Source organism: Thermobia domestica, chromosome 18 (genome assembly GCF_964235325.1).
Source record: "Thermobia domestica chromosome 18, izTheDome1.hap1.1, whole genome shotgun sequence".
In the NCBI taxonomy this organism is placed as follows: domain Eukaryota; kingdom Metazoa; phylum Arthropoda; class Insecta; order Zygentoma; family Lepismatidae; genus Thermobia; species Thermobia domestica.
Window position 1 is genome coordinate 38,859,654 of NC_137471.1, and position 72,089 is coordinate 38,931,742.

The 72,089-nt window shown below is 35.8% G+C and overlaps 1 protein-coding gene across 1 annotated transcript; it reads left to right on the forward strand.

Moving 5' to 3' along the window:
• Nucleotides 1-20,734: 20,734 nt before the first annotated feature.
• LOC145675539 (uncharacterized) lies at nucleotides 20,735-49,866 on the forward strand. Its single transcript, XM_081746028.1, has 3 exons — nucleotides 20,735-21,040; nucleotides 41,567-42,045; nucleotides 48,054-49,866. The coding sequence occupies exons 2-3, from the start codon at nucleotides 41,672-41,674 to the stop codon at nucleotides 49,039-49,041; spliced, it is 1,362 nt and encodes a 453-aa protein (XP_081602154.1). The 5' UTR covers nucleotides 20,735-21,040; nucleotides 41,567-41,671; the 3' UTR covers nucleotides 49,042-49,866.
• Nucleotides 49,867-72,089: the final 22,223 nt, after the last annotated feature.

The window sequence follows — 72,089 nt, forward strand, 5'->3', positions numbered from 1 at the left end:
GATAACAATCCGAACCGCATGAGCTCCTGCCGGGAATCGAACTCTGGTCTCCCACGTTAAAGACGCATTCGCTAACCGGTTAGCCACAAAGGAACTCCAAAGTTTTCGAGTTTCATATTAATACTAATACTAATTTATACTATTACTGAGGTCTACTAATTCATAATGTAATAGGTCATCAAGAAAGAAATCAAACCTTGTTTTGGAAATTTTATACTCATAAAAGGAAACGAAACAAGCCATCATAAGTTCCAAGCTAAAAATCCCTGTTCAGTGACGTCAAACGAACATATTAGATCGAACCAACTACCTTTAATTCATTCATACCAGTAGAGGTGCGGTGGCTCAGTGGTAGAGCGTTCACCTCTGCTGTATGTGGTCCCTGATTTAAACACCTCGAAAATAGTTTTGTGGTGGGCAACATTATGCTCCAATTTTCTCCCACACTTTCATTCCTTTCTTATCGTCACCATCTCCTTTAGCCTAAATGGCATAAGCGTGGGACGTAAAACTAAAAGATTTCATTTGCATCCGTGTTAGTCCATGCATAACAATCTCCAAATTTTATGCCATAAAAGGGAACGAAAACATTCGTAAACCTGTACTATTTCATAACGTAATGAATCATCAAGACCATATTTTTAGTAATTTTAAAGAATCATCATGACCTCTGATCCAATATTCCCAATTCAATGACGTCATAGCAGGACCAAGGTACCTCTGATTCATTCGTACCAGCGTTCATGGCCCCTGAATAAGCATAAGCAAAATTTCAATAGGTGACGTAATCCCGGCCAAAGCATCCCTAATTCATTCATTATGGTCCATGGAGACCCAAAATTGGATTATTAAGAGTGAGGCCAAGTCAGGCCCTTACTACTGTGGAGCGTTTGATAAAATGGACATCTCAGAATCAGCTGCTGGTAAATGCAAAGAAAACAAAAGCACTAAATTTTCATTACTCATGTACACCTCGAACAGTACCACCCATTGTGATAAATTCAACTGATGTAGGCTATTCAAAATCCACTAAATTTTTAGGTGTAACAATAAGCAATAGGCTTACATGGGATGCACATATTACTGAGCTAAACAGCAAATTAAGCCGTATCTGTTTTGTCATTTATAGACTACGTGGTTCAGTGTCAAAAGAAACTTTGCTGTTATTGTACTATGGTAAGTTTCAATCATTGTTAAATTACGGAATAATTTTCTGGGGAGCCTCCTATTCCAATGTTACTACTTTTCGTCTACAGAAAAAGGCAATAAGATCTATTTTTAATCTATCACCACGGTCCTGATGCAAAAGGGTCTTTCAGTCAAATAAAATTTTAACTGTGCCTTGTCTGTACATATACAAAAGTATCATATATGTAAAGAGAAATGAAAGTAGTTTTCTTCATGTTAACGATGTATATTCATACAACACACGACAAAAGAATAACATATTAACAGCATACCAAAACTATGCGTGCACCAAAAGAAGTGTTCTTCATATGTCCGCTAAGTTGTTTAATAAGCTCCCAAGTTATTTGAAGGATATCAAAAACATACGAAATTTCAAAAATGAACTATTTAATTTTTTGTGTAACAAAATGTATTATCATATTAATGAATACTTGGGTGATAGTTTGTAAAATAATGTAAATCAATTATATTGAAATGTCTTATTATGATTTGACAAGTCCTATGTACTGGTCTCTGACCAATAATGTACGACATGGATGAATAAACAATAAACAATAAACAAAAAAAGTCCTAATAACTTTTAGTAATTTTTTTTTCGATTTCAGTTCTGTGTGCTTTAACCCTTTTAAGATATGGGTTTTTAGGTGATATGTTGACTTTATCAAGAAGGTACAGCATCATCCCTAATTATCGTAGGATTATAGTTCATACGTCGTTTTCTTCAGAATAGAGTAAGCTTTGAGACAGTACCAATCACATGTCCCTATCGTGTACCTGAGGGGATTGTTTGAAGATAATTCGGGATTTTTTGGACAAAAAAACTTCTTCAAAGTTTAGGGCCCCCCACACAAATCTGAAAAAATCTTGAAAAATACTACGTAGTGTACTAATTACTTGCAAAAGATTTGAATTTCCTGTCTTCATTAGTAAGAGCGGGTAAATTTTTTATCCATGTTGGGAGAGCATTAAAAAACGCCCAAAATTTCACTAAAATGCACTCTCCAAAGTTTAAAAATTTCCTGACACGTCCCTAATTATCGTAGGATCACAATTCATACGTCATTCTCTTCAGAATAGAGTAAGCTTTCAGACATTACCACTCACATGTCCCTCGGACGTCCCTAAGAAGGGAAAAATTGGAAATAGGTATTTTTGTGAAAAATCCCGTTTCCCCATTTTGAGACCCTCTGGCGCGGAAATGGATAAACATACAGATCTGGAAATCGCTTGAAAAAATATTACTTCTGGTACTAATTACTTGTGACAAATATCTATCTCCTTTCTTCAATACTAAGGGCGGGAAAAATATTTTCCCATGTGGGAAAAGCTCGCAAAGCGCTCCAAATGACAGTAGTAACAAAAAAGATATTATGTAAAAAAAATCCCTAACATGTCCCGAATTATCCTAGAATAATGATTCATACGTCTTTTTGTTCAGGATCGAGTAGTTTTCAGAAAGTACCAATCAGATGTCCCTATGATATACCAGAGCGGAGCAATAATCGCGCAAATGGGATTTTTGGTCAAGAAGTATCCTTCTTTTACCCTTTAGCCCCTCTGAACCCCCCTTCTCTGTTGACGAAGAGATCCGAAAAAAATTCAGATAGAAAATAAAGGGTCCAGTGGTTGTTTCTGTAAAACTTCAGAAATCTAGGATTAAAGAGAAGCTCACCAAAAAATGTTGAAGTTAGACCTCACTAAAAAAGGGAATTGTAAAGTGATGACGTTATGACCCCCTATCTTCCGACGCTATGAAGCGTACAGACTCTTCCAAGGCTTTCTTCAATGCCTCCTATCTTGTAAAATAAAAAAAAATCGGAACTAAATAGCTTTCTTAGTTATCTTTTAATCGAATTTTGAAAGCACTATCATTTCGTAGTAAAAACTACGAATTATCTTAAAAGGGTTAAGCGGTTTGGGTACACATTACAATGCACGCTCTAGCTGCGCATCAATAAGTAGGCAGGCTTTAAAAGGATATACTAGAGCGGTAGGGTAGAGTAAGTTAGGAATAAGTACAGGGGGAGTAGAAATGTGTTGACTAAGATTAGGCACCTTTTGACCATTTTTTTAAATTAATAGAGTGTAATTTGACGTTTTCAAGTGAGTGTACCAGTTGGAGCGGCATTATAAAGTTAACCCGATGTTTGTGTAAGGCAGAGTAGAACAAAGATTAATGTAAATGTAAGCTTAAAGGTTTGGCAATATAAAACAGGTCCTTTCATCTTCAAAATCCAAGTTAGAATAGGTGCACCAATAGAGAATCTTAATTTGGTTGGCTTGAGGCTCAGCATCTTTTTCAGTACCGAAGCTATATGAAACGTGGACCTACAATTTAAAATGGGGCATTAGTGCCGTATCGCCGGACCAATTTAAAGACTGAAAAGAAGCACCAAAATGTATTGCATTCGGTTATATTTTGTTGGATTACGTTAAGTTACATCACATTACGTCAGGGACATAAAAACTAGTGCAAAAACAAACCAACCTGTTCTAGGTGACCACTAAAACGCACGAAAGTTATCTAATCGAGTCAGGGCAGAGCGAAGTTTGTGGATCCGTGCGCAAGTGCGTCCAAAGGGAGAAGGTGCGTCTTCAACGGTGGGTATACGCGTAAGCGAGGGTAGCGACAAAATGTGGGTTTTGGCAATCATAAAACTTTCAATAACACTTGTCATGTTTTCATACTTGCAACGCTTCACTTGTTGACATACAATACAGTTTGTACACTGTACAGAAATTCATTCCTGTTGAGTTAGAAGTCACTTACCATCAAAATTGAGGCTTGTAAGATTTTCTAATTTCAAGAAGAAATTCGTGTACAAGAGTTTCCTTACCTTATGTTGCTTTCCTCTTTTGTATTTTCAATTCATTTCCACATTTACCATACAATGTTCGGCTGTTCAGCATACCGTGTCTTTCACAAAATTTCAATAACTGTTGTTCGTTATTTTTATACAGTTCCATATAACTATCGGGCTTTAAGCTTCTATATTCCGGGAGCTCTTTTTCTTTTTTTTTTTTTTTGTTGACTAGTCTCTGATACTTTCGAGAACTTTGTTATAATTTTAGATTTATTAACTTTTCCGATGAAAAGTGATGATATACGCCTACTGTCGGGATGAGCGGAGACCTATGTATCAGTTATTGCTAGTAGTGGAAAAAATATTTTATCGAGTATTATTCTCTTGAATAGTACAAAAAATGTGAAACTTACTTGAAACTAAGGTAGGTCTAAATTTTGGCTGGTGTAATTGGGTGAGCTTGTCAACCGTCCGATATCTTGATAACATGACGAGAGAATAACTGAAATTTGAAGCTTCCACCAACAAGTGTACGCTCCCTTTGGCATACTTACGTGTTTGTAACTCACGTGTTTGGATTATCTGGATATTTACGAGATGCATCTCGTATATATCAATTTGAATGAAGATTGATGTCTTTAATTATTTGCTTTTGGTACTCAGATCAACAAAGGGAGTCAGAAGTAGATTAATAATCTTATAATTTGGAACAGTTACACAGGGTACATTTTGTGTGATAAGTTAAAATGATAATAGCAAGTTTTGGCTTATTTCATATTTCGAGATTGTAATGATATTACAAGTAACAAAAGTATTTGTAATAAGCTATTTACCGTGACGTTTTAACCACTTACCATATTTTGTTGTCTCTTTATTTTGACAGGTGTCAAAAATGTTTAGAGGCAGCGAAGAATCCTCGCTGGATAGGAAAGGCTGTCAAAAACGCATACATGTGTGCAAATCACTTCGATGACACTCAGTTTAAGTCTCCAAGTAGGCACTGTCTCATTAGTGGGGCTCTACCAATGGTAGATACTGTATGCCGAAGTGATTATGTTGCAGAACCAACCAGCTCTGCATGCTCCAGTGAGTACAGCCTTCCATCAAGTGAGGAAGTAGAAAAGCAGTCAAGTTGTTCTTCTGAAGCAGACTTTTCTTTTGTTTTCCTTGATCACAACTACTGTGTTCCTTCCTTACTCCAGTCTAGTCCTCGTGTTACCTCAGAGTCCAAGAGTTCTCTGTCCCAACAACGACCCAAATGATCCATTGAAGTTTTTCCTTCTATCCTACCACTTCTTCAGATGTCAATTTTCAACCTTTGCCTTCGACTTCAAATCAGCATTATGAAGAACGTCAAGTGTTAACTCCTTCGCATGAAGGAGATAATGCTTCGTCCATGCTTGCTAGTAAAAGAAAATCAATTTTGGCTACTATTGGTTGGACAAGGAAGTCTCAGTTAACTCCGAAACAAAAAAAAAAAAGCTCTACGAAATTATTAGAAAAAGTAAGAGGTCTTTATCTCATATGAAAAAGAAGTACAGGAAAACGACATCAATTTTGGAAGAGTTGCAGGATGCAGATAATGCATCAATGGAGGTGGTGCAAACTCTTGCAAAGTCGATGTCCTTGGCTTCTGCAACTTTTCTAGCAGGACACATTCGTTGTCCTAAGTTGCGGGCAAAGAGTCGAAGATGGACTTTTGATGAAAAATTGTTAGCCCTTTCCTTGTATAAAAGATCACCCAAATGCTATACTCCTAAGTTCCACGTTCGCCCTTCCAAGTAGAAGAACTCTAACTAAACTACTGAACTCCTTCAGCTTCCATCCCGGTATTATCAAGTCTGTTTTCAATGCACTTTCTCATCCTCTTAAAGAGAAGAGCGAATTAGATCGAATGTGTATTCTAATGTTTGACGAAATGTCCATTAGACAACATATTCAATATGATTCATCTTCAGATACAATCATTGGATATGAGGACTTGAGTGGCTTAGGTCGTACAAACCGTATAGCCAATCATGCTCTTATATTCATGATTAAGGGGCTGAGAACTGGATGGAGACAGCCGATTGCTTTCTACTTCACACATGGTGTAGTAGAGTCTGAAGTTCTGACTCAGATCGTGAAGGATGTACTGGCTGCGTGCATGAGTGCTGGTATTCACGTTGCTGTTACTTGGGGCCAATAATGTGAAGGCGGTGAAGCTTCTAGGCTCAACAACACAAGTCCCATGGTTCTTGTTTTCTTCCGGTGATGATGAACAGCAGAAGATATTCACCTTGTATGACCCACCCCATCTCCTGAAATGTACAAGGAACATGATGTATCGTCATGACTTTCGTGTGCCCGTAAAAATTGGGGAAAAATCTGGTGGTGAAAACTGGGAGCTGGGAACACATACGAAAGAGCCATGAGGTTGATTCGACGCAATTGATGTTTAGATCGCTGCATAAGCTGAGTGCGAAGCACTTAGATCCCGTTGGGTTTAAAGCTATGAAAGTCATCACAGCAGCCCAAGTCTTAAGCCATACGGTTGCATCAACCCTAAATCATCAGGTAGCTTACGGTGAGTTTCATTTTTCTTAAAATTCTTATTATGCTCATGTATTTGCTTGTGTAATTTATCAAATATTTGGTAAGGTTTGTTAACAATAGTGTAAATGTTGAATTGCGAGAGTAACCTTATATCTTTCCACAACGCAAGTTAAAATTAAGAATTCACTAGCCGAAGTGTCCGTCCCAGCACGGGAGAAGGGGAGTAGGTTTATAGGATATATATGGACCTCAATCTTCAAATTAAACATATTACCTTGTCTAAATAAACTAAATTCTTGAAATGTTTTCATCGGTTATCTTCATTCCGCTTGTAGGTGCGAAGAGGCTGAGTGATAGAACGTTCACCTCCGGTGCTCGGGGTCCCTGGTTCGATCCCAGCTCACGCCGTGTGGACTTTGTGGTGGTCAAACACCGTGCTCGAGGGTTTTCTCGGGGTTCTCCCCTTTTCCTTCCAATTTCTTCGTTCCACCATTTCATTCATTTCTCATAATCATCGTCTCCTTTAGCCTTACGGGCATAAGCGTTAGACGTAATAGTCAAAGATTTCATTTTTCCATTCCGCTGGAATTCGCCTGCACAAATTTTCCGTTAGTATTGTCTTAATAATCTTGTGTATTTAAAGGTCAACAAAACCTCCTCCATTACAATCCTAGAAATAAAGTTTAGTTTTATTTCATTGCGACTTATTGCGAAGCACTATGTTTAAACAGAAAACTGGTTGCTGTGCATATCAGTTGAACAAAGTTAACCCTTTTTCATCAAGTTTTACCCCGTTTGTAAGTATTGGATTGTCATTGCTACTTAGGTTTTTTCTCTCCAGGTAAAATTAATGTGATCATTACCTAAGCAGGGTTATCACAAACCTGAAAGATCTGAAAAAGGCAAGGAATTCAGCTTACTCGCAGAAAGTCTGGATAACTACATGCACGCTATTTTCGTGTACATGTATAATAAATGAGGGGCTTCTTGGTCGGGAAGAACGTGGTTACTTTTTTTTTTACATTATATACAGACTTGGAAATTTGTAAATAGTGACCCGGGAAATTCGGAAAAGTCAAGAAATTCGTGCTCGCCAAATAAGTGGGAACTCTGAATCGTTGGAGTGGTCTAAGGTTTGAGCCGCCAAACGCCTTTACATTTATTTTTACGAGCTCTGTTCAAGAAGTATCCAACCCTAATTCATAAAAATATAATGTGTTCAGATATCGCAGTCGTACATTAATCGCCTTCAAAGTAACCACCGTGGGCTACAACACACTTATCCCACTCGTTTTCGAAATATTGAAAACACTGAAACGCCTCTGTGGGGATTGCGCGCAGTTGGTCTGTCGCAATATGCATGATGTCTTCTCCGGACTGGAATATGCTATGATAAAAACCGGGAGAAAAGACTGATTAGTGAAAACTCACGTATGCAAGAACAGAAATCTTATGTCTTCATGACATTAATAAATTCAGATAACAATTAAATTAAGAGATTAAGCTCCCTCATGGTTATATGGTTACAGTATGCTTCTTCGGCACGGGAGACTCGAATTCGAGTTGCGATGGAAATTCATGTGGTTCGGATCCCACGTTAAGCTATACAATCAGGCGTCACAGCCTCACTGCATGAAGAGGCGCAAAACTTCAATGCAAACAACCAAAATAAATTACAAGCCTATGTCAATATTTGATCTGCATGAGTAATCTGACTACATGTACCATAACACCAGAGATCCCCGTTTCTCCTCGGGAGTTTATTGGACCGCTTCATTAGCCGAGTTCTACTGTAATAAAAGCTAATTAACATCATAGGTGTCAGGAAAGTAATATATTTTTAAGAGAACAGTATCGTGTATTATTAATATTGAAATAGAACTTTGCGTTAAAGAGTTTTTATTTTATTTATTTATTTTTACGAATCAATAGCAGAAGTGCGACAAACCAGAAAAGTCAGGGAGGATTTTGACACCCAATAATGCGAACCATAAGATTGTTATGGGATCGAAGAAAGAGATTTATAATACTCAAACCATTCGTACCTGTATTATAAATGAAACGAATAAATAAAAAGATGAAATTCTTAAGATACAATATAAACGTTTCTTTTATAACAGCATTGTTGCTTGTAGTCTATATCAAAAAATATAAAACTAATATGATGCACGATAAAGTAAATGCAAGCGTTGTAATTGTTTTCTCAATACATTAGCTTCTTTATTAAACATTGGTTGTGTTATTATACTTTTTAAAGGTAATTGAAAGTCCAGGCCAGATCTTATATATATATATATATATATATATATATATATATAGTCAACGTGTCTGTACTTATGTAATCAGCAAATCCTGTTACATTATTAAATACTAGTACACTGCGCTATATTCGTTCATGTTTTGTTTTATGTTACTTGTGTTATAAACTTGATCTTAACATTTATTGAAGCATAATAGCTTCTTTTCGTTTCTGTAGGTGTATTGCCTGCCGATGCCCTTGCTACTTGCCAAGTAGTGGGTACTATGAATAAGCTGTTCGACAGTTTCAGAGGAGTGACAGCAGCGCCCGGAGGCACAGAAGGTCTGCAATCGCAGCTTCGAGTGCCACACGAGAATCTCCATCTGAATTTCTGGAATGATGCCATCGGAGAAGTCACCAGATGGAAATTCTTGAAGAAGCGGCAAGAGCGTCCTCCTGTTGTACATCCGGGAAACCGATTGAAGGAGACTTTTCGACCTCCATTCCAAGAAGGGTGGATTGCTACGATTAGGGGAACATTGCAGCGGTGGGATTTTCTTAAAGAGAAGGGTTTCCAGTCCTTATGTACCAGGTATCTAAATCAAAATCCCATTGAGCACATGTTTGGTTGCGTTCGCTCGCATTGTGGAGCAAATGTTAACCCTATGGTGCAACAGTTCACAGCAGTATTGAAGACTGCCGTTGTAAATAATTTAGCGTATACTGATTTAAGAGGGGCAAATTGTGAAGAAGAAGCTACGCCCGCCCCACTTCTGACTAATTTGAGGGAATTTGTTCAGACAAAGCGGGATTTGCAGAACACACCAGAAGGGTATGAAAGTAGTTTTCCTGAGTTACCTGGAGTTGAAACTGACGCTGACGAAATGGAAACTATGTCAGTAGCCTATGTTAGCGGTTTTATTGCTAGACGGCTGCTGTCTAACAACGCGTGTGATAGTTGTAGGTCCTGCCTTACTTCCGACAATCATGATGAGTTGTTTGAGGTTGGAATAGCTTTCAAAGAGTACTCCAATAAGTCTTACGGCCTTACTTACCCTTCTACGGAGCTAGTTAAGACTGTGGGACTTGGAGCCGCTACAGTAGAAACTGTCCTTCCAGAAATAGCTCATCTTGACGGTGTGAAGAAACGGATCACATGTGCTATTTAGCCAGAATGTAAGTTTCGAGTGGCTAGAGGAAGGGTGTACAGAGCATCACGTACTTCTAGCCAAGGGTATAACAGAAGGCATCTGCAAGATCTCTATACCTTGGTGGTGTAAGAGAGTGAACAGAATGCATACAGATAACAGTTCACACCAGTCTTCAAATAGGAAGCTGAAAATTGTACGAAATAAATGAATTTATAATTTAAGGATAAATCCCGATAACCAATGATATTTTGTATATAGGTGTACTATATAGTATTATGTGAATATACGATTTCCTGTTCCGAAAGCTGTTCAACGGCTTATTTCCATGTTAATGTTACTCCCATTTATCCATTCCATGTATTTATTTACCTTTATGCGTTGCCGTTGATAACTGTAAGATAAAGGATACTATTTATTGTATGAAGTGAAATTATTTTTGTTATATTTTCATTATGGTCAAATCAGCTGCAGTGTCTCCCAACTTGAATTGTTTATAGTGGTATTTGTGTATAAATTGTATTTGTAAAGTTCATCAAACGTATTTTTTTTCGGGCTAACCGTCGTAGATGGAGATGTATGCTAGATATGTTACTAAGGTATTTAATATTACATAACGAATATACTGCTATACACTGATTCATTATGAAAAGATAAATTTTAACTATTATACTACAGATCATTAAATGTTTTGCTTTGTTTCTAACCTATGATTTAGTTGATTGTATGTGGTTAATGTCTGGTGTTATTTCATTTATTTTGTTTGTATTTTTGGAGACAGATGTGGATGTACTGGATTGTAATATGATCTAAAAGAAAGTTCTTGACCACTTACGGAAACTCTGTTTCCCGAAGTACAATTTCTAACACATTGCAATATTCTTTTAAACACAAATATTTCCGGAAAAGTGTAGTCAAATTCTAATTTAGTTGCGTTGAATTGGGATTTAGGGTTCCGTTCAGCAGTGAGACTATATGAGCCATTTGAACATACAGCTTATAGTGGGGAAAAATGATTTTTTTTTTCAGTTTGACTCCCACGATTATACAATTTAAGCTAAGACAGTTGAGTTAAGCAAGTGAATGATGGTGGAAAAGTTGGGGAATGAGATGTGGAAGGAAACAGGAGTGCCCTGAGAAAACCAACGAACACGATGTTTTCCAACACAAACTTACTTAAGCTTAACGTAGGATTCGAAACACTTGAGATCCCGCTAGGAGTCGAACCAGGATCTTCCGCTGGACCTTCATTTAAAGAAGACGTTGAAGGTTTTAATTTATATTTTTATTAAAGGTACAGTGCAAATGGTGTAGTTTTCAGTAATGATTTTTTTTGTAAATTTAGAAAATATGTTAATTATGATGTGTAGAGTTATTTAAAGTAGTTTTTTTTTCTGTAATCTTCTGCACAGAAATTTTAGAATTATGACAAAGATTTTAGAACAACTTTAGGTTTTAGAAAGAAGTTTCAAAGTTATTTGTTTTACTTCTGTTTGTGAGTAAGAACAAGGTTTTTAAACAGGTTGGTGAGCAGAACGTCCTTTTAAACGGTACTGCATGGTTTTCAGGTTTATTCTGTGGCATAAATTATTTTTGTAACAGGTACATGAGTATACAATCATAAATACCTTTCTGTATTTATTTTGACTGATTAATTTATAGAAGCCGAATAAGAGAAAGCATTAAATTTATCAGGTTGTCTAAAAAGTATTGAGCCTTTGGGGGTCACAATTGAGAAGATATTTATTGTGATTTATGAAATCACATATGCAAATATTTTTTTCCATGTCCAGTCTTTCCTCATCATAATTTTATCTTTGTGGAACATCTGTATTTTCTGGTCGTAAAATTGTGACACGTGGTTTACCTAAGCCTCTTTCACAGCTAACTTAGCATCATTCAGAGTGTTCCGCAGAAATCAAAATAAATAATAATCTGACTATTCCAAGTCCTGCCTTTATGGTGGAGGCATTAAAACCTCACAGCCAAGTTGTCTCGATTTTGTTAATAAGTATGCGCATAGGCGCCGACTTTTGGGGGGGGGGGCAGGGCACTTTTGCCCCCAATATTTAAAGGTGGGGTCCTCGCCCCCCAATATATTCCGGTTGAGGAAGAATTACCAAAGAGGAGCAAGAATTTCTGTCGTAAATTACACCGCGCCTTTAATTTAATATTAGGAACAGCCTTATTATTCGATAAAAAGCACCGTTTTCAAATCGGCGTTTGACCCTTTTAGGATATCTACTTTTTGAGGTAAATTTTAGACTTTCACTCAAACAGCTACTGCTTCCTTACTATTTATCATAGGATCGTTGTTCATACCTCGTTTTTCTCAGGATAGCTCATACTTTCCAACGGTACTACTCTCTTGTCCGTATTATACACCAGAAATAAGAAAATTGAAAAAAAAAACATGAGATTCTTCGAAAAAATATCGAAATTTTTGTGCCCCTCTTGCCCGAGCCTGGGTTAATGTAGAGATCTCAATATTTTTTTAAAATCTTTTTATATACATAATACGTGCCCAAAATTTCGTTCTTGTATCTTGAAAACTGAGGTCGGGAGAAATTTTTGGAAGTCTGAAGGTGACCCATCTTTTCATATATGTATATAAATAGAGCAAGTTCGGGTATTATGGAATAGTCGGATAATATGGAATACCTCATTATCTCGCCTGTGAGGTGTTGCTTCCAAGCGGAGAGGAAAGAAACTACTTCACGTCCTCATGATGCTCTCCAGTCAGTATCCATGTGATTGTGACATTCGTTGTGTTGGTAGACGTGAAAATATGATTTCTTATTCAGGAATACTTTTACAGATGAGTGGTTTACAACCTGTATTTTCCTATTGAAATGTAATAGAACAACAATTCTTTATTTACTATGACGTTGGATATACAGAGGTAGTTTGATAAGCGCCATTATCCTATACGCCTTCGAATGCGTTTAACAGCTCTTTCGTTTCCTTGGAGGTGTGGAGGGCAATGTGGAATACCCGCAAGAAAAGCATGGTATTCCGTATGGTATTCCGATTACAAAAATATCTATCGGTATTGGGCAATTAAACATACATTTATGATGATAACAATGCTAAGTGTATTTTTTATTACAGCAAATTTTCTGATGATACAAGGGGTGAGCTTGGTTCCAGCGTTCATCATGTTTAATGTGAGCACACAATGACTGTGCCGATCCTGAAGCAGAGTATTATATTTATGACGTTTGCAAGTAATCGCAATCAGTTATGGCTTGGCATTCAGAATTTTCATATATTGTCACTGCATTCATTGTATGTTCAACAGAAAACTCATTTCTTTTCTGTATAGTTTGTATTTCATGCTCGACTATTTCATATTACCTTCCAAAGTGGTTTCTTTACAAGTTATAAATTTTACCCACCCCTGTAACGAAACTTCTCTATCAAGATATGCATAAATAAAGCCAAATATGCAAGGCGTATACTTGTTTTCCTTTTTGTTTCAATATACAATTATTAACTGAGTTACAAGCGAAACAATAATGGTATTCCATAATACCCGAACTTCCTCTATATATGCCTAGGTATAAAATATTTTAAAAATGTACTGCGTCATTCCTATTTAGCCTAGAGTCATGGTTCAAACGCCATTTTCTTCAGTATAATAAGCCCTTTCCAACGGTATCACTCACATATCCGTATCATACACCTAAACCAGATAATTAGGGAAGTATTTTTGCAAATCCAACCAAAACATTTTGCCCCTCTGGCCTGAGCGTGGGTTGACGTAGGGATCTGAATTATTTTCTAAAAATACACTGGTATGTACATAATACGTGTGCAATATTCCAATCTTGTATCTTAAATACAAAGGGCAGAAAAATTGTTGAAAGTCTGAATTTAGGCTCTCTCTCTATACACACACATACGTATATACTTATTATAAAAAAAATACTCCGTCATTGCTATTTAGGCTAGCGTCATGGCTTAAACGTTATATTCTTTAGTATAATAATTATAATAATAACGTTATATTATATAATTATATAATTATAATATATATATTATATAATTATAATAATAACGTTTTATTCTTTCAAACGGCGCCACACACATGTACGTATCATATTCCTGAACCGGAAAAATCGGGAAAACTGAATTTTTTTCTGAAAAAAATCAGCCCCTCGGAGCATTCGCGCCCCTCGCGCCCGGACTCGGCTTCACGTAGAGATCTCAGAAAAATTTGAGAAATGTCCAAAGGTACATACAATTCAAATCTGATATCGTGAAAACTACAGGCGTGAAACATTTTTGAAATTTGCCTTCAGAAAAAGTAAAAAGTTACGCCCTTCCGCTCCCACTTGGCGCAGCCAAGTTGACTATCCGGTTCCAAAACGCATCTGGAGTGTTCTTTGGTCTATCCTTGACTTGACTAATAAAAAAACGATTCAAGTACCTCTTATAGAACCTAAATAAGAGGTCAAAAACCATAGGACGCCATGGTAACAAAAGTTACCAAAAGTTCTAAAAGAGTTAATAGAGCACTGAAGCTTCAACCAACACTATAGTAACACTGATATGACAAGTGAAGATCAACGTGGTGCAGTGAAGTTCCCAGAATTTGAACTTGAATTTTTTTAATGCGTTTACACAAATTTGACTTAGGTCACGAATTTAGCAGTGGAGCGGATGCAGCAGACCGAGATCTGGAGGGAAGGGAGCCTTTATCCAGCAGTTGGTAGAAAACGGCTGAATACGATTATATATTTATTCATTGTTTTGCCCCCCTCCCCAATATTTTCTTCAAGTCGGCGCCTATGAGTATGCGCTGTCGTTATCAGCGTTGTATACGGTACACTATCTGTTGACCAGTTGCAGCAGTTTCTTGTACATTGATAGGTATACTTGCGTTAATTGCTCACGGTACAGGTCCGAGCTTATCGTTCTAACCACCAGCAGCAGCTCATGATGCTCAATATTCTAATCTCACCAAACGCGCAGTTTAACATTCATGTGCGGTCATTTGAAATTTGCCATGGTTGTTGGAATTTTTCCCAATAACTAGCCGGTTTTTCTTTTCTTGGGGGGATGGGGTAAAGCCCACATACAAACAACCACAATAAATCCACCCCCAAATAGGTGCTTCAAAACTTGTATTCAAATGAGAACCTTAGTGCGATTATAATTACTTTCTCCCATCGTGTTTCTCAGCACTTGTCTAGTTTCAGAATCGCCTTCAAATGTGTATTTAATAAGGAGATCTTCAGAAAATAGTACTATTGATGAAAAAAATGTGAAAACCATTCATAACTTTTTTTTTTTTTTTTTGCCTTGGATCAAAATTGTTGTAACTACTCAATTGTACTCTCTACGATAAAGAAAGGTTACATTTTCTTTCTTTTTGTAGTATACTCACATTTTAATAGAAATAAATAAAATGTCTTTCTCCACTTGTCAGTTAACTACAAATTGAAAACGTTCTTTAAAAAGAAAAGAGACTATTAAAGCTCTACCTCTTATTTTTCTAATATTAGTAAAACAACAAATAAAAGCACTAATATATATTAATAACACTTGCGTTACATTGCCAAAACTGTAACACAAATATTACTATATATTTAGTGCTTTGATCAGTTTAATTTTATTAATGCTCTCTGATATTTTCAAATGTATAATCTCATATAAACAACATAAAGAGTTTGCTTATTGGTCTATCTGTGTGTCTCTGTGCGGTCTGTTAACCAGACGAAGCGGTCTTTATTTTTTCTTCTAAATTCGAACAGCGGGGGTGGTCTCACGGGGAGCGTTTACCGGGACATGTAAAAGTAGTAGAAAATGAGCGATATTAGTGTTCATTTCATATTTTTCGCGGTCGCTGAGATCAATAGTGAAAGTCCGATCTATTAACTTCCAAATTCAACCCATTCAGCTGCAGGCCGGGGGTCCCCGGGAAGGATACCGAGAGATGTAAAAATAATCCAAAATGACCGATATTAGTGTCAAATCCATAATTTTCGCGGTCGCTGACAGCAATGATGATACTTCCATTAGCGATGACTTTCAACTTCAGCTACCGTTGTATGCGGTCCGGGGTCACCTGCGTTTGGGGGGTGGGGTTCCGAGAAATGTAAAAATAATCCAAAATGACCGATATTAGTGTCAAATCCATAGTTTTCGCGGTCGCTGAGATGGTGATATTCCCACAGGGGTTGACTTCCAAATACAGCCCCCTTCGGCTGGGGACCAAAGGATTTTTTTCTTTCTTTCTTTCAAAATTCTAACCAGGGACGTTCGGGATATATTTCGTTCATTTTGTTTACATAGATATTTTGTGTGACCCATTCGAAGAATGGGTATTTCAGCTAGTGACTAATGTTTTCGCAACAGTGCATTTGGATAATTACACATAAATAGGATAAAAAGTTGCATAAAAAAGATCAGGAAGGTTGCGACTACAAAACGATTATCATATGTAACAAGGGTTCTGTAATCGTGAAACCTATTGTAAGGGAGCAGATGGGCAACTGAAAATGATGTTTTTTTAATATCCAGTATTTTGATTCTTCCCAATAAACTACTTTATATTTCAGACAACGTCCATCCAATAAAGCCGTGTTTTATCATCTATGACTCCTGATCTTGAGGTGTTTTGAAGAAAACAAAAGAATTCTTCAGTCAGAACAGCAGGCTTATGGCTTTGAATCCTTGATATAATTAAAGATTTTGTTATTATTCTATGTTATGTACCTAAGTAAAATTACGTATTCTTTCGTTATTCTAAAACATTATCTGCTTCCTTCTTTCGAGAAATCTGTATATAAAAGCATGTGCAAATGTTGCAGTGTGTTCCACAAAACTCGATTGGAGTTTTACGGATTCCCTGTTTGTGAGAAGTGAATTCAATAGTTTCATATATACACTCACGTCCAAAATTATTGTCGCATATCTATAAATGTGTTTTTGTAGGAATATAATTTGATAACGAATTCGCCCGGTATTTCTTATAACGTAGTATGTGTATAATCGGCAAAGACATGTGTGTGGCAATTTTCATGTCAAAATAGCAGTAAATAAGAATAATAAAACGAAAAGGAAATACTGTTTTGTCCATTTATCAACATTTTATTTTACTCATTCTAATTTTTGTATTTATAAATCTCTTCCTATGAAATTTGCCTCAAATATACATTTCCCGATTATACACGTGGTATCAGTATTAAAAGTACCCTGCAAAATCATTATCAAATTATATTCTTACAAGAAGACAGTTATAGATATGCACCAATCTTTTTGGACATGAGTGTACAATAGAATATAAATGCTTAAATGTTAAGCTGGAAGTAGCACAGTTTGAAACATGCCTTTAAAATTTAGTAAAATAAAATTGTGCTAAATAGAACCCACCGACTTTTTTAAAACTTTTTTCACAACCACACTGTGGAGCTTTCCTCCCTTTTATCACTATCTTTTTCGCACGGTGTTGTTGTGGGTTATCCACCTTTCATTACTCGAGATCATCCACTTCAGAAATGGCTAGTCTTTCAGTAAAATTTCGATCGAGTAAGTGCTTGAATCAGATAATGTAATAACTTTTCTTTACGAGGTTTTTCCGAATGGTTGAATGTTCAACACTATGTAACACACTACTCAACACTATTTATGATGGATGTTAAGATCCGTGGCGATGTCATGACTGCTTACATGCCGATCTTGCTTGACTTTTGCCAAAAAATACAATTCACTTTTGTCCTGATCGGTCGCCGAATGCAAGGAGCATCTTGGCTCGTCTAATTTCCAGAACGAAGGCAATTGAACCATCTTCTGATTTGCTTTGGTAAGAGATCTTGACCACAAACAATTAAATTTCTTCACGGACTTGCTCAGCATTTAAACCACTGTCGAAGTGAAACGTTAAAATACACTACAGTTCTGAGGAAAATTCACTCATTTTCACGGTGTTATACCTTACGCCTGATTATAAGAATTCCAACAGTTTTTACCATCTATAGTTTCAAATGTGAGCTGTAAAATTGTTAGGCCTGATCCAATGCAACTCGTATACTTTGAGATTTTAGGGCATTAAAGCCACCTTTTGCGTCAAAAGCTTAATGCTTTCTAGACTACCTAATATATTACTTTAAGAAATAAAATTTCATTAATAACTTATAGGCTTTTGATTCATAATTGGTTGTTTAATGGGGACGTCAGCAGTGAGGATATTTGTCCCGGTCACAGTATACATTTTTCTCTTCATTGCTCCTCATATTATAGGTAGTGATTTTTTTTAACGATTTTCTACTGATTAGTATAGATTTTTAGTGTGTTATACAGTATTTTGTACACAATGTATCTCAAAAATATTAAAGTATATATCGGGGTTGGCTGGTTTAAACCAGTTTTTTTTCAAAAAACCAACTGGTGTACACACACACACAAAAAAAAAAAACGAAAAATGCCTTAAATCGTATAAGCTTAATTGTGACGTTTCCACATATCAAATCATATGCATTAGTTTTATCTCCTTTTCACCTTTTAATCAAGGCGTCCCATGTTCAATTCTCGGTCGAACCACAACCCTTCTTTCAAGTGTAAACCCAGTAGAGATTCGGATGTCACTTTAAGCGAAGTCTTCTTACCTCGGTATTACATAAGGATGTTAAGCCCTAAACACACGTATCGAAACCAAATTGTATGCCTGAATGCCTGTTGTTTTATAAAGAAGCCAAAGTTGCTTAAATGTATTGGTAGAAATTGGCAAAAATTTATCGACTGCCTATGTAGCTTTCAATATTAGCTGGGATTGGACTTTCAGTTTCAATTTAATTGAATGAAATCAATTTAATTGAATTTTTGTCCTTTGTAACGAGATTTATATATGTATTACAATCTTAATTCCAGGTGGAAATAATCATTACTTAAATTTCTTAAAACAATAGATAATGTAAAGATTTTCTATCTGTAAAATTGAATAAAGGAAAGTAAAGCCAACAGTAATATGTAAAAAGTAAGTCTATAACACGATATTTTCTAAAAGTGGTTTTGTTATGTAATAAGTGTGTAGTGCTAATGTGAAATAAAAGAACTGTGGTAATTTGGATTCTTTTTTACAATCCGTCTAGTCTCCTGATCACGACTGACTTCGGTACTGGAATAAAAGATCTTTATTATAATCTAGGTGCCTCATTACATAACAATATTCGCAGAGCTTGCGAATTGCAAAAGGCAGTTATAACTGCTCTACAGAATATCGCAAGATAAAACTCAAATTTTACGTGGACAGTTTTAGGTGTTTTTTTTTCCACATGATTATGCACCAAGTATAACGGAGGCACTGATGATAATGGTTTAATGAAGAAAATGTATGAAACGAGACAATTCCGAAAAAACACTATGTACACGGTGTTTGTCCACCACGAAGTTCACTTAGTGCAAGTTGAGATCGAACCATTGAGCCCAGGCACTAGAGGTGAAAGTCTACCACAGAGGTACCGCATCACTCTGAGGAAGTTTTCAACACAATACGATGATGCTTTACAAGTGATAATATTTATGAATTTATCAGCCAAGGTAAGATATTTTAAGTATTCTTATCTATAGGACAATTTGTTCCTTGTAGACTATAGATAATTCAAGTGTTTTAGGGAATTATTGTCTAGCGATTATTTTAGTGTTGGGCTAGAAATCTATTGATTCCTGGCTTCGGGGTGCTATAACGATTATTTTTGTAAAAAAAAAAAAAATCAATTATCCTGCGCGTTTGAATGGAATAGAGTGCACCTGTACAAGATATACCGAAAATATTACTGTAAATAAAATGTATATTGAAAACTGCAATATTAACTAATGTTAAATAGCTACAACTACCTCCAAGTAGTCCTAATTTTGAATTTTTTCTTCACTCTTAATTCTAAACTCGTGTTAATATTATATCATAGTGTAATTGTTTAGTGTATATATATATACATGTATTAAGAAATTGGTGCGAAAACAGTTACGAAATCGATAAAATTGAAACCATGAAACTGTGTGGCTGGTTAGAAGGTCTTTGGCTGTACGTTTTGATAGGCTAATCAATTCCTGTCCAGACCATCCATAATTCAGTGTTCAGAGCCGTGCAAAGCCTATGGGAAAGGGACTGAAAGCGTATTATTTACTCACCGGCGTTATAAGATGAAGGTCCGATTTCATTGCCAGACTGTTCTTTTTTTTTTTTTTAATAATTGAGTTAGCAATTAAACAGCGCGATAAGAAATTTATCTAAATTCTCAGTAGATAAAATTATACCTATAGTGTATACACTAAACACCTTTCTGCTCTTAATATAACTTAGGATTGAAATAATCGATTGAAGATAAAATTCTTGAAAATCACACAGTTTCGAATTTCGAATTTCATGGGGAAGTATTTATCTGGTTCGTGGTAGCTTCTTTTTCTAATGGAAGATATAAATAACAGTTTCTAAGCAGATCACGATGTCTCTATTTAGATATCGATGTATAACAGTTTCGCCAACTAAATACACCTCTGGCTTCATCAAATACGTCATAGATAAGGTGTTTGATGAAGTCAGTGATTTAGTTGGCGAAACTGTTACACATCGATAATGTAATAAAAACATTGTGATCTGCTTGGACACTGTTTTATTTCTATTTTGAAATATTTATAAATTGTGCCTAAATTCTATATGGATACACTGCCACTATTGGTGACTAATTTACGACTATGGATCCACTGCAAATTTTGGTGAATACTTTAGATGGATAGTTGCACTGCTGGCAAGTAGTTACATACATCTTCCAGTGAGAGTAGATGTCACTGCAAGCGCTGTAAAACATGATACGCTTGTTTTTACATTTTGTTACCAACCTTACAATTAGGGTATGTTGATCTGTGCGACAAGAGAAGATCAAAAACGTGAAGAAGAATAAAATTTTGGTTGAATAATTGAACAGAATCGAAAGAAATTAATCGAGTGAGTTGATACATTCAGTAAAAATCAGAGAGTCGATTTGTTTTTCGACCAAGTGAAAGCAGGGCTATACTGTCGCACAAGTCCCCACGTATCTTAGAAGATTCTCACCAAAATAGAGGATGTTGTAAACAAGAATAATTTCATGTGATATAACACTATACACTTATAGACTTTTCAGGTAACTCCTCAAATTTTTCGTTTATCTATTTCGTCCTGTAGATTGCGACTTGTATTTAACAAAGTAGAAGATAAGAACCCAAATTTACTGTTCCATTTGCGAGAAACACACACTTCAGAATAAAGCACCTAAGTTCAGTTCCATTATTTCTTTATAAATTGTTTGCAAAGTTGCTTTCGTTAATTTTGAATTTACTAGGAATATAAATATACTATTTTTTTTTTAAAGAACAATTAAAGGAGGATTATTAAAGGAAAAACAAAAACTGATATTAGCTACCGTATGTCTTGGATATTCTGTTTTAATAGTTCTTGTACCCTGGAACATTTTTAGATAAGAATTCCTTTTGTGCTTATCAGTAACATTTTGCGTGGGTTATATTAGTTCAGACGAATGGGTTCCAGTCACTGGTCGGCAGAAAGTAAACTCTTGCCGATTTTTGAAAAGAAAATTTTAGTGTGTTGTTTGTACTGTGTGTTTGTTTATTTTCGTTTCTGCATAGTTATTTATCTGAAATACACGTTTTATTAATATCTTTATATTGTTTTTAATGCTGTATTACCAATACTAAATACGGATTTTTTTTTTTTCAAATTGTGTTTAGTTTTCCTTTCTGTTCTACATCGATCTGTGCACATCAAGTGTGGCTTAAATTAAAAGATTTCCTTTGCTAAGGAAACGTCTGAATAGGTAAAAAGAATGTATTTTGTTTAATGACTTGGATATTTGAAAGCGATTGCACACGTGGAAAGACTTTACTTCCGTAGCTGGCATATCTCGATAGAAGAACGATATAAAAGTAGATTTGTGTGATTAACGTGTCAAGTACAGCACAGTTCACTACAATCGATATAAAAAAAATATTGTTAACGCAGTCAAATAATTATAGTTGCTAATTACAGTTTATACTGATGAACATCAGCGGTGTTAGCCATGAGTTTTATGCGAAGGTGGGGATCGCAGTGGCACAGTGGTAGAGCGTTCACCTCTGGTGCTTGGGGTTTCTTGTTTGATCACAGCTCGTGCCTTGTGGACTTTGTGGTGGACAACACCGTGCTCGTGGGTTTTTTCGGGGTTCCTCCGTTTCTTCCGATTTCATTCCACCATTTCATTTATTTCTCATAATCAGCATTTGCTTTAGCCTAACCGGGATAAGCGTGGGGCATAAAACTGAAAGATTCCATTTCAATTTTTATGCGAAGGTATCCGAACATGTTAAGAGCACGCAAGTAGAGTGAGATTGTTTTTTGAAAAATATCTTTATAGCATACTATTTCAATTGAAACAAGTAATAAGTTTATATGTGATGCAAAAAGGTTAAGTGTTAGTTGTGCAAGAGTAAAATTCTATTTACGAATATGATTTTGACTAAAGAAATGTAATAAAACCTGGATTTCCGGAAACTTTCTCAGATATAGTATACGAGAAAAACTCCCCGTGTTACGAAGAAAGACAAATATGAATATATTGATATGAATGAATATAAATTTAAGATACGAATAAAACTTTCTGTGCAATGTTTTCTTTTCAGTATTTATACATTTTACTTTCTACACGAAACTGCATACAGTTTACAAATATTTATATTAGAATGAGGTTACTGGAAACGATACTTAGTATGAATTACCAATATTTCTGATGAAAATTAAGTATTTACTGTTACACGCACAGGAACCACATTCTAATAGTTTAGCATATGTCCCACACAAATGCCAACTCAGGAAGAGAAAAAAAAAGTCCTTGTAAACTAATTGGCCTTATTTATTCCTTATGTCCAAGAATATCCCCCCAACTGTAATTAATGGAAGATTTACGGGATATGGGACTTTCAGCCTGAAGTCCACCCAAATTGCATGATTTCTTTTTCAAAAAAAAAAAAAAAAAGAAAAAAAGAAAAAACGTAATGCTAGTCATTCTTATGCGTGTTGCAAGCCATCCCAAAAATCTAGTTGTTTCTAAAAAAAAAAAAAAAAAAAAAAAGACCAAAGCCTTTGTGAGTGAAGCCCCTCTCATACTACTATTCTAGATCCACTACTGTTCATAATTTATCTTCCAACAAGAAATTCATTTCCACATCTACCTAATTTTAGAATGCAGGAAGTTCCAGAAATAATAATTTCCTATTTAAGAGGTATTTTGAACCTGTGCAAAGTAACTCCGATTAGAGGCTGAAACCACCTTCTTCCAGTTTTACTTTTTTTAAGACTTTAAAACGTTTCACATTTCAACTATTGCGTCAAAGTTTTATTATATACAGTAGTATTCTACGAAACTGACTTAAATTTTACGGAAATCCTTGTACGTGATATTTTTCAAATTTTGGCAGCCTTTACAGTGTCTGCTTTCCATACCTCTACAACAACGAACCCTCACGGTAATTAGAACTGATGTTAGCTACAAATATTATAGGCAAAATACAGTTAGTTGTTCTGTCTTACGGTGGCAGTTCAAACTTTCTGTTTGCTGTACATGGTTGTTCCGACAGAGGACTAGGAAACTCTTCATGTTTTGTGCAAAGTAAGCCCCTCTTACGATATGTGAAAACGAATGCTTACTGGTCCTTATTCTCTTTTCGTTTCATTCCTAAAATTTGCCCCTGTATTTAATATGTGTTTTTCTATACTGTATTCGAAAAAATAATTGCTCTTGTACTTCCTCCCTTTTTTATTGCATTCTTGAAATTGCCCTTGTACTTAAGGTGTTTTTGTAGGAATATCAGTTTTTATATCATATGGAAAGAATAATAATGTGCCATTGTACTTAACGTATGACTATGTGTGGGAGAATTGTAAACACATCGCAAGTCCCGTGCACTTGGATACTTCATACAGTTGTACTACCTACAAAATGATTCTATTTCATGTACAGCTGGTAATAGAACACACAACAAACCGACATCATGCTGAATTCACATTCCGTGTTGGAGTGTGAACACAACATAATCTGGGTTTGTTATGTGTTTTATTAGCAATTGTACGTAATATTGAATCATCTCTGTAGGTACTACAACAGTAAGAAGTATCCATGTGCACGGGAGATGAGAAGTTGCTGTTGTAAACTATTATCTATTTAAAAAGAAAAATAATTAACACAAAGTGTACACGCTCTTTCTTAGTGAATGACGCTAATCCTTATTGCTGTTTCGAGGTAAAAATTTTCTAAGTGCAACTTCGGGTAATTTCGGAAAAACGCAAACCAATTTAGAACCTGCAAGCCAACCTTTGCAATCGAGAAAAATTTTTCAGATGTGCTTTTAGTTTATGTGAAATGTAATAATACTTCTTATTAAGTGTAGACAAAAGCAACATTGATTGAAATATTTAATGATACAATACTTCGGAACCTTTTACGAATGTCAGCACATGCTTGTTGGTTATGTAGCTTTCCATACGTAAAAGAACATTTAGATATGTAAAGGAACCTTTCCTATGAAAAGAAAGACAGAGAACAAACTTCTCCCATCCGTAGTAAAAAGAAATGCTACAGAATTTGCAACGAATAAAAAAGGAAATTCAGGTATATTTCTTTAGAAAGAACGTAGGCAGAGTCGTCGTGTTAGCACAGTGTTAGAAAGCGACGTGTCAAATCGTAAAGTCATGAGTTCGAATCCCGTTTGGGTCAAAAAAGGTGTATGAAATTTTATTTCTCTCAACGTATGAAAATTATATAAAATAATTACAATAAAATAAATCAGACGTATATGTATACCCATATAATAATTGCATAACATAAGTAACTATTATGTTTAAAATATAACATCTGATTTATGTTCACAGATCGTCAGTATTATATATCGGAATGTTAACCAAATTATGAAAACTGTGAAATAATAAGTTATGTAGTTTATTTATTTGAAGCTATTTGTCATATTGAAAGTTCCTTCTCATCATTCTCATTACAGAATGTCATTTAAGTTCTCGAAGTATATTCCTATATTTCTAGAATTGTAAATAATATTCTTTACAAGCTGTGTTTTTTAAATTCACGTATTGTCAAGACCGAAATTTGGAAAGTGTAACAAACTGAAAATGTAATAACAACAACAATAATATTTGTGTTTATGTACGTGTGAAATATGTATATATTCGTTGTCTTATTGAAGCTTTAGTAATTTGGAAATACGCTTTTGGATTGCTTTTAATATGAAGAAAGCCGGGTCTCCTAGAAATGTTTGCAGGCTACACTTCTAAATGACTATGTATTGGTTTCTGCAAACGAATTGTGTGGCAAATTGTATTAGTAATTTAGCGTTATTTGTTGCTTTTTCTGGTTTATAATATCAACTCTATCGATACACACTACACTATGAAATATAGTAACTGTATTGCATGTGTAGTAACTTAACATGCAATACAAAATATAGTAACTTAATCGCTTATGTAATTAGTTCTTAGAATGAAATACGTTGTTATATGTAATTCATGTATAACTGCAGAACAGATGATGATAATAATTTTAGTAGTACAAATATAGCTGTTATTGTTGGGATTTGCTACGTTCGTATCATTATTGCCAACTAGTTACTTCATCGTCGTAATTTCGTCTGGTGGTTGCGTATTTAAGAATTAAGGCAAATGAATGAAAAAGCCGCAAGACCTAATCCTAAACATCATAAGACCTAAAAATCATTTCGCTGCACTCGTCTTAAATGACATAAGACCTAAACGGCACATATCGTAAAAATAATTTTGTGGCACTAGTCCTAAACTGCACAAGACCTAACATCTGGTACTTATATATTTCAAACTTATGCCTTTTAGGACTTATGAATGTTACCCTATGGGATTACCAATGATGAGGTTTTGAGTTCAAGGCCCACAGGAATTTTTTTAGTAGTAGAATTGCACAAAAATCGGATGCGAGATTTACTTCTAAATATATTTTCAGAAACGTTTGCGTAGCCCTGAAAAGGGCTGTTTTTGGGAGTAAAAGTGGGGACATTAATATTGTGTCCAAGGCCCTTCTAAAATTTTTACATACTCCATTCTTCTGGACATGGTATCTCTTAATTGGGTTACAAATCTCTCGCCTCCCTTACCTCCAGCCATGTCTCTGAAATAAGGCCCCACAAGTCATCTTGTGTTTTTGGTGGATTTGCCTCAAGCCAACTGTCCCTTAGAATACGCTTCACCCCTGCCCACATAGTTTCCATGGGATTGAGGTCTGCTCCACGAGGCGGCCTGTCAATTAAATCAATCTCAGGCTGCCCTGCGAACATTCCTGAACTACAAGGGAAGTACGTATTGGCGACTTTTCTTGCTGAAAATGAATTACACCGTCCGGCTGAAATACTTGTAGGGATGACACCATGATGTTACTCATAATGTCTAAGTAGTGAGCACTGTCCAGATGTCCTTCAATTCTGTGAAGCTGTCCTGCACCGCGATTGGAAATCCAACCCCAGCATAAAACAGATACATGGCCACTGCGATAGCATGCAGCCACTTATTCAGGGTGATATTGGGTACACAAAACAGCGTCCCTCATTGGGTGTTATCAATATGGATTCATCTGAGAAAACTACTTATCCTAGTTGCGACACACATTCGCATATACAAACGCGAGCAACACGGACACGTAACCCAGCATGACGAAACATTTGCAGAGCTGGCTGCTTAGTACGAGTAAAGTGAAAGATTTTCTTAGCTGTCTACACGTCCTTAGTAAGTATAACCTGTCATCGTCTACTAATCTCGCTTACTCCGCCTCGTAGACACATGAGGACGACCAGGAGATCGTAAATTACCGTTCTGAGCTAAAGCACCAAATTGCCGAATTTATCACCTTCCTGTAGAGGCCCGGATATGTACTCGCCTGCTAGCTGCAGTTGCAGAATAGCCTTCCAGCTCCCATAAAGTAGTTACGGCTCTGCGTCTATCCATAGTTATCCTAACACTGAGTTGTGATCAGGAAGCAATAGATAAAAGCTAGTAACTCACATGTTATTGGTTACTTGCCCGGCACGGCTATTGTGGGGAGTGGAGTGGTGAACGACTCGCGGAAAGAATGGTAAAGTGTAGCAAGAAATATAATAATAATAATATTAAAAACAGTTTCCTTAAATTAACATTAACACATAGGAAAGTCTGTTTAAAGAATGAATTGTTATATTGACTTTACACGTATAAAAACATGTACCATATTCCAAAGAGATTGAGCGATATGATGATGAATGTTTTGAGATGAATGCTTTCCATGTCCAACTTAAGGTACTTTCGGAAAATAGTAAAATATAGCTACTGGTATAAACTATAGCTAAAATATTAGCTTCTCATATTCCCTCTTCACCACAGAGGCCTTATGACATGTATTTATACACTAATTTCAGTTGCAAACCAACATATCTCTTAGTAATGTAGTTTGTCTAGTGCATGAATTTCAAAAGTGTTGAATATATACACCCGCTAGGCTGCTAGTATGTATCAACAAGCCTACAGGATTGAAAAAATAAAAGAGGGATGGTTATTTTTAATGTATAATGGAACATTCACAATGGATAGCCATATTTGTTTACCACATACTAATTATAAATAGAAGTAACTGAACTAAATATCAATAACAACTTAAAAAAAAAAACAAGCTTCAGTAATTTATGTGGTTAAGAAGGCCAGTGAGTTGGTGTGGTTACTTAAATACTATTATTTTCATTTGTATATGGAATTCAGAGTGCAAAATCCTGAAACGAAAGAAATTTTTCTCCACTTAAGATATTTTAAATACCCCACCCAGTAATGAGATATTGAAGGTTGAATAAAATGACACTATTCTCAGTAGTTTGCAAATTAATTACGATAATTCATATGTAATTATCGGGTGATCTGCTAATATGGGAGTCCGTGGTGTACAACAAAATTTACGACGAAAATGGTTCAAATATTCAAGAAAGACAAAAACAACTAGGGTTATTATGATCTGAAAACTTTGTATACATAAATCCACTTTATTTAATAACCACGAATGTTCATGTATGTGAATTCTGTCAAAACATTCCAATGCGAAGTTTTTCTTCTTTCTTTTCAGTCCTACACACACATTCCGATTTTGATGGTTTGGCGTTGTCCACACTAGTTGTTAAGAGTGTTGGTTACAAGATGTAAATTTTATTGAATTCTGCGACAGTCTTACTAAGTTTCGCGATAATCACTGATTTATTTATATATAGCATTGATTATCTTAGCCCTGACTGTTAATGTAGTGAAAGCGTGTGAGCTTTCTCTGTATGAGATTTCGGGTTCGAATTCCACTTTAAACAGTAGAGTATAAGCGCCACCAGGTTACAGAAGTATTTTTTGTAGACGCTCTGAATATTTCGTAAAGACAGTAGTTATTTTTTCGATTTATACTATATTCTGCGCCGCAACTAAGTTCTTTCTTCGATGGGAACTGTTTTTCTTCCCAAGCAATTGGACAAAGAAGTCTTTCATAGTGTTTTCATATATATATTTGAAAGGTTAGCTCGTGGTGAGAACGTTTCAGTGAGGGACGAAGCTTTTCAGTGTTTCTCCCTGATTTATTAATATGCACAGTATATATTCTAGTTATTTGGAACTGAAGTGAAATTTCTCATCATTTATGGAAATACTAGTTAACCAGATTTTCGCCAGCCAGAATGATGCCAGCCACTTCATTTTACCATTTCGTTATTTGTACGTTCACACGCTCTAATTATCGCAATGTCCAGTGCATCGTGGCAAGTGGACTAAAATTAACATCAATTCTTTCCGTATTCTTTTGCATGTACATACAGGTGATTTAACCTGAGTACTTTTGAGAATGAACTGCCAGCATTGATCTTTTGATCAATGCAGCTCGTATCTCGGACCTGTGATTTCGAGGAGTGTTACTCCACATTTCGAGGCAGTAACTACGCACGTCGCTCGAGCTAACGAGCAAACTACGCAGTAACTCGAGCAACAAATATCATGATGAGCTAATGGACGCAAGCTATTAGCCGGTGAAGGACGTTTTCTTACGGCTAGCCCCAATCACTAAGTCCCACGTTCACATACCTTGTGCGTCAAAGTTATAAACGCGTCCTCCAGCATTATCATTCCACGTTGGAGATTATCAAGAATTAACGTCGACAAGGACTATTTTTACCAAGGATTAACGTCGACGTTTGATGATTTTTTGAGCAGCAAACATATTACTCCGTGGGATTATCCCGGCGACACTTTCCCCAGTGCTACTCCTCCAAGTCTATTAATGGTGTGACAAAAGCATATTTAGTGGAATCATTATTTTAATCCTCAATCTTAATTTAATATATAAAGCGACGAAGGCCTGTAGTACAGTGAAAAATTTAAGTGTGATTTTAGTAATGGAAATATTTGAGCATGTGCAGTGTTAGTGTTGTGATAGTTTCTCTTCCTTATTTTTCTTTTTAATAGTATTCTAATAAGTAAGTATAGCCATTTAACCCAGTGTGTTTTCGTTGTGTGTATGAGTGATGTTTGTGTGTGTTATGGTCTGGAGGACAGTCTGTTCGTCCGTGAGGTTCTCGAGACGAAGCGTCCGAACTTCTCGGCGCCCAATGTTCATCTCATCATTGAGACCAATGAGCAACTCGAAAATTATTTTGTAATCCCTTCTTGGATAGATCCTTCAAAGTCTTATTCAGGTAAGTCCAGGTCTCCGGAAGATACTCATTGGTAGGACAACGGAGGACACAGCCACAAACAGCAACTCGACCAGGCAATTACAAATAAATGGCAGCCCGAACACGACCCAAGAATCGATTACAAGATCTACAATGTATGTCTCATATAATCTCGGTTCTGAATAAGAAAGCTAAAATTCATATTTTACTTTATTTGGTTTCGTCTCCCAATTACATCTCAAAACAGATTTGTACTACTCTTCCCAATTAGAATCAAGCAACATAAAGTTAGCAGCTTATTTCTTCTGAATCGAGGCCAGAAACTACTTTACGAGACAAGAGGAGACGAGAAAAACTTTTTAGATAATTCTTCGAAAATCGAGACTAGACAAGAATTGTACAAAAATTTACGATACGAGAAATTCTTATTTCTCGTCTTTGTCGTGGGGCACACTACTCTACTTGGAATTGAATCAAGGCCCTCACATCACATGTGAAGACTGTACTATTGAGCCATCAATCTTCTCCCTCGTTTCTAATACGGAAGACTTGATTTAATTAGTGGTAAGTTTGCATAGTAATGCTTAAGAGACGAGACGAGAAATAGTTTTTTCCTGTCGTCTCTTAAATTAATTGTTGGCTTCTCGTCTCGATTTGATTCTCGAAGATATCTTTCTCTTCTCGTTTTATAAATGTATGTCCTGGTTTCCTTCTTAATTTTATCTGGAAATTGTGAGAACGCTCCCGCGTCACGAGATATTCACTATGAGTGTAATATGCCGACATTTAAATCATATACTTCTCGTCTCACTTCTTATTGAAACATACACTGCTCGTCTCGTTTCGAAGGTGACAGGAGAAATTTCTGTATCCTGGACATTACTTTTTCTATTCTCCAAATACTAAATTTCTCAGGCCTGTTTCATGCTTTGTATCAATTTGCTTGATTCATCAAGTAGTCAGAAGATAAGCTAATGTTAAATATTCCTCTTTGAAACATAATTTCTTCCTATTGAGATATGTTTTCTAAACGAAAATTTCTCTACGCTATCTTGCATGATACAAAGATTTTAAAAGAACCTGTTTTAAATATTACTAGGTAGTAAGAGAATGTTTAAACGCTCTCTTGAGATTTGTCTGAAATATAATTTTTTAAGATTTTTTATGATACGTATGTTTCTTCTTATTATTATTCTCCCCCGAACATAACAGTTTTAATATGATGGAATCGAAATTCTAATTCTTTCTCTTTTCTCCTCTTAGCACACAGTGCGTATCGTTTTATATATATATATATATATATATATATATATATATATATACAAAAATAGATTTCTGTAAAACGACTTGTTTTTTAACTCTGGTGTTCAGCTGGCCAACGCTGCCCAGCATACTGTACGGTGTGCGCCTACTTGTCACTACTTTATGTGACGTCATTCGCCACGACGAAAGCCTTCTGTTGAGATGTTAGTGGTCGTGTGCGGTGCACATCTTTCTGATCCACTCCTGTCACTCGTACACTTCACGGAATTCGACGACATACAGAATACGTTTTGCCTTCTTTTGATGTCATTAATGACCTCTTGAAGTATGTGCACATCATTCTGTTCCGTTCCAATTGTCACGAGTCGATATTCGATTTCAAGATTGTACCCCTGTCAATCTTACATGTTGCGGAATTCGACAATATGCAAGATGACGTTTGGTCTATTTTTGATGTCATGAGTCATCTCCCAGAGTTTTTGCACTCCTTTCAGGTTCACCCTGTATACTTATATTGGTTCTCACGTCATTTGAAGCTGACTTGCTAAAAAAAAATCTTGTTGTTTCGTTATTGAGACGAGACGTGATGTTAGAATTGTTCCCTCTCGTGAGGAACACTAAAAGTACTCAACAGAACTGCTTACATTTCTCATGTCTGTCACTTCCAAGTTTAATGAGGTCATAATTTCAAAAGAATTAAAACGAGCGAGCCATTTATCAAAGACGACTCGACTCGATACTCGAACTCAAAAACAGCGACTGGGCTCGGAGCTCGTGACAATTACTTTTGAAACGAATCTAAATTGATTCGAATGCGAGTTCAGTCCAGTTTTAACTCGTTTCGTTCCCATCTCTATCCAGTAGCGCCCAGAAGGTTACGCAGTGACGACAATATATCGAAATCGACCGATGTTAGTGTCGAACCGTATGTTTTCAGCGTCGGTAAGTTAACTGGTAGCAGTGGTAATACCATTTTAGTACAAATTAACCCACAGCTTTACCGTATTTCCTTTTTATGAGAGGAGGCAGACGTAAAAATGATAAAAATTAGACTGTTTTGTGTCACTTAGATAAAGAGTGGTACTACAGATACCATGTCAGGTAAGCCCCCATTAGCACCCTGAAAGGGTGTGTCAAATTGCGAAATGTAAAAATAATTGAGAATCATTAATGTTTCGAATCCGCATCTTTCGTTGTCTGCAGGTTCATTAAGAGCAGATCGGAGGACCTTTTAGTTTGAGTTCAGCTTGTAATAGAGGCAAGACCCCTAGCTCATAAGGGAGAGTGGAAGGGAGTAATATATACAGTGATTTTAAAGATTGATATTAGTGTAGAGTCAATAGTTTCGGGATCACCGAGATAAATAGCAACACTACTGGAGAAATTTGTTTTCAAGCCATTAGTGTCCCTTTGTTGGTAGAAATAGTGACTTGATAAAAATAATCAAAACAACTGGTATTAGTATGGAATCCATAGTTCTAGGGGTGCCTAAATTGATTTTCGACACTCCCTGTATCATTTATGTCTAAGTTTAGCTTCCATTAGTACTCTGGCTTGGTAGGAAGGTGTTTATATTTAATAGGAATCAAAAACTTCGTTATTACTGTGGAGTGAAAGGGGTGGAAAGTAAAATGTCTCAGTTGACTGAGATTAGCGTCGAATTTATAATTTTGGTTGTAAAACTATTAGATTACAGGCGCATTGGCATTTAATGCCACGTTTAGGCGTGAACGAGCATGTCGGCTGGATTCTGAGTTTACAAGGGCAGCATCGAAGGCGTTACTCACAGAGTTACACGTATGTTAATGTATGTGGATAAATGCATATTCTAGCGTATCTCCGGAATGTCTGGAGCAACTTCAAGATACGCCAAGTTATGGAAGTTGGAAGGAGTGACCTGTAGAAATAATGTAAAACGACTTATCGTAGTGTGTTATCATAGTTTTCTTGGTGGTTAAGATGAATAGTGATTTTCCCAGTGGTGTTTACATCCAAATTTATTCCCATCTTAAGAGGATCAAGGGTAGATCTGAAAAATGTCAAAAATTATCGAAATTATTGTCGACTTCATACTTTTCGGGAAAGCGTTTCTAATAACTTTGTAGGTAGGTTGTTTTCACTTTAAGATGTGCACTTTCTGTACAATTTTTAATCATATCAATTTTTCACCGTGAGAAGAAATAGCCATCTGAACCAGTATGTGTTTCAAGCCAATCTTCGCAATCGAGAAAACTTGAGTTGGTGTATGTTTAAGAAATAAGGCATGTTAAAATCAGAAAGAGTGGGTCGGTGGATCAAATGGGTCAACATTTGTAGGCCTAATTGGGTCAGTGGATCGTGGGTCAACAGCACGTGACCCAATGCGAAACACTACTCACCGTGACACACACTAACTCATCGAACTATTACGACCTATCGACCCATTCTGCTCACTGCATTGTAGGCATGTTCATCTGAACACTGGTGAATGTGTCCACGTTTTACTTTCAACACCTCTATTTTTCTTTTTTCTATTTGATTCTAATGAGAAAAGGAGTACAGGCCGTTTTGGATTTTGATATTAGCAATTATAATAATAGCGATAGGACTCACGACTTGGCATTTGTGATGCAGCCTTTACGTATTTAAAGGAGCTACCTGCTGGAAATATAATAGTTTTATTACAAGTGTAACCTCTTTAGTCAGCAGAGAGGAAGGCGTGCATAATGGGTCAGAGTTTTCGGTGAGTTTTAGTGGGTCGGAATTGGTCACAATAGGGCACAGTGATTCATAATGGGTGGTGGATCAAAATGTGTCTCAGCGGGTCAATGGGTCACTGTGTTTGGTGTGTCAGTGTGTCGTGGATTAAGTTTTGATTGCCCACGCTACGTCAGTTTAAAATTGTACTAAAGAGCAGAGGCTCGGAAGGTGCACGTCGAGAAATTTACCCAAATTTTGCACACCCACCAGGTACAATACCAGGAAGTAATAAATCTGAAATGGTTCATTGTACCTTCTAATAGAACTCGGGATATACGGATTTGTCTGATCGGTTAAATTAAGACCTCAATGATTTATCCTTCTGCAAACGAGGTTTGCTCCATCGTTTCCGTGGCGTCCCAGGGTACTTTCTTAGTGTAAGATACATCTGAATGTAAACAAATCACGCATATATTTGATTTAGCATATTTCGTAGGAATAATTTTGTTGTTCGTTGGTGTTTCGTCGCGTCTCTGCCACTGGTGGTGTTATTTTCAAAATTTAATTGAGGCAGCGCGGATCGTCGCAGAGGTGCCGATAATTTCTTGCGAGGGATCGAAAGTTGTCTATCGTTGTTCCACCGACTCTTACGGTATGAGGGGAGTTGTATCTGAAAAATAAAAGAATAAAGAATCCACAAAGTCCGTTGACATCCCTATAAGTCTGAAGGGGTGGAACAGATGTCAAAGCTGGAAAACGTGTATTTGCTGATCCTTTAAGGAACGATGGGGCAAGATGAGTTTTATATATGGGTACAAGAGACAATCCGGCATAAGCTTTGGCAATATCCACCGTTTCTTTTTGTTTGTTTTGCTTTTACCTTTTCCAATCACTTGGTTACGTAAGGGCTAGCCCCAGTAGGATTCCTTCCATTTCTGTATTCTACCATTAATCATAAATCATAATTACCTTTCCTTTAACATAAAGGGCACGACGTGGAATTTAGAATTTAACGTTAGTGATGTAGAAACCTAAAATCGGGCACTTTTTATTTTACCTTCGTGCATTATTCTTTTGCAAAGGTAATACAAGTGTCTACCTCTTCTGATATCGGTTTCACAATTTCACATTTCTACAGGTGGCCAGAGTTTTCAGTGAAAGATTTATTAGCATCTTGATCGTTATTTTGCACAAGTTTAGCATGGGGATTCGAGAATCTTACCATCATTCTTTCTTTTAGCAATACTTTTAAATGATATAACACTTGATTCCCCTTGCCATTTTCAAATTTTGTGTGAACCTAACAGAAGACCTTGGGACAAATGCTTTTACGTCGATACCAGGTACCTTTGAAATGAGGAATACGTGTTTTCGGTTTTCACATCTGATTTACCGTTTCAAACTTTAGGGGTGCCAAGGGACTTCATGAATAAAATACTTCTTTATTCTCTTATTTTTCAAACACAATTCCCCTTGACGTAAGCGTTGGCGGGTCACCGATGGGCAACTTTCGACATATCGCCAAAAATTGGCAGCGCCGCTACGACAAACAACAGTGGCCCCACTTCTGTTACAAAAATTATGCCACCAGTGGTAGCGACGTAACGAAGAACCAACGAACAGCAACATTACTAAAAAAATATCTTAAATCGAATATATGCGGTGCCTTCCATTTCAACTCAGGCAGAAAAAAATAAAATTCTACCATCATCATTTCAGTTATTGTTGAAACTTTTTTTATAGCCACAAGACATGTTTCTGAGAGACCCATTTTTTGTTTTGTCGAAAAAATATTCCCGTCAAGGAATGGGCCATCAAAGACGGGAAGTATAATTCATGAATTGTAGGAAACTAGGGAAATGGTCAAATTTGAAGTCCCAACATTCAGCTATGGAGACATGTAGAGGTAAAATTCTTGTTGTAGTATGCTCATAGGGATATAAATAAACTATATGTTATTATAGTTTGATTTGCAGATGCATATCTTTTTGTACATAAATTAACAAATGAACGTCAGTTTATCTGAAATGTCGAAGTTTGCAAATTTTTTCGAGTACTTCTGGTTCGAATTTTAAAATTCTGTTTTCACGGTTGGTAAGACCTAATTACCCGCTTTCCGAAAGAAAAATGTATCGCTTCTGTGTGCAATCGTTTCGTTGTTAAAAAAAATATTCTAGATACCGTCAAATTTTCTAAAATCGTCATTTTTGGGTGCCATTTGCTCGAAAACAACATATTTTAAAATTCTGAAATTTTGCCATGTGGTTAAACTTTACATGGGTAATAAACACACCAAATACCATTCTTGGCCAGTATTTCATGAATTACCTATAACCTTTTCAAGTTAGCAAAGTTCCGTTAACTTTGTCGTCACAGTTGGCAACACTGGAAACAATAAAAGTGCAGCACTTTGATAATGTTTGTGGTTCACATTCATTAAATAACGAAGAAATGTTTTCTCCTGACTGTTTTTTATTATTTTGATCAAATATGCTCTCTGAAATAATAAAATAAGCCTGCCCCTACTCCTCTGCTTTCTTAAACCGAAGTAATCTCAGGTGGAAATTACTATTACGAAACAAATTTTAAGTTCACTTATTTCAAATGGTCTTAGAAAACAAAATTTCACTTTTTTCACGTGAACCAATCATTTGCTTGCTTTGTGTCTTCATCGGTAAAAGCGTGTAATCTTGCAGATACTTCAATAGGTTTTGGTGCATTAAGAACTCCTAGCACATTGTCGATAGTCGTAAAATGCTTATTTTCACTTCTGTTATTGTCTTCTATATCAAAACTGTATCCTTTTGAAGGTCCATGTGGAAGCATGGACAGCACTTCACGTAATTCGTGATTTATGCATAGTATTTCTGCTACCCAACACTGGTTATCATATATGCGTGTTAAAAAAAGTTTCTTTTTGCAGACATCTTAAATCTTCAGCTTGAGTTGCAGAAGCTCGATTTTTGTGGCAGCATGAGGTTAGTTTATGGTGACCCCGTTACTGCCATAAAAACTTCGCCATTTTCCGAAAGCCAAAGGTATCTTTGTTGAATACCAGTTACCAGTCGCACACTTTCCTATTCTTGCTGGCAACAACACAAGAGTAATACGCAGAGTTTGCACTTACCCTATACTGACAAATTCCTCTGCAGTTTTAATATGTGTGTGTGTGTGTGTGTGTTTGCCTCACGTTATACTGCATTGCCACATTCTTTACAACCCACCCCCAATACTGTCGCAGAAACCCTTGCATGGACGGTTTCACTGAAAAACCAAAGCTACATCTGACTTTTCTGCATCTCGAACATCTGAAAGCGATTTCTAGAGGGATGCAGCACAATCAGAAATCACTGACATGGTTTGGGAAATTGTAGACACTTATTTTCAAGTATTCGAACCTTTTTCTATAACCTATATTTTCGCTTTTCTTCGAGTATTTTTAGAATGTTGTCTATGACTATGAGTATATGAGCCGAATCGTGTTTTGTCATCGCTTATTATTACAAAACTGTCAGTTGTTCTGTAAAGATGGAAATTTGTTCGTTTTACGGTGATAACTCTGAATTTCACTTTAAAGAATAACAATCCAGTTTTCAGTGAAGTCTACACGAAATAGAATTTGTATCTTTTAGCAATTAATTCTCTTTCAATTTTCTTGATAAGTAACAATTCTTACAAATAAACCACCAACGTACGATACGAAAACAAAAAGTAGCACAGATTTTAACGAGATCATTGTTTTCCCATATGCCATACGTAGCACTTTCATTTTCATGAGGGTCAATAATTAAAAACTCCACACTTATTCCTTCCACTCCAGGACATTCACCACATACTTAGAGGCAGCTGTCATTTTCTACGGATCATACTACTAAAGAATATAAGTCACTCATAACACCTTCAATACAGTCTGCACCTTTGATTTGTAGCAACGCAGTAGCAGCTAACCTAAGATTTGCAGGGGGCGCGGTGGCTCAGTGGTAGAGCGTTCAACTCCGGTGCATGGGGTCCCTGGTTTGATCCCAGCTCGCGCCGTGTGGACTTTGTGGCAGACAAACACCGTGCTCGTGGGTTTTCTCGGGGTTCTCCCGTTTCCTCCTATTTTCTTCATTCCACCATTTCACTCATCTCTCATTACCACCGTCTCCTTTAGCCTAACCGGCATCAACGTGGGACGTTAAACTTAAAGATTTCATTTCATTTCATTAATTTTTTAAATTTGCACAATACACAAACACACTTCCCTCGCAGGTTGTGAACTTACCAATTTTGGTCGAATAAAATTTCAAATGACCCATTCTTTTGCTGGGATTGTTCTGTTTAAAAAGTCCGTAAATTTTTTTAATGGAACGCGTAAGAAAATGTTCCGATCTAAATTTTTGTCCATTTTCGATTACTGTAATGACAACGCACATAGTAAAACTTTATCTGGAGCATTCCAAATAATCACTGAGGTAATAGTTCAGGCTTCTTATAAATCATCGGAATTTATTGGATGGCCGTTTCAAGTAAACTTAAAATTTGTGAGTTTCGTAATCGTAATATCCACCTCAGAAAACTGAGAAATACGGGGAGGCTCATTTTATTATTTCAGAGAGCCTTTTTGATCAATATAATAAAAAAAAGTCAGGGAAAACTTTTGTTCTTCATTTAATGAATGTGAACCGCAAACATAATCAAATCGTTGAAATTTTGTTGTTTTCAGTATTGCCAGCTGTGACATCAAAGTTAACGGAACTTTGCTAAATTGAAAAGGCTTTAGTTTATTCATGAAAGATTGGTCGAGAATGGTATTTCGTGTGTTTATTATTCATATAAAGTTGAACCATCTGGAAAACTTTTAAAATTTTAAAATATGGTGTTTTCAAGAAAATGACGCCCAAAAATGGCAATTTGGAAAATTTAACATTTTCTGGAATTTATTGCGAGAAAACGGTTGCACACAGAAGCGACACAGTTGTCTTTCGCGGAGAGCGGGTAACTAGGTTTTACCAACCGTGAAAACAAAATTTTAAAATTTGAACCGGAAGTGCTCGATAAAATTCGCAAACTTCGACTTTTCAGATAAACTGACGTTTACTTGTTAATTTTTGTTCAAAAAGATACGCATGCGCAAATCAAACTATAATAAAATATAGTTTGTTTATATCCCTATCTACATACAACAACAAGAATTATACCTCTGCCTGTCTCCATAGCTGAATGGTGTGTTTCCAAATTTGACCAATATCCATATTTTCTACAATTCATAAATTGTACTCATTTTTGATGGCCCATTACTTGGCAGGAATTTCTTTTGACAAAACAAAAGTATATGGGTCCCTTAAAAACATGTTTAGGTGCTATAAAAATGTTTCAGCGAGATCTGAGATGGTGATACTACATGCTTTGCCTGAATCGAAATGGAAGGTACCATGCGTGATTTGTTTATATTCAGGAGAGTCTTAAACACACTAAACAAGTACCCCGGGTTAGGCGCGAACCATCGATATAATGAGTACTAGGCGCTTGTTCTTCTGACTTCGCCATGGATACAATGAAGGAAACCTCGCTTGCACCGTAATAAGTCATTGACGTTTTAATTCAGGCAATCAGATAACTCCCTATATCTCGAATTCTATTATGTGTTACCGTAATCCGTTTCAGATTAAATGCTTTCTTGTGGTTTGTTATCTATGTGCAAAATTTCAGCAAAATCCCCGACGTGCACTTTCGAAGCCTCTCCTCTCTGCTATTGTACTCGATTGTCTTTTGTTCTTAGTAACTCGTCGTTTATTTTTCTCCGTAAGTTACGAAGTGTGTAAAAGGAATGTTAGTTTATGGAGTGTGTAACTTGTGTATGGAAACATTCTTTTTATTTTATATGTCAAGCTGTGAGTGTTACTAATCGTTATTTGAACAAGGAAAGCAAAGCAATTACTTTCTTCGCTCTCTCTATGTGTTCTCTTATACAGTTCTTCAAAGTATAATTGCGTACGTAATCTTTTTCCAAGTCCCTTAATCTTGTCAGTTGGCAAGAACAGACTGAGAGAGTACCTCCTAGTTTCGAAGCACGTCCTTCACTCCTTGATGTTTTCTGTTAAAAATATTCAGCTCCTTTTTTTTATTGTTTAATGACATGTTAGTTTCAACACAAGATACTACCCTAGCAAATGCAGAGATCATTCTTGTAGTTAAATGAAATTAAATCTTGAAGTTTTACGTCCCACAGATATGCCGGCTAGTCTAAAGGAGACGGTGATGATGTGGAATAGATGAAATAGTGGAACGAAGAAAGTGGGAGGAAATGGAAGGTCCCGAGAAGCCCAAACATACACGATATTTGTGCACCAAGTTAACTTGGCGCGATGGAACCAAAGACCCCAGGCACCATAGGTGAACTCTACCACTGAGCTGCCGCGAGTCCCTCTTGTAGTTAAAGAAGAAACGTACACTCTTTCTGAACAAAGACAAACCAAATATGCTTAAGGTTGTAATGTTTAGTGTCTTAAGGTGTTCCTTAGCTATCAGTATAACTGAAATATAGATGTACAGTTGTTTGGGTAACTGTATATCTTAAACTCTTTTCTCCACTTGTTATTCAAAACTTTTGAACCGTATTCGAATCCCACTTGATGCTTGTATTTATTTATTTTTGTACTTTTGGCTGATCTCAGTTTACAATTTCTGATATTATGATTCATTTCTTTTCTTTTTTCAGAACAAGTCACAGTTAAGAATGTAGTTAACTGATCACCGTTTCTATCCGAAGATTTCCCAAGCACTAAGGAAACCAATAATCTTAGAATTTTTTTTCTGTTTTATAGGTTTGAGAAAAATGTTATTTAAAATTTGTTAAACTTTAACTTTTCCTGCTTATGTACATTAACGTGAGATACCAGTGTTTACCCTCTCCAAAAGCGTATCGCCTATAGATTTTATTTTGAGTTTTCATTACAGATACTGGGCCTAACTTTTATTCTGTTCACAGAAGTACTATAATTATGAACAAATCTTGTTCAGTAGATTTATTTACCGAAACTCCCTTACTCATTTACTTATCTGTGTGTCCATCCGTCCAAGAGACGAAATAAATCTTAAGGAGTACTCGTCTCATCACATTTACCAAGAACGCAAAGGGTTAAAAGATAAAACATATAAGTTTGGGTACGGAGGCAGTAATTCAAAATGTAATTGATAGAAATTGACCATTACTAACTCTTGTTCATCACTCTAGAAGTAAAAATTCAACAGATATCGTAAAGTAATTTTCTTAATGACATAAACGTTCCAGGAATACATTTTCTGCATCCTTTATTATCTATTAAAGCCAGAAGTGATAGAAATCCACTGCAGCTTCTGATTTCAGTATTGATTTAGCGACCTATTTATCTATTAACATTTTCGTTTAGGGAGACGTGAAACATTTTTATAACTTCTAAATTACAGTTTTTTCTTAAGAAACTATCAGCTGAACAAATCCGTGTGTTATTTTTCTAATAACAAAAAGTATTCTGCAGTAAACTAATACAGTCTTTCAGTATCTTCACATTATTAGTTTCAGGCGTGAAATGTACAAGAACTTGTACATTGACCACACAAGATCAGCTAACATGAAATACCACGAAAAATCGTAGAATAACCGCGCGAAAAGGTAGTGAGGTCTAAAGAAGAATATAATACGCGAAGGGACTATGAACCTGCAGAAAGTAAAGAAGAGTGTGGGCATTTTCTATATATATTACAAGACTTCTGAAATATACATGGATTTGTTGTCTGCGTCATTCGCACTCAAAGTACTACGCACTTAAATACATTGCGTGTGAATATACCTCTATTGCTACTACACATTCATTATTAAATACTAAAGCCAATTTGATGTAGTTTGGCAGATATGAGATAAAAATTTTCTTTTGTCGTTCATTCTATGTACAACTCTCGATTCCTTATTATTTTTTTTATCTTTCCAGTCTCTTTGATAAATATTTCCTGTATTATTTTTGTAGGAATGAGTAACTTTTACCTGGAAACACCGTTTAATTCACAGTCACCTTCTAATTAGTTCATGTACTTTAGCTGATTGTTAGCAAGTAGATGTTGGAATTGTCACAATGGAAGATGAACGTAAACTTACATGTGAATTAATTTCTATGCTATCGGAAATTGTGCACGTGGCTGAAAAAAACAAATCTTTTAATGGAAATCCAGTTGATGAAAATTGTGTGCAATTCACGGAAAACAAAGAAGCCAAGCTGACAGTAGTCCAAAATGAGAGTCTGATAACACATCAGAACGTTACATCTCCAACTTCGGGATTACTACCCGCAGTGAAGCCCGAGCCAGAAACCAATGATTATAACTCATATTTAACCGATTTCGTTGACGAATTAAAAATTGAGAGGTTTGCCTCATCTGTAAAATCAGCTGATTCATCGCCATTTGAGGATGGAATTGAAGATGGAAAAAGGGAACCTTATAGTCAAAGGTAATTTCGTAATATATCAAATTTGAAAATCCTGAAAATTATATATATATATATATATATATATATATATATATATATATATATATATATATGTATGTATGTATGAATGTATTGTATTTCTGTGTTAAGTATTAACATTTATTTCTTCAATATAAAACTTAATAAATTTTTTTCCAGACTGATCTATATATCAGGTTTATCCAAAAGAAAGGTCTAATATGAGTGTTTTTCACTTTGAAGTTCCACTGGCACTGCACAGTAGGCCAAGAACCCCGAAAACATGACGAAAACCTCAAAAATGAAAGTTCGTCAAAGGGTCTATCACCTAACGCATATCATCCAGGAAGTTCCCAATCGTATACAGCTGTCAGTGTTACTTACATATGTTCACTGTTTTGATCAGGAGTGAAAGCCAAGACAAAACTTTGCAAATGTTCTATGTATTTTCTATGTTATAAAAGGTTAATTTCGCGAATTTTTTACGAACATGAGCGTCATATACACCGATGAGTAACTATTGTTTATCTATATGTGTATACTTTAATTCAATGATACATGTCTAGTTTTGACATTATATGTAATTTGTCGATTATGGATGCTTATGGAGAAGTAGGTTGTCAGTCACGAAGAAAAATACATTTTTTGTGGTTTCGTAGGTTTTAATGCGGGAAAAGAGGATAGAAGATGGAGATTTTCGCAGTGTGATACTTGAATTATTCATGTTTCAGAAGCAATGAATCATTTTTGCCTGTTTAAATTGTAAGCGTATATTAAGTGTGGATGGTGTGTAAAAATTTGTAACCAAAGTACACCATATTAATACCTGGTTTGATCTCTTTTCAAAGCAGCGCCACATAATATAACTAATGGAAAGCCATTTGACTTCCTGAGGTTGCAGAAGAGAACAGAGAAGCCAAGAAGCAGCAGCTTTTGAGCTTCGTGGAAGATGAAATATTAGGTAGAAGGATGTAATGTAGTAATGACCAGAAAGCAGTAGTCACCTTTTCCTATCCGATGTTCCATAACCTCGACAAATGCAATCTCGAGTACGATAAGGTAGAGAGAAATTATGCGAAATGGGTGAGGACTGATATTAATCTGGGTGACAGTGAACCATAGCCATCCACCTCGGGTAAAATCAAACTCCCAAAGCACACTTAGTAGAAAGCATTGAAAGATTAAAGAGAAGAAAGACAGGCAATTCAGTCAGCCAAGAGTGAAAACACTCTTGTTTACGCACCCGCGATAAAGTGCAGAGAACAAAGAGAACTTGACAAGTCAAAAGTACTACAAGAAATCTAGCAAGTTCAATTGCAGCGAACAAGATTAGCAAGTTCTGGACAAAATCTGAAAGACACACTGCAATATCGTACGATTCAGGTAAGAGTCTGACGTTGAATATATGGCGTTTCAAGTCAAACACAGGATTAATTTAACGGTGCTAGGCGGCAAATCAGCAACGGTATGACCACGCAAAGTCTACACAAACTTGTCATTTTTGAGTCACAAAACCTAAAGATATAGACAGTTAGAAGACCTCCATCAGCTATCCTAAAAATCCCGACTCCTTCAGATTTAGACTTTTTACATTATATGTATTTATTACATTCGTGGGGTGGCTTCTTTATGTGGCTTGAAGACTAGATATAAAGAAATGGCAAGTTGGGAAAGAAAATCAGAAAAGCGCAAAGAAAGGAAGTCAGACATATAAAAGAAATTAAAAATTTAAGTTAGGCCTCATACTTGATTAGCCAAAGCCGGGCGGCAGTGGCACATGAAAAGAACGTAACATGGCTGGAAGGTTTTTTCACAATTCGGAAACTGTAGCTAGGATAATAGGATTCCACACGAAATTCATCGAAAAGTGCTCTGTGTTACTGCAAGCGTTATCTTCATGACTGGATATCGAGGGAGGCAGATTTAAAAGCTGTGCAAATGATATCCAGAAGTTGTATATTACAAATTACCCGTTATTTTACATGCCATGATCAGTTCAGAAGATTCTCCCTCATGGCCAGTCTATCACCGTCCATGTTTTGCTTCCAATAGGACAAATGTTCGAAGAGGTCCGGTAGTACATCAGCAATACCGGGAGCACGTTAAACAGGACCAAGAGCATTCCTCACGTAAGTGTTCCAAAGGAAAGGCAGTAGAAAATGTTATGTTCCGATTGTTTCTGACACCTGATCCCGTAACTTCCACCATCCGACAGGCCATGTCTCAGCGAAACAGACGAAAGCACCGTCGGGAAGTTCTTTCTCTCCTGAAGCCACACGTACGTGCAACAAGGATTGAGTTTGATTCTAAATAAATAGCCATATAAGTACCTATGTATCTATTTTACCACCTTCCTTTTCATTCAACCTTGAGATTAATACAGTAATGAGCAATGTGAATTCTACGATGTGAAATGAGAATATAAAACATGGAGCACGGGAAATCAGACAACATATTCTAAAAAGAATCAAGCTGGGAAACAGGTGAGTAACCCGAAATACGAAGACAATCAGCTCAGAAAACACAAACTGTTAAGTGATATAGGTTGTAAAAAAAAGTGGCTGCGATAGTTTCTAACGTTTCGAATCATAATAGTGTATTGCAAGTAGCTGCGATAGTTTGTGACGTTTCGAAGCATAATAGTGTATAGCAAGTATGATTTCACTTGTTGCTAGTTTCACATCCTGTTGTTCTTAAATATCTATACTCATATACTCATATTAGACACACGCACACACACCTACATATATATATATATATATATATATATATATATATATATATATATATATATATATATATATATATATATATATATATATATATATGAAGTTTGTTCAGCATTTTCCCTTTTAGTATAAAATTTGTACTGAGTAACCTTCTATACTTATGCATACCAAGTTCCATAAACATTAAAACACGACTTCCTCTTTTCGCAGAGATTTCGAAGTGCCTTGCCCACTGTGCACTGGTGTAATTAATTTAACCCTTTCGGACCCAGATCGTTTTCGGCGTTTTCCTACATTTTCAGTTAGTGACTTATTGCTGAGAAACTGTTTACCCGATTGATGTGATTTAGAAGGGGGATGTGGCTATTTTTTGGGGTAATTTACATTGCGGTGTTGCCAGTGAGAGAAATATAGGAGTGAAAATTTACGAAAAATTCCCTAACGGATTTCAAGATTTTTTGTAACTGCCTCCACTGTTCCCATATGGTGGAAGTCACAAAAAAATTTTTTTTATGTTGACAAGGTACATGGAAAATCTGAAGTCGCTGGCTGCCTTGTAAAAAGAGGAAGAAAAGGTCTCTTTCTCATTGTACCCAGAATATTTGTACACTTTTTCGTCTCAGAAGGAAAAATCAAGAGTTATACATGTGCTGCAGCTTCCCTAATTGTTCTATTGTAACATTTATGCTGCATTGTGTTTACCAGAAACGGGACTTTCAGATGCTGGTACGCTTTTTCCAATGTCGCTAACAAGAAGGTAATTCTAGAAGGAAAAGTGAGATTTTTTCGATTTTTACACTTAAAATCAAACAATTTTGTGATTGGAAACACTGTTACTATCTTAAAATAAACTTTGGTACACCACTAATATATCCTAGAAGTATCATGACTATATCTAATAAACTAAGCATGTCATTAAAAAATCTCATTCTAGGAAAAGAGAATAAATTATGTTTCCACTTAGAGAACAACGTCTACTGTAAACCTCAAGTATGTTTTCCCTTATTTTTTTATTGGAAGTTTCTATGGTGCGTTATGTAGGGAGAGGTAAAAGAAAATGCGAAAATTCACAAATTTATAAATTTGAGCTGAAATTTTAGAATGAAATCCGACACTCAGAAGAAAAGAAAACGTATATGGTAAAGTGTCCAACCATAATTGGAAAAAAAAAATATCCGGATATATTAATGAGAGTCAACAAAGGAGCGGATTTAAAAAGTGACGCACCTGTTTGTGTCTCTCCCCACCTGAGTCCGGAAGGGTTAACAACCATACATTTTCGGTATCATCCCAATTGGAAACAGTATATGATAAGTTAAACTGTAAGTATAACGTGTAGGATTAATTCCATTTTTGAATTGGTTGATTGATAGAAGTTTAATAGCAGATTTATATATAAGGGAATTCTTATAAGGGAGTGTTATCGCATTGCAGTCTGAACTAAATTGATTTCTGCACTATATGTTCAGTTTTGGTGCATCATACTTCTTTCTCACGTGAAGCCAAAAAAGGCTTTTATGAAAAATACCTTTAAGACGTATGAAATTGTCAATAGTAGATCGGAGAGAGCTAAATGACACAAAAATTTTCTGGAGAGAGGGCTATAATTGTAACACATATCGCGCTAGTTCATTAGCTCTCAATTTGCTTAGAGGGGGCCGCGGTGGCTTAGTAGTAGAGCATTCACCTCTGGTGCGTGGGGTCCCGAATTCGATCCTAGCTCCTGCCAAGTGGACTCTGAGGTGGACAAACACCGTGTTCGTGGGTTTTCTCGGGGTTCGACCGTTTCCTCCCATTTTCTTCATTCCAATATTTCATTCATTTGTCATAATCAGCATCTACTTTAGCCTAGCCGGCATAACAGTGGAACGTACATTTAAGATTTCATTCATTTTAAATTGCTTAGACACAATTCTAGCCTCAGTGGATTTGTCGCTTGTAGTTCGACTTTTGGCTATCGGATTGGAACGATCCGAGTCTAAATTCATTAAAGTTGAAAAGATTTGCCCATGTAGGATTAAAGGGTTGCAGTAGTTTAAGCTTATTATCAGGAGACGAGTTCTGTAATGTGATTAATACTCCATGATTCACGTCAAACTAGGCACAGTAATGGAACGAAAATGGACAAACCCATCAAAGATTATCGTTAATTCAAAAATAATATAATTGTGTCTGTTACAATTATAGGCTACTTCCGGATCAGTTACTCAGCAGGACCTCCGTTAATTTTTCAAAGTGGACATGACACTTCAGCACTGGTCAATTCATGACGCAGGCGTCAAATGTCAGTTGCAATTGTCAGCCTCTTTGGGAAGTATCAGGAATTTCTAGCTTTACGCTTTCTAAGATTTATTGCAACTTTGCTCTCTTATTCGGAAATCAAACGGGGCTAATAATTGGGACCTCAAGTCTCCCGACAAACGTGATCAGAACGCGGCAAAGAACGTAAAGGTGCTCATTGAGAACAGTACAAGATCCAGTGATTAGCTGTGTTGGACAGGTTCCCCCATCTTCTGAAGTGGAACTGCAGGCAATATCTATATCAATTTTCTAAAAAATAGATGCATGATTACTCGTGGTGTTTTCGTTACGAGGATGAATATCTTTGTGTTCATGAAATACTTGCCGATCAGTACGCTTTCAGAAATGGCGTCTTTGTTAAAAATTAACGTCAACATCTCCTTAATGAACCCTGTTATCTGATGGGTAGTATCGTACTTGCACATTTTAGCCTTGTAATAGTGGTACGGTTAAGTATCTTCCACATTCTTAGTTCAAAATGTTTGGAAACTAAAGGCAATCTGCTGCTGGAAAGGTTTTTGTAGCAAATTGTAATCGGCCAAGCAAAGAAAATTCTCACGCCATTTGATTACATCAGAAATCAGGGTAATAATGATAGAATGAAAATCGTCATATGCATTTATTCTGTCTTACTGAAGTTGAAATACTCTTACGGAAAAGTGACATGTTGATAATGCGAAAAGGTACTTTTACTGCACGTATCCAACTAATTATCTCACAGTAATAATTTTGTATCCTTTATAGTTAATTTCGCCCTGATCACCTTAGTAATTAAGGCACAGTATATTATTTCGATATCAACGTGTAATTGTTATATTACTCAAATAATATGTTAACAAGCAATGATCTTATTTTTATTTTTTACCATCGTTGTAAGACCATTTTTTTCGTCTTTTGTTACGAAGAATGGTATCCAGTCGTGTCTCATATTCAGTAATTGATTTCTCTGTCACACGTAAAAGTATATTTCATATTTTTTAGTTCGCATGGCGAGGCTTCGAGTGGGTACAAAAATACACGAACACTTGATCAAAATTTCGAATTGACATTGCATACTTCTGTAAACCATACGAGTGTGGAAATCGATAGCCAAAGGTCCGCTTCATTAATTCAGGTGCCAAATGATAGCAGATGTTCCTTAAGCGGATATCCTATTGATGGGACAGAGCACACTGTAGAATCTATATTTGTAAATGAAACCGTAACACATACAGTCGAAACAACAGAAACTCCTATTATATGTGGAGAGACGTGTACTACAAAACCTGTGTTAAAGACTCATAGTGTTACACATAATGGTAAAAGTCCAACGACTTGTCCACAGTGTCCCAAAACGTTTACCTCTAAAAAACATTTAAAGACCCACATGTTTATTCATACAGGGAAAAGACCGCATACCTGCTCCTATTGTGGAAAGGGTTATATTCAGAAAAGTAATTTGAAATATCACTTGCTTACTCATACAGGGGAAAGACCGCATACCTGCACCTATTGTGGAAAGGATTTTATTTCGAAAAGTAATTTGAAATATCATTTGCTTACTCATACAGGGGAAAGACCGAATACCTGCTCCTATTGTGGAAAGGGTTATATTCAGAAAAGTAATTTGAAAAAACACTTGCTTATTCATACAGGGGAAAGATCGCATACTTGCACCTTTTGTGGTAAGGGTTTTATGCAGAAAAGTAATTTGAAAAATCACTTGCTTACTCATACCGGGGAAAGATCGCATACCTGCACCTATTGTGGAAAGGGTTTTATTCAGAAAGGTAATTTGAAATATCACTTGCTTACTCATACAGGGGAAAGACCACATACATGCACATATTGTGGAAAGGCTTTTAGGCAGAAAGATCATTTGAAATGTCACTTGCTTATTCATACAGGTGAGAAAGCGCACCCTTGCACTGTGTGTGGCAAAACATTTTCTACAAAGTCTGATTTGAAAAAACACACTTTTACTCATTAACGCGCAAAACGACATGCTTGTCCTCGTTGTGACATTGAACTTCTTAGAATATATGATTTAAAGACTCCTATATCTATTCATACAGGGGAAAAATTGCGTACCTGCACCTATTGTGGAAAGGATTTTACTACGAAAGATACTTTGAGACGTCACTTGCTTACTTATAGAGGGAAAAAAAGGAATACCTGCACCTAGTGTGGAGAAGCTTTTAATCAAAAGGTAGTTTGAAGTATAACTTGCTTACCCGTACAGGGTTTATACGGCATAGTTTAAACTTATTGTGGAAAGGCTTTTAGTAGGATAGATACTTTGAAATGTCACTTGCTCACTGATATATGTGCAAGACCACATGCTTGCACTCTGTGTTGCAAAACGTTTTCTGCTTTAAAGAAACATACTATTACTCATACAGGCGCAAAACCACATGCTTGTCTTCATTGAGAAAAGCGTTTACAAGAAAATATGATTTGAGGGATCATGCCATTACTCCTAGAGGTGTACGTCCATTTACTTGTACGCAATGTGGCAAAGGGATTTGAACGAAAACACGTTTGAGTACTCACATACTTACTCATAGGATTAAAAGCCACAATGGAACGTTGAAGTAAATTGAAATAAAAAAAAAAAAATAATTGAGAAACAAGTCATGACTTTGATTTGAGATTCGTGGGAAGTATGAAAGAAACATAGAATGATCTAAAGGAGTTAAGTAAACCTACTGCCTGACTGCTAACCATTTTTAATTATTGAAATTAATAACTGAGAATGAAAATAAGTACACTAAATATGCAATTCGACATTCACCTAACTAACAAGAATACACCATCCAATACATAAAATCAATGATTGTAGCATTACTATTTGATTATGCATAAAAGCTATATACATATATATATATATATATATATATATATATATATATGCAAGTAGAAAATCAACAGAGACAAACATATATAAATATATAAAAAAATCATAAGTAAAGACATGCATACATACATAAAAATCAAATAACGTATGATTATTAATAGTAAATGCAAAGACGTCTCTCGAGATTGTTAACATGAATATATTGAGTTTTCGTGATTTTCTCTCTGTATCATCAATAAGATTGGTATATGGCCGTATATTTTCATTTATTTGTCTAGTCTATGCGCATAAACTTCTGATCGCTCGGTTGTTAGAGGATCAGAATGACGTAATAATTGCGGCTTTACTTAGCCTACTTCGTGTTTTTCCATTTGTATTCTACCTGACTGAAATAACATCGGTTCGGCTTTACTTACGGAATACGTATGTCTAATAAAGAAAATGATTAATTGCGAGAAAAGTCGCATATATTGTAATCACTAATTAATCTCTTAGCTCTCTTACATAACATACTTTTATTGAGACATTACAGTATTATTATTAGAGTTTTACTAGCATATAGGTCGAAATAGATTCACTTAGTGCGTTAATTTCTATGGAAAATGACTTTACAAACACAATAATCTTTGGACATTTAGAGCAATGTCTTGAATATATTTTCTAGGAATACCTATTACGCCTTGTTCTAAATTATCTTAAATTTCTAATATTGCATGTCCATAGCGCAGAAGATGCACTTTCACTTCATACAAACTTCAATATGGTAAAGTACATGCTTCTTTCATGACAAATTTCACCGTTCGAGTCGTTAAAGGTCTACAACCTGTTATTTGATCTACATTTAAATTTAACTTTCTTGATATATTATTTAAAAATCCTAAGTGACAAATAGAATAATAATGACATAAACTACTATCTCTTTAATAAAAACAACGACATGTTCACTGAAGTCACAGAATATATATATATATAAGTTCCATTGTAAAAAGTCTCTCTATTTTCAATAAGCCTTGCTCAAAAAGAAAAAAAAAGAATTCTAATGCTTAGTAATAATAGTTCGAATTGGAAAATCTTATCTCCACGCGGTGTAAATGCGTTTACAGTTTTCAAATAGTTCCGACTTTTATATCGCGAACGTCTTGCATTTTATTCAATGCCGAAAATTTCCCTTTTAGCATCAACAAAAAATAATTTGGATGGGTCCTACCTTTCGCCGTCCACACTGCTCTCACCACTTTCGTAGTCACCATTGAGCTGAACACACACATACAGATGTCCCTGCGTTTCTTGGCTTCCTTCTTCCGTGAGAAGTGTCCTGGATCCGGAGTTCCTCTCTTCGATTCCTGCTGCGCCCTCCTCTTAAACTGCAAGGGGCGTCGCTCTTGGGTTTCTCCTGATCCATCAAGGTGGGGCTTCTGTTGGTCCATTTCTGATAGGATGCACTTTCACTAACAGCACTTGCAAACGTTACACTGCACCAACATCACTCTATGTTTCAGAAGTGTAGTGTTACACGGATAAATAGTATTTATTGTTTTTAAGTATTGTGTATAGTACTTCAAAACTGATTATGTATTATTGAAACTAGTCTAAGTGCTTTCGGTGAGTATGTAGGCCATCCGTTATTGCTAATTGTCTGTAATTGCTCGTGAATATGTTTCTAATTATAAGTGCGAAATTCTGTCACTCAAAAAAATGTCTGTAAGCGTTTCGATATATATATTAGCAGCATTAAAAGTTTACATAGATATATATATAGAGGATCAAAGTGTAAGTTCCGATGCCTAAAAAAAATTGGAAGTTCGCACACTCGGCTTCTTTGAGTTTAGCCGCAAATTATTCTCGGTTGATTTCTTTTGATTATCGGTGTAGTGTGTGTGTAAGTTCCGGGTATGTTTTGTGTTGTGGTGATATGGTATTTCCCGGTGATGTACTTGAATACGACTGACCTGAAGTTTTGAATTTTTAACCTGTCGATGTTTTGGATACGCCTCTAACGGTGTCTTCGATTTCTTCTCTGTTCTCTTATTCGTTAGATTATTTTGATGTCCTAATTTTTTTTTATTTTCTTGGTCTCCGCCTATTTACGGTGTTCGAGCGTCGTTTCTCCGACGTACGTGATTTTTTAGATTTTACTTGTTTAAAAAAATTTATGAGGGTTGATTTGGCGCCTAGTCGTCTCGTGCGTGGTTGTGGACCATTTTACAGTTCTATGTTAAAATTTTTATCTTGGTTGTGCGTGGCGACATATGGTCTATGCTGTGATTTTGACAAATTCGCAGAGATTATTTTCCACTTGGATTCTATTCAATGTGTTCAGACTTTATTATTTTTCTCAATTTCACAAAAAGATGCTAAAAGCTGTTCTGTTCTTCTTTCTTGGGCTCACGCAGGGTCCTCTGTTGTGTGTGGTCTTCTACGCATGTGGCTTAGGCAGCGGTATTAAGAGACAATAGAAGGGTCTTTCAACTGTCCTCGCCGCACCGACAGGTATACAGAATAAAAAAAGAAAACATCTTACTCTCGGAGAGTGAGGGAAAATAAAGAATGCCCTTTGCTTCTTTAAACAAACAAAAATGAAAATGAAAATGATATTCACTAATGTTCATAATTATATGCAAAATTGAATTTAAAAGATTTATTTAAAAATTAAATAAAAATGGTGATGATTCAACTGTCACAGTTATCCTCCTCCTAAGATGGAGCAGATGATGCAACTTAGTTGAAACAGATCTCCTTCCTAAGAGAAAGTTTGTGATTGACATTGCATCATGAATTCTAAGTACAAATTGAACATTACATAAAAATCCGAACCCTAATCAGAAATTTCAAAGTTCACAAAAATATTATGAAATACATGAAAATCCAATCCCTAATCTTGACGGTTATAGAAAAGTTGAAGTACATAAAAATCCGAACCCTAATGATTTTTACCTCGTGTGCTCTGATCTGCAATCTGGATGAGAGGTGTCAGGTATCGAGTTTGTGGTCAGTTCAAGCTGCTGGACACAGGCTTATGAGTCACGTTTTAAATAACATATGACATTATTTTTAATTATCTCTTGGAGTTCTTCTTTAATTTTCTTCCTTCTGGTCTGCGTCATCGCAGGCGAAATGATTGGACTTTCTCTTTATTTTTTCTGCGCGGGATACGACATCTTATTCTTCTTCCTAAGTGCTGGCTTTCCTAGGTAACAAAACAACAATATTATATAATCTTCAGCGTCTTGTATCATCGGGAAGGAGAGCATTGGTTACAGAGGGTGGCATGGAGCTTCAATTCCTCCATGTGCAAGGGCAAAGCCACTGCTCGCACTTCTGCTTTTATTCTTCGGCCATGATTCTTCTTCAGTAACATAACTAAAATATAAGGAGAGTGAAATGATTAAGGCAAAGTTCCATGTCGCGACCATTCAATTGTGGGAACTTGCAAACATCTTGGTGGAATTGTCATCTGCTCGTAGCTCACTATACTTTGGCTCGGCGCGTTTTCGCAGTTATCATCACCAGGGGGAATGGGTGCGTTGAGTCTCTGCTCTAAACGCAAAACTCCACTTCAGAGAGCTCAAATCGGGAATCCTCTCTACCGATTGCTCTATATACAGGCACTTCTTCGTGCATAACAAAAATTATATCTCCTGGGCCGGTTTCAATGCTGGGTTGCGCACATTGGTGAACATCTTTTTCCAATCTTCCTCTGTAATTTTGATTGTCTCACATCCGGTACCTGAAATAAAGTTAAAGTAAATACGTTGGTAGACAATTTCACTTCTGGGCATTATGCATCCATATAATTCATCTTCTTATTCTTTATGTTTATCTTCTAGGGTTAGCCACTTGGATAAGAGATGCAGGTACATTCAAATGAGCTGTGCCATAGACAAAATTTTCTTATATATCTTTCATCAGTTTCCTGCTAAGTTTTCTCCTCCGCGCTGATGTTTCAGTTTTCAATTCTTCTTTTCTTGCATTATCTTCTGGCAATTCTTCTTCTTTACTTCTTGTATGCAATCATTCTATTACTGTGCTTCCATTTGTTTTCATGCCATTGTGTTCCTGAAGTTGTCTTCTAGCAAGCTGTCACGTGACCTTAACTCGAATCTGGACCGTTGCAAGCCAACTTTTAGTAAACAAATGTCATAGCCGGGCGAATGGTGACAATGGCGATACCAGTCTTCTCATTTTCAAGGCTTTCCTTGGTACAATGTGAGTACTGCCAATTGTTATTACTCATTTCTTGAGTTCTTACCACTTTGATAGGTTCAATCAATGTATCGTCTTGGTCATCTTTACATTCTGCGTTTGACCTCAGGTGTCCTACATTGGTACCTTCATCATAAACTGTGATACATGGCGGATTTGCTTCGTTCTCCCAGTTGTCGTCGCTCATCTCCTGCGTTTCATTTGGTCTGACCTGACTGTGAATATCTTGTCGGTCACATGGACTTCCCTGGCCGTTGTAATTTATCCATGAATCTTGGTCTTCGAACTCAAGTATTCCTTTTCCTTCTATATGTCTGGAGTCTTCTGCCCATTTTCTCCATGGCTTCTGGTGATTATTCCTCCTGCAAAAGTTATGGCTGCGTTGCCATCTTGGACGTTTGTCGTGAAAACATTTCATTCTTGCTTCCTTGTGCCGTCTTGGCTGTATTCTTGTCTTCCCAGGGACCATTCTTCCACGCAGTTTGCGTTTAACCTTGAATTTTGGAGTGTTTATATGGATGTCCACAGGTGAGTGAGTCGTCTTGGTCTCCCGACGTGTATCTTGCACAATTTCTTCTGATGGAGGTTCCTCCAGTATAACTTCTTCCAGCTTGCTCTTTTCTACTATCTGACTGTGCTGTTCTCGTTCCGGAATGACCTCAGCGTCTTGCAGATTTTCCTCTTGAGGTGGTTCTTCTCGAATCTCATCTGTCTCATTCTGCTTCTCTCTGAGCTCTTCTCGCTCTCTTCTCATTTCTTGTATGTTCTCGTTAAACTTTCTGGCGTTCTCGTCAATCTTCTTGGTGTTCGCGTCAAGCTTCCTGTTTATTTCTTCAAAGTGTTGGTCGAACTTTTTGCAAAGTTCCTCTTGCAATTTTCTTGAGTCTTTTCTTCTTTCTTCTGCAAACTTTTCCATTAGTGTCTGAAACATGGCGAACATTTCATTATTTGTAGGGCTTCTATTGGGAGCGTCCGTGTGTTTTTCAGTCGCCATTTTGTTCCTTATCTCTGTCGTCTGTGCAAAAAGTGTCTGCATCTGAAACTAAAAAGGATACGGCTTCTGCGCCGAATTATTTTTGCACATACACAAAATATATTTAATAGTTGCTAACTTAATTTTTAAAAACAGTATTCTTGCAGTATACTAATGAAATATTAAGTTTCGTCGCTTATAATTGTTCACACACACAACACGTTGATGTTATTTATTTATTTATTCATGAAATAAGCTTGAGTGTACGATCTTTTGCAATAATTTCAAAGCATAGTAATTCACACTTTAAATCATTTTCTCTTAAAATTTACTAAATGCTATACTTAACCTACACAAGTGATGATACATTTTTAGCTTAATCCTATACATACTGAAAATTCAAATGATAAACGAATATAGGCACACCTTAAATATAAACTAATAGAAGAAAAGTTATTTCTATGTAAATATATATATATATATATATATATATATATATATATATATATATATATATATATATATATATATATATATATATAAATGACTATTTTATAAATGCATGAATGGTAACAGGTTCGATTTGATTTTAGCAACTTGTAGTTATTACCCTATATCTATTTTCCTCACCTGGTTACCTTATTTTTCTTCTTTTTCTTCTTTTTCTTGTTCAGTCACCCATTTTCAATACAAATAAATCATGCAAACTAATATTCTCTATTGCTAGCTCAACGTAAACGTAACTTACATTCTTCTGGCTGAAAAAGAAATGAAATTGGAGGGGAAAAGAACGTTGATCGTTCCTAGAAGTACTGTTCAACTTCCGTTGAATGTAGTTCGATTCCAAAGCTCATTATGAAGCTGATAATAATCTTAGCAAGCAGTTACTTTTTTTTTTATAAACAGAAATCGGTTCCCTACACAGGTATGGAAAATTGACAAACGGTTTGCAAATTTAAAAACGGATTCTAATTTTTTTTTTTTTTGATCTTCGAGTCCTTAAACGGTAATCGAGTTCTTAAAATAATGGAGTTCTTTGAAGCGTATTCGTCGAGACTGTAAAGTAATTATCGAGTAATTATCGTGTCTGACAATTAATTATCGAATCTAAAAATAAATTATCGAATCTAAAAGTTAATTATGGAGTCTAAAAATTAATTATCGTGTCTGAAAATAAATTATCGAGTTCGAAGATTAATTATCGTGTCTGAAAATAAATTATCGAGTTCGAAAATTAACTATCGAGTTCCTGTTCGGATGCGCCATATTTGTAAAATTTGAAAAATGAAAAAGAGAGAGAGATCCCGGTGGTGATCGCTTGTAGCGCCAGATTTCGTAATAATAAGAATAAAAAAATGAGATGGCGGGTTTCGGGTTCACATTAAGTCCTGTCCCTATTTATTCCCTTGCACCACCGTTAAAGTCTCCGTTCCCCGAACTAAAATGGTTTGTGACTCGATAAGGACTAGTTTCACGGTTTGGAAATCCTATCTCCCCGCGGTGTCCCAGGGCTTTAGGGAAACAAGATCCCTCTAAAACCGTGTAAGCAGATGAAACTTGATATTATTTGCATACGTATCCTGTATTCACATGCTGCAACGCTGAAAGAGAATTTTGCTCTAATGTTTGGTTTATGTGGACGAACTAGACTGACTTTCACTTTCCAAATGGACTGAATGATAATAGTAATAATAATAATAATACCAGAAAATAAACGAATATCTAGAATTTAAAATTTTAGTTGAAAATTCTGATAATCCCCACTAGAATCGAGACATTGCCTATATTGCCTAATTAGCCTAACAGATCCCTTGGAAACCAATGTTATGCTTAAGGTTAGGGATACAACTGTTTATGAAAGAAAAAGCTTACGAATTTGGGGTTAACAATGTAATAAAAGTTTTAATGAGCAAACGAAAACAACAACAAGAAAATGTTTTTCTAGAAAAAATCTTAGGAGGCCGAAAATTAACATTGAATTTTGAGTTTTATGACAACAAATGTTCAGAATAAGGCATAAGGCCTTAACACAAAAAGAAATCAATTTAAGTAAATTACATCTGGGCTTTCTTTCTTGAACTATGTAGTGAATGAATTGTTATCATTAACCTGACACACATAAACAAACTGTGGAATTGATGTCTATAACCAGTGCTAGATGCAATCTTACATTGTTTATATTTTATATAGAGCTTTCGTAATTTACAAATATGTCATACCAAACTGGTTAAATCACAATCTTGCATTTGAAAAATACCTAATTATTTGACATCGTATGCTAAGTATATAGTTTACGTTGATCAGCTGATATGTTCTGACTATGACCTTTTTAATATTTAAGAAATTAGGATATTATATAGCTTGACGGAATTTGAATATAACTACCTATATCTTATTTGGGTGAAAACTAAATGTTGGGATGATTTAAAATAAGTTAAAACGAGTTGAAGTAAGTGGAAATAAGTTGAAGTAAATTGAAATAAAAAAAATAAGTCGAGAAACAAGTCATGACTTTGATTTGAGATTCGTGGGAAGTATGAAAGAAACATAGAATGATCTAAAGGAGTTAAGTAAACCTACTGCCTGACTGCTAACCATTTTTAATTATTGAAATTAATAACTGAGAATGAAAATAAGTACACTAAATATGCAATTCGACATTTACCTAACTAACAAGAATACACCATCCAATACATAAAATCAATGAGTGTAGCATTACTATTTGATTATGCATAAAAGTTATATATATATATATATATATATATATATATATATATATATATATATATATATATATATATATATACAAGTACAAAATCAACAGACACAAACATATATAGATATATAAAAAAAATCATAAGTAAAGACATGCATACATACATACATAAAAATCAAATAACATATGAATATTAATAGTAAATGCAAAGACGTCTCTCGAGATTGTTAACATGAATATATTGAGTTTTCGTGATTTTCTCTCTGTATCATCAATAAGATTGGTATATGGCCGTATATTTTCATTTATTTGTCTAGTCTATGCGCATAAACTTCTGATCGCTCGATTGTTAGAGGATCAGAATGACGTAATAATTGCGGCTTTACTTAGCCTACTTCGTGTTTTTCCATTTGTATTCTACCTGACTGAAATAATGTCGGTTCCGCTTTACTTACGGAATACGTATGTCTAATAAAGAAAATGATTAATTGCGAGAAAAGTCGCATATATTGTAATCACTAATTAATCTCTTAGCTCTCTTACATAACATACTTTTATTGAGACATTACAGTATTATTATTAGAGTTTTACTAGCATATAGGTCGAAATAGATTCGCTTAGTGCGTTAACTTCTATGCAAAATGACTTTACAAACACAATAATCTTTGGAAAATTAGAGCAATGTCTTGAATATATTTTCTAGGAATACCTATTACGCCTTGTTCTAAATTATCTTAAATTTCTTATTTTGTATGTCCATAGCGCAGATGATGCACTTTCACTTCATACAAACTTCAATATGGTAAAGTACATGCTTCTTTCATGACAAATTTCACCGTTCGAGTCGTTAAAGGTCTACAACCTGTTATTTGATCTACATTTAAATTTAACTTTCTTGATATATTATTTAAAAATCCTAAGTGACAAATAGAATAATAATGACATAAACTACTATCTCTTTAATAAAAACAACGACATGTTCACTGAAGTCACAGAATATATATATATATAAGTTCCATTGTAAAAAGTCTCTCTATTTTCAATAAGCCTTGCTCAAAAAGAAAAAAAAGAATTCTAATGCTTAGTAATAATAGTTCGAATTGGAAAATCTTATCTCCACGCGGTGTAAATGCGTTTACAGTTTTCAAATAGTTCCGACTTTTATATCGCGAACGTCTTGCATTTTATTCAATGCCGAAAATTTCCCTTTTAGCATCAACAAAAAATAATTTGGATGGGTCCTACCTTTCGCCGTCCACACTGCTCTCACCACTTTCGTAGTCACCATTGAGCTGAGCACACACATACAAGATGTCCCTGCGTTTCTTGGCTTCCTTCTTCCGTGAGAAGTGTCCTGGATCCGGAGTTCCTGTCTTCGATTCCTGCTGCGTCCTCCTCTTAAACTGCAAGGGGCGTCGCTCTTGGGCGTCTCCTGATCCATCAAGGTGGGGCTTCTGTTGGTCCATTTCTGATAGGATGCACTTTCACTAACAGCACTTTCAAACGTTACACTGCACCAACATCACTCTATGTGTCAGAAGTGTAGTGTTACACGGATAAATAGTATTTATTTTTTTTAAGTATTGTGTATAGTACTTCAAAACTGATTATGTATTATTGAAACTAGTCTAAGTGCTTTCGGTGAGTATGTAGGCCATCTGTTATTGCTAATTGTCTGTAATTGCTCGTGAATATGTTTCTAATTATAAGTGCGAAATTCTGTCACTCAAAAAATGTCTGTAAGCGTTTCGATATATATATATATATATATATATATATATATATATATATATATATATATATATATATATATATCGAAACGCTTACAGACATTTTTTGAGTGGTATATATATATATATATATATATATATAGATAGATAGATAGATATTAGCAGCGTTAAAAGTTTACATAGATATATATATATATAGAGGATCAAAGTGTACGTTCCGATGCCTAAGAAAAATTGGAAGTTCGCACACTCGGCTTCGGTGAGTTTAGCCGCAAATTATTCTCGCTTGATTAACTTTTGATTATCGGTGTAGTGTGTGTGTAAGTTCCGGGTATGTTTTGTGTTGTGGTGATATGGTATTTCCCGGTGATGTACTTGAATACGACTGACCTGGAGTTTTGAATTTTTAACCTGTCGATCTTTTGGATACGCCTCTAACGGTGTCTTCGATTTCTTCTCTGTTCTCTTATTCGTTAGATTATTTTAATGTTCTAATTTTTTTTTATTTTCTTGGTCTCCGCCTATTTACGGTGTTCGAACGTCGTTTCTCCGACGTACGTGATTTTTTTAGATTTTACATGTTATATAGAAAATTTTTATGAGGGTTGATTTGGCGCCTAGTGGTCTCGTGCGTAGTTTTGGACCATTTTACAGTTCTATGTTAAAATTTTTATCTTGGTTCTGCGTGGCGACATATGGTCTATGCTGTGATTTTGACAAATTCGCAGAGATTATTTTCTATTTGGATTCTATTCAATGTGTTCAGACTTTATTATTTTTCTCAATTTCACAAAAAGATGCTAAAAGCTGTTCTGTTCTTCTTTCTTGGGCTCACGCAGGGTCCTCTGTTGTGTGTGGTCTTCTACGCATGTGGCTTAGGCAGTGGTATTAAGAGACAATAGAAGGGTCTTTCAACTGTCCTCGCCGCACCGACAGGTATACAGAATAAAAAAAGAAAACATCTTACTCTCGGAGAGTGAGGGAAAATAAAGAATGTCCTTTGCTTCTTTAAACAAACAAAAATGAAAATGAAAATGATATTCACTAATGTTCATAATTATATGCAAAATTGAATTTAAAAGATTTATTTAAAAAATAAATAAAAATGGTGATGATGCAACTGTCACAGTACACCTTGAATTTATATTAAATAAACACCTACAGTTATAGATATTTTTTAAAACATAACATTTTAATCTTCACTTCAACTGAAGAAAATTCCACGAATACCACGATGACTTGTATTTTAGGTGCGTTACTTATTCCTACTGCATCAGACAGTTGAACATTTTTCTTTTCATCACTGTCCACTTTCTCAAGACTTTTCTTTTTCATCGACGTGGTTTACTCAAGATTGTCCGGTTTGATCAAACATTATACCAACTTCTTGATAATTCAGATTCAAGAATTATCCGTGTACTTCAGAATAACGGCAACAATTTCTGCTGAAGTGTAACGTCCTACGCTTATGCTAAGAAGCTCAGGGAGACGTTATGATGATCATGAGCGAAAATGCTGTAATGAAGAAAGTGAGAAAATCCCGAGCAAACATACATAATATGTTTACTCACACTGCCCACTTGACGTAGTTGGAATCAAACTAGGGACCCCATGCATCGGAGTTTAGTTCTACCACTGAGTCATCGCAGTCCAATATGCCTACTTCTCTACCATAAAAAATTACCTACATGAGAAACACCGTGTTCGTGGGTTTTTCCAGGATTCTTCAGTTTTCTCCTACAAGAAACGCACGCAGGAATTTATTTCGGAGATGCTCCAAGTTCAATACGAGGACAAATTGTATTAAAACATGTAAAATTGTACCTAAAATTAGATAAAATTTACATAAAAGTAGCGATTTCGGGGAAAGTCCGGAGCTCCAGGACTCACCCCTACCTTCCACCTTCTTCATTACTGCAGGGGAATGCGACAGTTTGTGCCCCTCATAAATGTGCTGAAACAACACTGCTAGGATTCAATTCAGATTGAAACAAGGTCACAAACCCATGCAAAAACTGCCAAGAAACGTAGGTCAACATTTTCATTACACCATTATTATCCATCTCTATCAATATCTCTCTTAGCCTTGGAGCACAATTCTGGGACGTTGGGTTAAAAAAATAAATGAAATCTTTGAGTTTTACTTCCCAAAGTTGTGTTGGATAGGCTAAAGGAGACGATTATGATGACAATAAAAAAAGAATAGTGGAATGAAGAAAGTGGGAAGAAATGGGAGAACCCCGAGAAAACCCATGCACACTGTGTTTATCCACCAGCAAGCCCACTTGCCGCGAGCTGGGAATCCTGGGATCAAACCAAGGGCCTCATCGCACCAGAGGTTAGCGCTCTACCACTGAGCTGCCGCAGCCTCTACGTTAAATCAAGAGCAAATGCGTACAGTACTATGCCATAAATAACCAGCAAATGCGTGTCATTAAAACGATTATTTTTAGTGAAAGAACGGAGGCGCCAATCTATGCTAGGTGATCAGTACAAAGTACCTTTGTATTACAATTCCATAATAAATCACACTTTTGTAACGCTGTTTCCAGTGGCGTATTTACGGGAGGACTTCCGGGCTTAAGCCCCCCCCCGAAATCTTACTTACTATAGTAAAGTATATGAAATATCTTGCAGAATTTTCACATTTTCAGGCAAAGCCCTCCCCGAAAGTTAGCAAAGCCCCCCCGAAAGAAAATCGTAAATACGCCACTGGCTGTTTCTAACTACACAGATTACTTATGTATTTTTTGTTTCCGTACATAAGCTATTTTGCACATTATAACGAATGGCGAAGAGTGTAAAACATTGACATGCCTCCCCGTTCTATTGTAATATAGAAAGCAACGTGCCCTACGGGGCTCTAACCCGCCTTCACTTGTTATTGCTGCACTCGTTATTATGTAAATTGAGTACTGAGCTTTGATAAATAAAGGAGCCAACCTGACTGCTATAGCTTATATAACCTGTATGAGGGGGGGGTCAGCATTCTACACTACAGTACTTTTACTATACTACAGTATACTACAGTAACTTTTAGCCTATGGTAGTGTTTACAATTCACCCAAACTTACGTTCGAAAGTAGATATGTATGCTGCTCCTCGCCGCTGTCACATGACGTGTATTCATACGCCACCTCAGCTGCATCACCTACTGCGTACTCATATCCATTCGCACTCTGCTACAGCTGAAATCCTTTATCTTGTTTCCTGAATAGTAATTAAGTCCTAGCAATATTACTCCCTAGTAAAACATAGTAATATTATTTCGGTAAGATTGTTATCGTTGTTTTTAAAATCATCTATGATATTGAAAATCACGCACTATTCCATTCTCATTTTTAAGAAGTGAGAAAATCTCATAAATGGGAACCTGAAAATTTGCCTTGATCTCATAAATGAAAACACATTTGGAAATAATGAGACATTTTCCCTCAAATATGAGTAAACATTACTTAATTTGTTTTGAACATGCATTTTTCTCATTTCTGAGCAAGGAAATTTTTAAGAGTGTAGACTTGATGACCCTAACAATGTTTGATAAGCCGTATAATTTACGTAGTTCCTCGTCATTAAGTTTCCAGCATTCCGCATTCCCGTTCCTCTTGGGTCCGAATATTCGTCTGAGCATCTTGTTCTCAAATACTTTCAGTCTATGTTCTTCCCTCAGAGTAAGCGATCATGTTACGAAACCATATAGAACAACAGGTATGATTATCGTTTTATATATTTTAAGCTTCAAATTCCTCGACAGAATTCGCGACGACAGGAGATTTTGAACTGAATAATAACACGAATTCCCTGTTTTCAGTCGACATTTAATTTCTTCGTGAATAGGATTTTCGTTTGTTAATATTGATCCTAGATATTTGAAAGTATCCACTTTATCAAAAGTATCATTTAATATTTTAACGCATTCATAATTCGCCGTATTACGGTACCGACGCACTTCCATGTATTTAGTTTTCTCTGCATTTACTTCTAAACCCATGTCCCTGCAAGCGTTTAATAAGACCTCTGCATTTCTTTCTATTGTTCTCCTATCATCCCCTATTAAATTTACATCATCAGCGTACGCATAACCTGGTGAACATCGTTCAGCTCTAGATCCTGGATGCTATCTTTGATTTTCCTTATAGCGTATTCCAGGACAAAGTTGAATAATAATGGCGACAACGCATATCCCTGTTTCAGGCCATTCTCGACGTGAAAGCTCGTGGACAAAAATTTTCCTACCCGGACTTAACTTTGGGATTCATTTAAAAATGCCTTAATTGATCTAATTTGCTTTTTCGGTATTCCAAATTCTGTAAGAACGTTGTACAATGTTTCTCTCCTAACCGAGTCGTAAGTCTTTCTAAAATCAATAAATAGTTGATGTACCGGGCTACTGCATTCCCATTTCTTTTCAAGAATTTGGCGAATTGTAAATATGTGGTCGATATTTGATCTATTTCGTCTAAATCCATACTGATAATCTCCAATAATTTCATCTTCGTATGGGGTCAATCTTGCTAGTAGAATGTTTGAAAGGATGTTGACAGAAGAGAGATGCCTCGATAATTATTACAGTCAGTTTTGTCGCCTTTGTTGTGGATTGGAACAATGATTGATCCTTTCCACTCTTGTGGCAATTTTTCCTTGTTGTAGATAAGGAGAATGAGTTTGTGTATCTTGTTCGACAATTTTTCGCCTCCAGCCAAAATTAACTCAGCCGGAATTTCGTTTACACCCGGAGATTTGTTTTTCTTTAATTTCTTTATAGCGATTTCTACTTCTATTCGGTTGGGTTCTGGAATATACGGTTGTGCGGTGGGTATCTCCCTTTCTCGACAAATATTAGTTTTTGACTGCGTGTTAAGCACATTCTTTCCATCTTTTTAAAATGTTATCTGTATCAGTGAAAATTGTTCCATCAGCTTTCTTTAATATAAACACGAGGTTGATAGCCTTCATTAAATTCGTTGACCCCTTTATACATGTCCCGAATGTTTTTATTTTTACTATTATCTTCAAGTTCCTAAATTTTAGCTTTCAAAAAATCGCGTTTCTTTGTTCTAAAAGTTTTGGAAGTTTCCCGTCTGATGTCTTCGAAATTTTGTGTAGTTATTTCATTCGGATCTTGTAGCAAACTTAATTTTGCCTGTTTTCTCTCCTCTGCTAGCCTGGTTTGTTCCTACGTATTTCCACGTGTCCCAATTTTTCTTTTGAGAGAGGATGCTTCGTAAGCAAAGAAAAGAATTAAATTGCTGGAGTATTTTTCTGCATAATCTTAAGGTTATATTTCGGAGGACCATCAGACCCGTTGCCAGATGGGGTCAACCCTCCCTCAAGGTTAATTTACCTCCCGGAACCGTGAGTGGTGATAACCTGTGTTTGAGAATTTAATTAAAACATGAATTTGCTATTGAAAATAATTTTGCTTTCAGGATTACTTTACGTCATATATCCAAAACTAAGCAAATCCTTGAGTTGCTTTTACGTTTAACGCCCCTTTCAGCGGCGATGCTATATGAGATACTGATTAACGTGGAATCCGAACCACATTAGTTCCCACCGGGAATCGAATCGGCGTCCCCCATGCCAAAGGTGCGTACGCTAACAGCTTAGCCACGAAGGAGCTCCGAAGAAAAATTTGTATGTAGTTTAAATTACTGTACAGAGAATAGTAGAAAGAACATATAAAGAAATAAGGGTCACACGCAAATTCAATGTCCACCCTCCACAGAGCTGACGTCATCTTCAAGAAGGAGGTGACAGGTACAAAACAGAATTAGATTTAATTACAACAAACTGGCATCTTGGCTTATGCTGTTGGAAAGAGATTAGGGAAGTTAGCTGCCAGGTCAGGGCTATTTTAATATACGTACCTTCCCGATATCGCCTCGTAGATGAAAACAGTGTACCGTCATTTTCCTATGTCAAATGAATAGTGCCAGGAGAAAGTACTGCAATGCTCAGAAAAAGATAACAAACTCATATTTTACTCGTCCGTCTTTATATTTTTCAACAATTTGCTTAAAAGAAATAATATGGGGCATGACTTCAACGGTCACTTGTGACAACAAAATACATTAATGTTGATAGTGTAATTTTATAATAGACTTTTATTTTTGAAACACAAATAAAAATATCGTATAATACGCCTTGCTGTTTTGTCTTTTGTTGGTTCACCTAGAAAATCAAATCTAAGCGTGCGAAAGCAAGTAAAACTGTTGAAAGTGATATTAAAGTAATGTACAATAGGAGTATTGGTGAAGGCTACAAGCATAATATTTGAAGTGCGGGGAGTCAAGAGGTCCCATTCTTTCCACGGTCCCCCGCGCCGAGTCAATGAGTTTTCGAAGTCTGTTGTTGAATATTAACTTATTACATAACGTAACGTTTGTCATGCCGTCAAGTCAAGGAGACTTAGTAGCGGCAAAAATTCCGCTCAAGTTGTTTTTCCTCACATGCAAGTAGATGTGGGATGGTACCTTTGTAGCAGGCCAAGCAGTTGTTTCTAATTCATTCTATTCTATTGAGTGCAAGGAATGTAATCTCGCTCTAGATTTCAGATAGTATATTTAGGGCGCAAAGTCTATGACGCAAATAGAAATAGGGAAATAATTGAGAAAAGTCAAAGTGGATTATGCTGCAAATTATTTTAGAAATTATTGTAAATAAAGCATAAATTCAATCATATATGTACTACGTATTAAAATAAAGATGAAAACGAAGTATTTTTAAATTAGCTCTAATGCGAAATGAATTTCTCTACCCTCCTCCCCTATCTCTCATATTTATACACAAAATATTAGGTTAATAAAATATCAGAACTCGACACACTCTACGTAGGTATAATAAACTTAGAATTTCCGTTTTAAAAAATGACAAATTTCCAATATAAAAAATGTTGACAAAATTATTGATACACAAGCATATATCCTATAGCATAATAGAATAGTTCAAGGATGCGAACATATGAAAAATGTTACTACTAACATTTTCAATTTTGTGACGAAGCCATGAATTCTGAGTTCTTAATGTAGAAAATAAATAAATAAAAATGTTCTACCTTTATATACAATAATTATGAACTTTGGACTAAAAGAAACGACTGAATGAAGAATGTGAATTATTATGAAGAGAGAAAATATTTCATTGATATCAAAACATAATTTCACAGAAACATGAAATATCTTGTCTAGAGTTCAATCAGTTGGTTAAATTACTTTTAAAATGTAACGTTTACTTTGTCATCAACTTTTCCTTATATACAGTATATGACGCAAATTACACAAGTTGATAGTTGTTACTAATATCATTCAAACTCAAGTAATGCTGTTTCTTCGCTGCCAAATGGCGAATATACTTGCCTTCTATATGTGCGGTCCTGGGTCTATTCTCGGCAAATTTGCTTGCCTCAGTTTTAACAAGCAGTAGGATAAAATTTATTACTCTTTTAGTCGATTCTATGTATGTATAAAAAGCTTTTAAAGTTAAGGAGACGATTTAGAGTACCAGGGTCATACCCAAAGGAGCGGCAAGGGACCCATCGCCTCACCCACCTGAACCAATGAAAACTGCTAAACACTGGTTCAATCCGTTTATTTTTCAAGATAATTACACAAGAAATTTATCGAGTTGTAAATTTACACCTGACTGTACAAGAACTTAGTTCGTAATAGTATTGTTTACTGTTAAACTAAGGATTTCTTTAAACGAGAATCCAGATACAAGAAACCCACAGAGCCGGATATACAGTAATTTCCTAAAACCGATATCTGACCACTAGCGAACAAAACTCGATTCATTTGATCCTGCTATATGATCTGTACCGATTCTAATGGCGCAATTGGTTTAAATGGATTGGTCACGGTTTGTTCACCACAGAGCTGAGAGCAGAATAACCGCTCACATGTCACGCCTACCAAGCCGATGCTTCACCTCAACTGAGCCGAACCGAACCTAGCTGTTCACTCAGTTGAACTGGATCGAGCCACTTGATATCACTACTCGGGTTGGGCTTCTGTTTGAGCTAAAAAAAAAAAAACTCGACGGTGCAAGTCTTAGCCTTGATTGTAAGAATTACAGTCAGAGTGGTCCAAAAGTAGGTATACAGACCAGCAACTATCAAGTATGACATTTTAATTTATTAAGATAATACATTTACTTACTTAGGTCTGTTCAAAGCTTCAGGTATAAGTGAAAAGCCATTAGAAACAAGCAACGAAGAAGTTAATACCTGTATGGAAAATAAGAAAATAATATAAAATGCCATGAGCTGATCATTACTGGATTATATATAGCCTACCAAATTTTGGGCCACCCTGTATTGTCATTATGCTCACGACATTTGAGGCTGTTTCATTATAAAAATCCGTTGTTGTCTCGTTATCGAGACGACACGAGATGCGAGTAGTGCTCCCTCTCATGAGCAACCCTAAAAATATTCCACACTACTCAGTGATAAATTGAAGCACTTCGAGGGGGGGAGTTAGTTTGGGCCAAAAATATACTTGTACTAAGACTGTACTCTTACAGTGTGGCGTATATGGTTTGATGGCTTGGGCTACCACTAATCTTTATAATTCCTGTATATTATTATTATTATTATTATTATTATTATTATTATTATTATTATTATTATTATTATTATTGTATTTTTTCCACTTTATTATACAATCTTCAAAATAAGAAAAAATAAAACGATCGTACATTTCTACCTTCATTAGTTGCATGAAGTAGCACTACATTTCGCATTGGATAGATGGTAACCATACTCACCAGAGCAAATGAAAACTGTCCGAGTAATAATGAACGCTGAAATAGGCTATTAGAAAAGAAGGAGCCTCAGTCTGTGAGAGATGCGCAAACCACTGTAAAACACAAAATGTTCGTTGCGTTAACGCAAATCGCTATGGAAGGAGGCTCGTGATAAAAAAAAAATTCACAGAGACCCCCAAAATGCACTGTCATTACTCGTATAATTTCGTTTTACTCTTCACTCACGTCTAAGAAACCGATTTCTCTAGAGGCAACTGCTTTTACCTGGCAGCCCGTTCGTACGCTGTGGGCTTTGGTGGAGCGAAGGGGAATGCTCTGATACGATTCTTAGGCTAGTTTTAGACGAAAGAATTTATCGTAGCATTTCCCGTAGTAGATGTGCTGCCAAAAATCTCGTATAATATTCTATGTCATCAAAAGTATATTGTTTCTTCTAAAGCCCTTTTTCGCATATGCTTATTATGATACAAAGTACTTTTAACGGTGCAGTTATACTATACAGATCCATAGATTTTAATCTTTACAAAAGAAATTTCTAATATTTTAATAGAGTAGTGTATAAGTAATGGAAATATGGGTGCACTTACATCTGAGATGCGTATTTACGTGGAAATATAGAAATTAAAGTCGAACCTGAAATATACATAATTTTCAATAAGCTGCCGTAAAATTTTGGCAAGTCTGTAATTTCCCCATTTTGTATCGAGATCAGAACCCACCCAACCTCTTCGGAGCTTCTAAGCTGTTCCCGCTACTACTACTACTTCTATTTCAACTACCACTACTACCCGTTCCTACTCCTCCTTCTACTCCTATTCCTACTACTAGTACTACTCTTACTATTACTATACCTACTCCTACTGTTACAATTACTAATTGCTCCTACTTCTACTCTTACTACTACTTACACCTCCTACTCCTACTACTACTTACTTCTACTACTATTACTCTAACTACTACTACTACTTCTACTACTATTACTACTTCCACTACTAATTATTCCTCCTACTACTAATACACCTATTACTACTTACTCCTCCTTAGGGATGAGCACGAGCGAGTTCGAGCGAGTTTTCTTTGAAACTGGACTCGACTCGAAACATATATCTTTGAGCTCGACTCGAGAACTCGGCTCGAAAAATTTCCTCCAACTCGACTCGAATTTGGTTCGAGTTTCGAGTCGACTCGACTCAAATCGAGCCAAATCCTGTGTGTAGTTTCAAGTATTCTCTTCAAGTATCCTACATAGAGAATATAATTATTATCAATGATACCAATACTACTACTACTACTATTATTGTTTATAGTATTATTATTATTATTATTATTATTATTATTATTATTATTATTATTATAACAACATCGTGTGTAAACACAAAAAATAGGCGCTTTGTATCTGAATACTAAAAACTGCTTGGCTGACGACCTCGGTTGTCGTGAACTCTAGAAGACAAGGAGATCATTCACGAGGTTCCGGGTTTATATTCCGGAGGAGCATCAGGCCGTTGCCAGACGGGATCAGGGGAGTGATCCCTCCCTCAAGGTTAATTGATATCCCTGGAACTGTGAGTTGTGATAATCTGTGTTTAAGAATTTAATTAAATCATGAATTTTGTTTTCATTATTGCTTTACGTCATATATCAGAAACGAGGTAAATCCTGTGTGTATGTAGTTTTAAGTACTCTGAGCCAAGAAGAACGGAAGGAACGAGCAAATGAAGATTAAGGAACACATGCAAATTCAATGTCCACCCTCCACAGAACTGACGTCATCATTAAGGACAAGGGGATAGATAGAAAAAAGAATTAAATTTAATTACAGCAACCTGGCATCTTGGCTTATGCTGTTGGAAAAAGATGGAAGAAGACTGGTCAGAGCTATTTTAATACAGATACCATCCCGACATCGTCTTGTAGATGAAAGCAGTGTACCATCTTTTTTCCTATGTCAAATAAATGGTATCAGGATAAAGTATGTAACGCTCACAAAAAGATGCCGAACCAAACCGAATCCTGTAAGTGCAGTACAAGTCACCTACTAATTGAAACATTCCGTAAATGCGGCAATTGTAATATATGTTCCAAGTGTGTTGCCGGGGTCTCACTGATGATGTTAAAAAAAAAAAAAAAAAAAAAAGATTTCTAACTAATGTCAAATATTCCTCATATTGGAAAAATATCCCTACACTTTGTATGGAAAGATATTACATACAGGGCATCCACGGCGGGGGGTTACTGTGTCCGGACCCTCCACATCAAAAGTTCGCAACTATTTTTGAATGATATAGGTATACTTGTATTTTGTCTGCACCAGGGATGCATTCACGGGGGTCCAACCGGTATGGATCAACTCAAACGTCTTGACTTTGGATCCTTTCTAGAAAAAAATGGCGCGTGCCTAGTAGTATGTTACCATACGCAACAACATATTGACCTGAAGAACAGGAGGATTAAATGTGATCTTTTTAAACTCCGCGGTCTTGCCGTGTAAAGTAAAAATAGTGCAAACATGAGACAGTAAAATCATAAACCATGCTCTAAACAGGACTCGATCCCATAAACTAGCTCATGTTTTACTCGCCGGTCCTTTCTCTCAGATATATCAACAATTCGCTTAAAAGAAAAATATAGGGCATGACTTCAATGATCCGTTGTGGCAATAAAGTACATTAATGTTGATAGTGCAATTTTCCAACAATTTTATAATAGACCTTTGTGTTTGAAGCACGAATAAAAATGTCGTTTAATACATGTTTTGTCCGTTCACCTAAAGAATCAAATGTAAGCGTGCGATAGCATCGGAAGTAAAACTATTGAAAGCTATATTAAAGTAATATACATACAATAGGAATATTTGTGAAGGCTATAAGCATATTACTTGAAGTGCGGGGATTCAAGAGCTCCCAGCCCGGGTTTCCGAAGTTTGTGCTTAATGAGCATTAACTTATTACATCATATAAGCCCACGTTTGTCAAGTCGTCAAGTCTAGGAGACTTGGTACATTTACAGCAGGTCAAACGATTGTATTCAATTTTTTCCATGTATTCTGTTGAGCGTAAGGTATGTAATCTCTCTCTAGACTTGGGAAAGTATATTTAGGGTACAGAGTCTATCACGCAAGTAATTAGAAATAGGCAAATAATTGACAAACGGGAAAGTGGGTTATGTTATAATTTATTTTAGAAGTTATTGTAAATACAGCGTTAATTCAATCATATACGTACTACGTATTAATATAAAAATGAAAACAATGTCATTTTAAATTAATGTGAAATTAATTTCTCTCCCCTCCTCCCAGAAAACATCAATGTCATATTTATATACAAAATATTAGGTTAAGCAAAAAAAAAATAAATAAATAAATAAAATAAAATAAAAATTCGATACACTCCACATAGGATTAAAATTTTATAATAAACTTCTAATTTCTGTTAAAAATGACAAATTCCCAATTTAAAAATGCTGACAAAATTTTTGATACATAAGCAATTGTTCTATAGCATAGTGGAATATACCAAGAATACTAACATTTGTAAAATGTTGTTACTATCAACATTGTGTATTGACTGATGAAACCATGAACTCAGAGTTTTAAAGGTAGAAATAAATAAATAATAATTTTCTAGGTTTACGTCTCATGATTATGCCCTTTAGGCTAAAGGGAACGACTGAATGAAGAAAATGAATGATTTTGAAGAGTTACTGGGAACAGAGTGTGGGAGCGCCCCGAGTAGGGATGCGCACGAGACAAGATTTGTAGCTGTCTCGACTGGAAAATGTGCTATAAAAG

What these genes read in the sequence shown, in the direction of transcription:
- LOC145675539 (XM_081746028.1), top strand. Translation starts at nt 41,672, where the DNA reads ATGGAAGATGAACGTAAACTTACATGTGAATTAATTTCTATGCTATCG. An exon ending in AGGGAACCTTATAGTCAAAG is followed by an intron (nt 42,046 to 48,053) that starts GTAATTTCGTAA and finishes CATATTTTTTAG; the next exon opens with TTCGCATGGCGAGGCTTCGA.